The following is a 72,089-nucleotide window of genomic DNA, read 5'->3' as shown; positions in this document are numbered from 1 at the left end:
CATACACCCCCTTCATGGAACACATGTACTGCAGCCTACAAACAAACAACAGCTTCATCCTGAAAAGAACCCTAGCATATAGATCATCTGGACTAGGAAGCATCACAGATTTCATTGCTCACCTCCCCATCAATGCCAAGGACTTTATACTACTTGATGATGTCAATTTCCACCTGGAGGACCAACCGATCCCTGCTCCACGGACCTCCTAGTGAGCCTGAACAACATCAGATTCTCCCAGCTCATCAGATACCCAACACACATCGCCGGGCACATTCTGGAGCCAATCTTTGCCACTAGCAACAATATTAAATACATCTATGACTCACTGCTCTTATGGACCGACCACTCCATCACACACTTCCAAATCTCCACACTGTAAGCCAAACCACCCAGCAGCATCAACTTGTCCAGCCAGAACTGGAACAAAATAGCAAAAGCTAACTGGTGCAATGCCCTTTAAACAAACTAATCCACCACCACTGACAACATAGACAATGGTATCACCAACTTCAACCAATAGATCAAGACCTGTGCAGAGGCACTCGCACCCATCAAACTTCATAGACAATTCAGAAACAAGAAAAAGGCTAACTGGTACACAGACGACCTCCAGGAATCCAAAGGACAATGCAAACAGCTGGAACGAAAATGGAGACTCAACCATGAAGCCGATGCCTAATCCACCTACAAGCCTACCACTATCTCTTGAGAGACACCATGAGAAGTGCCATAACCAAACATTTTCAGACAAGCTCTAACAGCTGGAAAGAGATCTTCACTACCATTAAGCAGTTCACCACCCCAGAGGCCACAGTTAACTCCATCACTCCACCACAGGAACTCTGCGACAACCTATCCAACTTCTTTCATAGCAGAATCAAAAGGATCTGCAGCAATTTCAAGCAAAAACCTAACACTAGGGATCTCATCGCCAATCTGTCCACCGCCACACTCACCTAGGCAACTGGAAGACACTCACCAATGAAGACACCACAGCTATCATTAAAACAGTCTACTAAGGGGCCGCAACAAACCCTTGCCTTCATCACATCTACAACATGGGAGGTCCACAGATCAGAAAGTTCCTCACCATCATCATCAACTCCTCCATATTAGTTATGGCACTGTTACTCTCCCCTCTAGATTATGCCAAGTATATATATATATATATATACATATATATATATATATATATGTATATATATATATATATATAGCGCTGATTGAGTCATCCATGGCTTCGGACATCTGTTTTTTAGCACAAACCGGAAGTCTTCCTTCTAGGCTTGCTCCATTCTTAACCATCTTTTCCTTTAAAAAAATCTAGCACTTGTTGAAACGCCTCAATTTAAACAACTTAGATATACACCCCGGACAGCTAGAAAAATAATGATTTACAATGATCTCAAATTCTGTTGAGTATTAAGAACCAAGCCTTTCCCACATTCAAATCTATCATATTGTTTTAAAAAATAGTACCCACAAGAGCAACTGAGCCTTTCCCTACACAGTTCCTCAATGCGCTATGATGGGCAATGTAAAGACCATGTGCCCAAACTCCATACACTTCTTCCAACACCTCCCAAATAGGACTAACTTAACTACAGCTAACAGCCTGATCAAGCATGAATTCCAAATGAACACTCAGTTACTGGCTGCAAATCTTAGCACTTAATTTCCCTTTCAGGGGAATAAAGCCTTTTAAAATATTACAATAGAAAATCACTCTTGTAATCTTAATATCCCACTTCTCCCGTTTTGCACAAATAAAATAATTGAGTTGTGAGGTCTTTGTTGTTGCCCACGACTGTTAATGGATATCAGAATATCATCCCCAAGCCAATCTGAATTCACAAATACTGGTGAAGGCTGGGCAAGTTTAGAGTATAACAAGTAAGGTATAAGACATCAGTTCCTTTTAATATTTGCTCATCTGGAGTATAATTTATTTAGGAGACAGTTAATTGTGTTAGTTGATCTTTCAGCTAGTCCTTCACTCTGGGGATGGTACACCAAGGTGTACTTGCCCTTGATTCACAGCAAGGACTGCCTCCCCTTTCTGGTCTGAGATATGAAAGGAGTACCTTGATCAATTAAAAACTCTTTTGAAAAGTCCACTCAGACTATGAATTGGAACATAGCATATAGACTGCTCTTGGAGAATGCCCTCTCTGAAGGGGCACCCCAAACTTTTTCCCTTTCTCCTCCTCTTTTTCTGACCTAATTTGTGTTGGCTTTAGGACTCTGGACATTTTACCACTGCTAACCAGTGCCAAAGTGCATGTGCTCTCTCCCTTAAAACATGGTAACATTGGCTCATACCCAATTGGCATATTTAATTTACTTGTAGGTCCCTAGTAAAGTGCACTACATGCACCCAGGGCCTGTAAATGAAATGCTACTAGTTGCCGTGCAGCACTGATTGTGCCACCCACATAAGTAGCCCCTTAACCATGTCTCAGGCTTGCAATTGCAAGGCCTATGTGTGCAGTTTCCCTGCCACTTCGACGTGGCATATACAACTAGTTGCCAAACTCAATTTTTTCTACATATAATTCACCCCTTTGGTAGGTCCTAGGAACCCATAGGGCGGGGTGCTATGTAAATAAAAGGCAGGACATCTACTTATGTGTTTTAAATGTCCTGTTAGTGAAAAACTCACCAATTTGTTTCCCACTACTGTGAGGCCTGCTCCTCTCATAGACTAGCATTAGAACTGCCCTCATATACTTTTAAGTGGTAGATTCTGATCTGGAAGGAGTAGCTCTGTCATGTTTAGTATTGCCAGAATGGTAATAGAAAATCCTGCTTACTGATGAAGTTGTATTTAATATTACTATTTTAGAAATGCCACTTTTAGAACTAAGCATTTCTCTGCACTTACTGCCATCTGTGCCTTACAGCCCTGTCTCCAGTCCATGTCTGGTCTGTGCTGGTTGACAGCTTCCCTTGTGCATTCCATACACAACAACCATAAGCACACGACACTCAGTCACATCTGCATTTGTCTGCATACTGAATGGGTGACCCTGGGCAGGACGGGTAGAGGGGCTCTCTCTTACACTTCAAAGGCCAGTGGCCTGCCCTCACGCAAAGGACTGATAACCCTCACAGGGATCCTGGCAGTCAGGACTGGGCTGAAAGGGGAACTTGTGCACTTCAAAACCACTCTTTGACGTTTCCCCACTTCCAAGGCATTTTTGAGTATATAAACTGGGTCTTTGACCCCTCCAAATCAGACATTTCTGGATCTACACCTGAACTCTGTAAAAGGAACTGCCTGGCTGCCCAAAGGACTCATCTGGACTGCTTTGCTGAGAAGGACTGCTGCCCTGCTTGTTGCCCTGCTGGCCTCTGACTGTGCTGCAAGTACTCTGCCTTCCCCAGAAGTGCTCTCCAAGGACTTGGAAGGAGCTTACCTCCTGTTCTGAAGTCTCACTGCCAACAAAGACTTCACCAGCTAGTTTCTAGCTAGTTTGCCGTCTTCAGCGGCTCAAGGACTGACTTCAGCGACTCCAGCACAGATGCTGCTGCCCAACGCCACACCACTACGTGCTACGGCTCTGTGGTCCTCGCTGTACACAACCACCGTGGCCTGCAACGCAAGTCTGACGTTACTGCCGCTGATGTCCTGCAGTGTGCTTGCGACACTGCAAAGTCAACACATCGCCTCTTGACCGACTGGATCCGTCAACCCCCCTTGGTCACAAGGAACCGACACCTCGCCACCAAAGCTGCCCCTGCTCCCCCGCAATTGGACAGAACCGACACCTCACCTCCCCCTGCCTCGCAGTGTGGAACCAATGCCTCACCTCCCCGGATGCTGCAAGGGACTGATGCTGCACCAGCGACGCATCACCTCCTCGACTCCATGCAATGTCTTTTTTCTTCATTTCCAAAGGTACTGTGCCTGGGAGCCCGTGCGACTCCATTACAGGTGCCTGGCGTCAGGGTTACTGGGAACGACTCCATTAATGACGCCGTGATAGCCACAGTTGGAGCTATTGTGTTTCCTAGCGCTTTAGTAGGATTTAATCTTTCACAATTCACAACTTTGCTTTTGTGCATTGAATTTTCATTGTTTTGATCCTATTTTACTCAGGTAAATATTATCTATTTTCCTAAACCCGTGTGGTACATTTGTGTGGTGTTTTCACTGTGTTAGTGTATGAGTTATTGCACAAATACTTTACACATTGCCAAAGGTTGTATAGTGTGAGCTAGACACATAGCCAGGGGAGCACTTTATGTATAACTAGTAGTATAGAGAAGTGGGCAAAATAAACAACAGTGTATGAAGGATGTGGAGTTGGGATGAAAGAAAACATGAAGACACTTGTTATATGTCTAGATTTTGAAAATGTATTGTTTTCAAGGCCTCCAGGAAAGACGATAGGTCTGGAGTTTAGTTTTAGTTAATAAGGAAACACATTTCAGAATTTATTTTAGTTCATAAGGAAACATATTTCAGACCTTGCCTTATTCATTGTTCTTGTTCTTTTAGCTTTTTAAGACTTGCATGTGAGAGCAGAGGATTCGTAAAGTACTAACCTGGAAGATAAGATAATGGTATGCTGTACGTGGGGGAGTGTACAGAATGATATTGGGGACACATAGGTGGGAAGCAGTGTTTATATTGTTATATATATATGTAGTGGGGGGGATCATCCTTCTATTCTCACATATGCGTTGTGGAATTACCAATGACTACACCTGAGCATCAGCTATGTTTAAGGGATGTAGGCCTTGGATTTTCTTTTTTTATGAACCTTTTTCTAACCTTTGGTGCTTGCCTCTTTTCAGCCCTCCCTTTCCAAACCGTATTCTAGGGTTTATGGCTTGCGGAGCCATTGACACAAGGAAAGGGTGCAGGGAGAAATCGATCTAAATGACTTTCCCATAAGGCCGACTAGGGACCTGGGCATTGATGCTGTTGCATTCATTGCTAAAGATCCAAACAGCTATCTTTTAGACTACTTTCCAGAGGGGGGAAACTTGTAAATATGTATCACTGGGACATGGTGTTATGGACATTTTGTAATGGTGGGGTGCACATGCCTGGAAGGTATAAAGCATGTTCTTAAAATCTCATTTAGACACTGGATAAGGTTTGGCTTGTCTAAGATTTTCAACCTATTCCACATTTACCTTAATTTGATCCTCTGATATTCGCGTGGGCAGCTTCCAATGAGAAGTCCCATTCCCCCACTCCAAATACTGTGCTCTACGCAGTTTTCCCAGTAGCTTATCCAAAGTTGGGCTATTGGGAAGGATCTTTAGAGAGCACTGTCACTCATCCTTTGCACGTGGTGAAGGGTGGCTGTGTGATGCATCCATTGATAAATTCTTGCCCAACCTCTTTGGTCACTCTTCTGGCAGGAGGTTGTCTTATCCAGATGTGTACCTTTGTGGGTAAGGTTTCCTAAAGGTATCCTTCGTATATGGGCTCGATGATGCGAGAAGCATCTTCCACTGTATATAGCGTGTTTCTTCCTTCGACCCATCCAGCTGTAGTGCTCAAGACCGCTGCAGTCTTCATGGAGGGCTTACTCAGTGTAGCCCTGGGCTCCAGACTTGTTGTAGAGTACTTTATAGGAAGGCAACAAAATACTGGGGCCACTGTGGTTGCATCAGTTTCTATCAATTGAAAGGTCGTTAAGAACAAACTTGGCCACTTCTTAGCGCTTGGCTAGTGATGAGTAGTAGGTAGCCACCAGGATCAGGCCTTAGTGGCAGCATGAGTGCCGTCACCTCCGTAGCTTGCTCAGATTTGTAACCCTTCCACATAAGCCTTTCACCAGCATCTTAGTTAGTTGTTCCATTGTGGGTCATTTCTTTCACTTTTTGGCCAAAACTCCAGTTCTGACACCTCTTGTGCATGCATGAGGGTTGAAAGGACAAAAATATTTTGCATAAGTTCAGATCAGCTTAACCAGGGTTTATTCACCTGCCCTCGACGTTGACCACCAGACAACAAAACCAGTGGTGGTCTTAGGGTTGCATGTGAAAAGGTTTTCAGTGGTCGCAATCGGTTCGATTTGCAGAATCAGGCTGTTTGTGACAGCTAAAATCCATTTAGGGATGTACAAACCCTATTTTGCCATTCTGAACCAATTACCAAATCGCAAAATAGGTTTGCGATTCGGTATTAGGAAGGGGCATGTTAAGGGAGTTCCATTCTAATAGCGACTCACAGGGGGATGTATGAATGTTTTGCGTCTGGCATGTGGTCGCCAAGCATTTGCAGTTTACCACCAACTTGAAGTTGGTGGTAACCCATTACCAAATGGGAAGGGGTCCCCAAGAAGCCCTTCCCATTTGTGAATGTGGGTGCAAACATTTTTTAAGAGTAGGCAGTGGTCCCATGGACCAGTAGTTACTCTTAAAAAATGAAAAGAAAACTTTTTGCTTTTGTTTTGAAATGCATCCTGTTTTAAGGAAAACGGGCTGCATTTAAAAAATTGCTTTATTTACAAAGCAATCACAAATATGGTGGTCTGCTGACCCCAGTAGGCCCCCATCCCTGTGATTTCAGACCACTGCAAAATGGGTCTCAGATTGCAACCTACCTCATGAATATTGATAAGGTAGGTCCATTTGTGACCCATTTGGAATCTCTAAATGGGTCTGAGACACATTAGTACATCGCTGTTTGCGAATCACTGTGAATCACAAAGATTCGCAATGAGGAAGACACAAACAGAATTCTTTGTACAAGTGACCCTGACTCCCTAGTACTGCGTCCCTTCTCTTTTAGGAGTGATATCCTCTCAGCATGAACTACCGCAGTGGCCCCTCCTGATCTCCTGGGCGGATATGGCCGGCTCTGGTCTTCTCGTGGTGGTTTGGGGTCTTTGGGCCTCGGATCAGTGGGAAGAGAGAAAGCGAGTGAGATGAGACAAGCAGTCCTCTGTGGATAGCTCCTCCCTGGTACCCGTGCACTCTGGTTCCCCCAGAAAGAGGAGGATGGGCTCAGGTGGCTACTATCAGACTCCAGCATCACTTGACCTATGTTTCAAGGACGATCACCCGCTTGACAAACGTTAACCTGGCCAGATCCCCGCCCTTCAGTTCCTTTCTCTTAGTGAGACAAGCTAGAGGTGATTGTCTCCACAGCAGGGCTGGCTTTAGGGTGGTGCGGCTGGTGCAGCTGCACCTGGCGCTGACTTTGGTGGGAAATAACTTTTGGTTTAAATATATGTGAAATTCCTTGTTCGTCCAGCAGCTTTCAGGCAACACAAAAATGTCAAGCTAATGCTGACGATGAATGTTGCCATGGGAGAGAGATCGGAATTTTTTCTAGTTGCAGTTTCAGCTGATCATAGACTAGCGTGTAGGGTTAATGTGCCTGCTGCAAAGAACCTGTACTGTGCAGATCACAGAACCGAGTGTGGGTGACCTATGAGTGGCTATCAAAAAATGAAATGTACTTCAGAGAGAGGCCATGGAAATGTAAGGGGCACTGTTGGAGAGCGGTAGTGGGGAGGGGGGTGGCGAGAAAGATAGTCGCACAGGGCGCCACCAGTGCCCGGCTTCACGTGCTCCACAAAGAAAACAATTGTTATCCGAGCACTGCGCACAAAGTCACGTGCAACAAGGAAGCCAGAGGGACCGTGTGAAGGGGTTGGAGCTGTGTGCCTGGCCTTTTGAAAGGAGGGTCTTTACTCCCTGAATTTGTAATGTTCAATGATACTGCGAAGGGTGAAAATCAGTCCTTAATTTGTGCTTGTTGTTTCCGGTGCTGAGCACCGGCACTTATTTGTGAGGGCCAGGGCTTATTCTTCTGCCTCAAGCATTTGCTGCGAGCAAAAGACCCATATGAGAAAGACAGAAGGAAAAACGGAAAAGCGTCATAAAGGGAGAAAGTAGAAAGTTGCAGGATGAGCTGTAGGAGTAGGGGTGGCATCAATTGGTAGTGTTTACACAATGAGGGTAGAGGCCCCCGAGGCATGCTCACTTGCCCACTGACACAGTTTAAGGGCATCAGAGATTTGCCTCATAAATATTGTATTGTATTGTAATAGTATTTATATAGCGCTTACTGCCCCTGACGAGGCGTCGAAGCGCTTTTCGGGGAGTAGCACGCTACTCTGGAACCCAACAAGAATTAGTGATGGATTAGTATCGGGTATTAGGGTGAGCTTAGTAGCAGGGTGAGATAAATGAGGGAGAGTTTAGTAGAGTTGTTTGGGAGGTCATGGTAGAGTGAGGTTTGGTGAGTTAGATGTGGAAGCGGAGGGAAGAGCTTAGACAGAGTTATTTAGGAGATGAAAGTAGTAGAAAGGATTTGGGATGAGTCAGAGTGGGAATGGAGAATAGTTTGATAGAGACATGACATATGATGATGGGTAGATAAATGTGATAAGATGAGAGCAGGAATTCATAGATATCTAGTATAACACCCCACCCAGGAGCCATGCAATGACCCATGAACATGCCAAGCACAGAAACAACATATACACATACATACATACATATATATATACATACATACATACACACATACACACACACACATACAAACACACATAAATACACACACATATGCACATACAATACATAATTAGAACCACGAGTAAATATAGTTAGTCAAACAGGTTTAAAGAGTGTGTGTGTATTTTATTGTTATGACATAGTAGAGATACATATTTTCTAAAGAACTATACATAACTAGAAATATACACATAATCAGAAAAAATATTTATCAACATAGGCATATGCAGTCCATAGTTGTTTGAATATGGTGGTTATGAAGGAAAGAGCCAACTCTTGAGTAGTTTTCTGAAGAGAAGAAAGTTATCTGTGGCTCTTATAGTTGGGGGTAAGGAATTCCATAGATTGGCTGCTTGAACGGAGAAGTACCACCTATAGTCTTTTTCTTGTATGGTGGTGTTCTAAGGCGGGGTGCCAATCTTGAGCGGAGGTTTCTTTGTTGGATGTATTTGGTTATTTTGTTTCTGATAAAAAGCGGTCCTGTTCCATGTATAGCTTTGTGGGTGATACAAAGCAGCTTGAAAGTGCATCTTCTGGCAACGGGTAACCAGTGTTGTGCTCTGAAGGCAGGGGAGATGTGGGCTTGCGGCTTTACATGTAATAATAGCCTGGCTGCGGAATTCTGGATACTTTGTAGTTTTTTCATAATAGACAGAGATGATCCATGGTAGAGGCCATTGGCATAATCCAGTTTGGATAGTACAAGCGAGATGGTAGCTTGCACCTTGTGTGGAAATCCGAGGTGGGTGAAGATGCATTGTAAAGTCTTCAAGGTGATGAAGCTTGTTCATGTTAATTTGTCCACTTGGGCATTCATAGTTAACTTGGAATCCATGGTGATTCCTAGGTTTTTAACTTCCTTGGATAATTGAGGAGGTGGTCCGAGATCGTCAGGCCAGAGGCACAGAGGGTCATAATTTTTCCAGTCACCACATATGAGTATTTCTGTTTTGGAGGTATTTAGTTTGAGATGGCTCCAGGTCATCCACTGATCAACTGCTCTGAGGCAACTGAAGATTTGTGAGTTTTCAATGTTTTTGGGGCATTCTAATTTAAGTAGTATTTGTGTGTCATCTGCATAGTTGTAGCATGTGAGATGGAAATCATTGATCAGTTCTGGTAAAGATATCATGTAGATGTTGAAAAGCAAAGGTGAGTTGATTGATCGTTGGGGGACCCCTGCTTTTGTGAGGTAGGGTTCGGACAAGAAGGGGGGCGAGTGGATGATATTAGATCTTTTTTTAAGATAGGAAGTAATCCAGTCGAGAGCAATCCCTTGTATGCCGGCTTCTTGGGGTCTTTGAATTAGGGTGTCATGGTCAACCGTATCAAAGGCAGCCAAGAAGTCCAAGAGAAGTAGTGCAGCAACTCCATTGCGGTCGACTGTGTTTTTAAGATCATCCCAGATTGCTATGAGTGCCGATTCAGTGCTTCTTCCTGGGCGGAATCCAGTTTGGAAGTCTGAAAGTATAGAATTGTCTTCAATGAATTGTGACATCTGGGCGAATGCTGCTCTTTCTATCAATTTGCCCAGGAAAGGTCCATTTGTGATTGGTCTGTAGTTGTTGGGGTCTTGCGGGTCTAGGTTTGTTTTCTTTAATAACGGTCGTATGTATGCCTTTTTCAGGTCTGCAGGAAAAGTTCCTGAAGTTAAAGAGTTGTTGATGATTCTTCTTACAGGTGTGGCAGCAGAAGTAGATAGAAGAATGTTCTTGAAGATTTGTGGTGGGCAAGGGTCAGAAGGGCAACCGGAAGGCCTGCTTGCTTTGACCAAATCCATAAATTCACCTTGGGATATTTGTTTGAAGGACTGTAGAGGTTCGGTTGGTTTATTCTTAGAGGGTATTTTAGGAAAGGGGTTGGTGCTGATGGTTTTCTTCTGTTTTAAATAGGAGTCCAATGGGTCTGCCTTGGTTCTGTAGTGAGTTGCCAATTTGTTTGTGAAATCTTGAGTAGTGGGATGACTTCCTTCCATGCATGTAGGTTTTCGAAATCCATTGAGAATTTTATAAAATTCCTTGGTTGTAGATTGAGCATTTTGAATTCTGTCTGAGTAGTACCTTTTTTTAGCTTTTTTGATTGATGATTTGTATATTCTGTTAAGTTTGTGTAGCTGCAGTTTGTCTTGACTGTTGTTTGTTTTGAGCCAGGTCCGCTGAAACTTTCTGATTTGTTGCTTTATCTTTTTAAGTTCTGTGTTTCTCCAAGGTGTTGGTTTTCTTTTGTCGTGTTTAGTTTTTCTGAGTGGTATTAGGATATCAAAAGCTTCCTGTAGCCACTCATAAAGTTTTGGCACAGAATTAATTGTTTCTAGATCTGTGTTTGCTGTTAGTTGTGTTTCTAAGTCATCCAAATTGAGTTTGCTCCATGGTCGATAGGTGCATGTATGTAAGTAGTTGTGGGGTGTGTTGATTTGTGGAGTTGTATGTCGGAAAGTTATCAAATGGTGGTCTGACCAAGTGATTGGCGTGATGCTCATAATAGTAACTAGTTCAGGCTTGGCAAAAATGACATCTAGGATGTGTCCAGTGATGTGTGTGGGATTGTGGTCACTTTATTCAGTTGTCACTCTGTAGACGTTCATATAATGGGGGACAATTCACCAAACTGCCAGGGGTAGCGGAAGTGACATCACGCGCCCTTTGACCTCCACTTTGTTCCACAGACACATACTTACACATACACATCAATTCACATTTACACTCAGACACTCACATAAATACACCCTCACCCACAAGCACGCACACAATATACATTTAAGAGCCTTTTTACTTACCTCACTTGCCATGGAAGGCGTATTCACATTTTTAGTACACTGATAGTGAATAAGATTTTATTTTTCACTATTAGTGTAATAAAAAAATGACAGAAAACAAAGAGAGTGGAGCCCCAGCTGACGTCCATTAGGACGAGCTGCCCCTGTGTTCCTGGCACGAAATGTGCCACCTGTGAAGCCAGGGATCAAAGTCAGTGCCAGGGCTAGCAAGGGGGCGCCCCCAAATGACGTCCATATCATATTTCTGATCAATCAATCAATCATGGATTTGTAGAGCGCGGCTAATCACTCATAGGGTCTCAAGGCGCTGTATAGAGAGTCCAGCGTAGACCACCGAGGACCAAATAAAAGCCACATTTTCAGACTGTCATCATCGGAAATAAATGCATATAGTAATTAACCTAAAAAGAGCATTTTCACTTTTTGGAAACTACAGGTTTCTCTTTAGTGGTCAATCGTCTTCATTGTGGGGGTCGGACTTATTTTGGGCTTTTCCAAAGTTCAGCTTCTTTCAACAGTGTTTTCCGATCAGCCCTTCCCTGCTTGGCAGGATGTCGAACTGGAGACTGTATCTGATACTGTGCCCTCCCCTCGCACAGCAGCCAGCGGTGTGGAGGGGAGTTGGCTCTGCAAACTCTGCCCTCCCCCTCAGCAGCCATCAGAGGAGACCTGACCCCCTCCCTCAAAGTACCCATCAGAGGAGGCCTGACCCCCTCCCTCAAAGTACCCATCAGAGGAGGCCTGCCTCCCCCCTCACAGCAGCCATCGGAGGAGACCTGACCCGTCACAGCAGCCATCAGAGACCTGCCCCCCTCCTTCAAAGTACCCATCAGAGGAGGCCTGCCTCCCCCCTCACAGCAGCCATCGGAGGAGACCTGACCCGTCACAGCAGCCATCAGAGACCTGCCCCCCTCCTTCAAAGTAACCATCAGAGGAGACCTCCCCCCTCTCCCTCACAGCAGCCATCAGAAGAGACTTGCCCCCCTCAGCAGCCATCAGAGGATTACTGCCTCCCCCTCCCCTCAGCAGCCATCAGAGACCTGCCCCCCACCCTCACAGCAGCCATCAGTGGAGATCTAACCCCCCTCCACTTTGCAGCCATCAGAAGCGACCTGCCCCCTCCCTCACAGCAGCCATCAGAGGAGACCTGCCCCCTCCCCACCCTCACACCAGCCATCAGAGGAGACCTGCCCCTAACCCCTCAGCAGCCATCAGAGGAGACCAGCCCCCTCCTTCACAACATCGATCAGAGGAGCTCTACAGGGTGACAGAGGACGTCCCCCAACTCCTGCTGAGTGCAAACAAGGGGATAACAGCGCCTCGTCAGCTACAGATCCCCAGAGGTCGAGCACAGAGTACAGGCAGGTGGGAGCAGGGAGGAGGGTTCATGCGCCTGCTGCAGGGCAGGGGGGGCTGGGAAGAACTACAGGCGCCAGCGTCAGGGCAGGAGGAGCTGGGTACAGAGCAGTACAGGCACGTGGTGGGGCGTTCAGGCACCTGCTGCAGGAGGCTGTGCATAGGTAGAGATAGCTGCTCCAGGGCAGGAGGGGCTGAGCAGAGCCACAGGCACCTGCGACAGGGCAGGAGGGGCTGGGCAGAACTACAGGCACCAGCTGAAGTGCAGGAGGGGCTGGGCAGAACTACAGGCACCAGCTGAAGTGCAGGAGGGGCTGGGTACAGATACAGGCTCCAGTTTCAGGGCAGGAGGGCTGGGTACAGACACAGGCCCCTGCTACAGGGCAGGAGGGGCTGGGAAGAACTACAGGCGCCAGCGTCAGGGCAGGAGGGGCTGGCACTGATACAGGCACCAGCTTCAAGGCAGGAGGGGGCTGAGTACAGAGCAGTACAGGCACGTGGTGGGGGTGTTCAGGCACCTGCTGCAGGAGGCTGTGCATAGGTAGAGATAGCTGCTCCAGGGCAGGAGGGGCTGGGCAGAACTACAGGCACCAGCTGAAGTGCAGGAGGGGCTGGGCAGGACTACAGGCACCAGTGTCAGGGCAGGAGGGGCTGGGCAGAATTACAGGCACCAGCTTCAGGGAAGGAGGGATGGGTTCAGATACAGGCACCAGCGTCAGGGCAGGAGGGGCTGGGCAGAACTACAGGCACCAGCTTCAGGGAAGGAGGGATGGGTTCAGATACAGGCACCAGCGTCAGGGCAGGAGGGGCTGGGCAGAATTACAGGCACCAGCTTCAGGGAAGGAGGGATGGGTTCAGATACAGGCACCAGCGTCAGGGCAGGAGGGGCTGGGCAGAACTACAGGCACCAGCTTCAGGGAAGGAGGGGCTGGGTACAGAGCAGTACAGGCACGTGGTGGGGCGTTCAGGCACCTGCTGCAGGAGGCTGTGCATAGGTAGAGATAGCTGCTCCAGGGCAGGAGGGGCTGAGCAGAGCCACAGGCACCTGCGACAGGGCAGGAGGGGCTGGGCAGAACTACAGGCACCAGCTGAAGTGCAGGAGGGGCTGGGCAGAACTACAGGCACCAGCTGAAGTGCAGGAGGGGCTGGGTACAGATACAGGCTCCAGCTTCAGGGCAGGAGGGCTGGGTACAGACACAGGCCCCTGCTACAGGGCAGGAGGGGCTGGGAAGAACTACAGGCGCCAGCGTCAGGGCAGGAGGGGCTGGCACTGATACAGGCACCAGCTTCAAGGCAGGAGGGGGCTGAGTACAGAGCAGTACAGGCACGTGGTGGGGGTGTTCAGGCACCTGCTGCAGGAGGCTGTGCATAGGTAGAGATAGCTGCTCCAGGGCAGGAGGGGCTGGGCAGAACTACAGGCACCAGCTGAAGTGCAGGAGGGGCTGGGCAGGACTACAGGCACCAGTGTCAGGGCAGGAGGGGCTGGGCAGAATTACAGGCACCAGCTTCAGGGAAGGAGGGATGGGTTCAGATACAGGCACCAGCGTCAGGGCAGGAGGGGCTGGGCAGAACTACAGGCACCAGCTTCAGGGAAGGAGGGATGGGTTCAGATACAGGCACCAGCGTCAGGGCAGGAGGGGCTGGGCAGAATTACAGGCACCAGCTTCAGGGAAGGAGGGATGGGTTCAGATACAGGCACCAGCGTCAGGGCAGGAGGGGCTGGGCAGAACTACAGGCACCAGCTTCAGGGAAGGAGGGGCTGGGTACAGACACAGGCACCAGCGTCAGGGCAGGAGGGGCTGGGCAGAACTACAGGCACCAGCTTCAGGGAAGGAGGGGCTGGGTACAGATACAGGCACCAGTGTCAGGGCAGGAGGGGCTGGGCAGAACTACAGGCACCAGCTTCAGGGAAGGAGGGGCTGAGCAGAACCACAGGCACCTGCGACAGGGCAGGAGGGGCTGGGCAGAACTACAGGCACCAGCTGAAGTGCAGGAGGGGCTGGGCAGAATTACAGGCACCAGCTGAAGTGCAGGAGGGGCTGGGCAGGACTACAGGCACTAGTGTCAGGGCAGGAGGGGCTGGGCAGAATTACAGGCACCAGCTTCAGGGAAGGAGGGATGGGTTCAGATACAGGCACCAGCGTCAGGGCAGGAGGGGCTGGGCAGAACTACAGGCACCAGCTTCAGGGAAGGAGGGGCTGGGTACAGACACAGGCACCAGTGTCAGGGCAGGAGGGGCTGGGCAGAACTACAGGCACCAGCTTCAGGGAAGGAGGGGCTGGGTACAGATACAGGCACCAGCTTCAGGGCAGGAGGGGCTGGGCAGAACTACAGGCACCAGCTGAAGTGCAGGAGTGGCTGGGTACAGATACAGGCACCAGCTTCAAGGCAGCAGGGCTGGGTACAGACACAGGCTCCAGCTTCAGGGCAGCAGAGCTGGGTACAGACACAGGCCCCTGCTACAGGGCAGGAGGAGCTGGGCAGAACTACAGGCACCGGCTTCAGGGCAGGTTAGACTGGGTACAGATACAGACTACAGCTTTGGGGCATGAGTGCTGGGTACAGACACAGACCCCTACTGCAGGGCATGAGTGCTGGGTACAGACACAGGCTCCAGCTTTAGGGCAGGAGTGCTGGGTACAGACACAGACCCCTACTACAGGGCAGGAGGGCTGGGTACAGACACAGGCTCCAGCTTCAGGGCACCAGGGCTGGGTACAGGGATATAGGGTGTATTGTGCTTTATGTTTAGTTCAGTGACTCCCAGTTAAGGTGCGGCTCCTGCTGGCTGTCTATACCTGCCTATAACTGCACTGTTCTTCCAAACCCTGGGGCTTTTGTTAGACTGTCCTTGGGTGCTTTACGAATGTTAGCTTTTTGTTCTCTTTTAGTTTCTTTCCTTTTATTCGTGTCGACTGTGATTTGTGTATCGTTTGCTGTCTGATAGTCTCTATGGGGCTGAGGTTAAGTTACTATCATGGTAGTTTGTAGTTCCTCTAGGTGCCTGGTTGCAGGAAGTCACACCCTTACCTTGGATGTGTGATGTGGATTGTTGTTTGGGTGTTTGGTTTGGTCTCTTGGGTGGTCATTCCAACCGCGGCGGGCGGCGGTAGCCGCCCGCCTGGCGGGAACCGCCGAATGACCGCACCGCGGTCAAAAGACCGCGGTGGCCATTCTGGCTTTCCCGCTGGGCCGGCGGGCGACCGCCAAAAGGCCGCCCGCCGGCCCAGCGGGAAAGACCCAGCAACGATGAAGCCGGCTCCGAATGGAGCCGGCGGAGTTGCTGGTGTGCGACGGGTGCAGTGGCACCCGTCGCGATTTTCAGTGTCTGCAAAGCAGACACTGAAAATCATTATGGGGCCCTGTTAGGGGGCCCCTGCACTGCCCATGCCAGTGGCATGGGCAGTGCAGGGGCCCCCAGGGGCCCCACAACACCCGCCAGGAACAGGGTGGCGGGAAGGGGGTCGGAATCCCCATGGCGGTGCTGCCAGCAGCTCCGCCATGGAGGATTCCCTGGGCCAGGGGAAAACCGGCGGGAAACCGCCGGTTCCCCTTTTCTGACCGCGGCTTTACCGCCGCGGTCAGAATGGCCCAGGAAGCACCGCCAGCCTGTTGGCGGTGCTTCCGCGGTCGTTGGCCCTGGTGGTCGGTGACCGCCAGGGTCAGAATGACCCCCTTGGTGTCTGATTCTGTCGGTATTGTCGGTGTCTGACAGCATGTGTCTGAAAGTCTGTGAGTGTTTGATGGGTTTCTTTAGTTTCAGGGTGTCTAGTACTTTCTTTAGATGTCTAGTAGTTTCTTCAGCTTTCTGGGTTTATGAAGGTTCTTTTGATATTGACTGTTGGTGTTTAGCTACCTAGTAGTGCCTGTTGGTCTTTGGGAGCCTTTTAGTGGGTGATAAACTCGGCTGATGTCTTCATATCTAGCACTGTCTTTTAGTTTTTGGGAGTCAGTAATTTTTAAGGGTGTCTGGGTATTGAAACTTTTATATTGTCTATTTTCTGGCTGTTATTCTTTGGGAGTTTGATAGTGCCCTTTGGTCTCATGGTGTCTGAAAGTGTGTCTGTTGGTATTTCGGAGTTTGATAGTGCCTTTTGGTCTGATGGTGTCTGATAGTGTGTCTGTTGTTCTTTGGGAGTTTGATAGTGCCTTTTGGTCTGATGGTGTCTGATAGTGTGTCTGTTGGTATTTGGGTGTTTGATTGGTCCCTTTAAATTCACTGTTTCTTTACATATCTGGATTTATGAAGGATCTTTTAATACTGGCTGTTTGTGGTTAGCTCATCGATAGTGCTGATTGGCTTTTCTTGTCTGATAGCCCCTGTAGATCACGTGTTGGCTTTTAATGTCTTAATCTGTTTGGTGTTTAACAGTGCCTGTTGGTCTATGAGTGTTTACTGGAATCTTTTAGTTTCTCAGAGTCAAGTAGTTTCGTCACATTGAACACCCCCGTGTATGTCAGAGTGGGTGGTTGAAACCAAAACCCTTGCCTATTATGGTAATCCGTGAGATTAGATGTAAATACCTGACCATAGCACATAATGAAAGATGATAACAACCCATTGTGAAAGGCCTACTGGCTTTAACAAATGTTTTCACAATAAATAGGCTAGACCTGCTACCTTTGTTGTAACCTTTCATAACAAGTTGATTACACTTATGGTATCAGACATATCTTTACCTAGTGCACCAACCAGGCTTGTCCCCACAGCCATCTCTGGCCTTCTGTTTTGAGTGTAATCATTCCCACAAGACAAGTATCTGACACACAGTCGTAAAATTACAAAGGTATACAAAATTACAAGTGGCTAAGTGCATTACTGTATCTTCTGAGAAGGCCTAACAAGGATTCTCACAGAGCAACTTTTTAATACCCATATTTTGTCAGAGAGAGTAATGTACGCCGAAACTCTGAGACCAGATGTGATGGGTCGGGACAACCCATGTAGACAGATGTTGATAAATATTTGCATTATTTAATACACAATTACAGTTTGAAGCACAGGCAGATAAAAGATATTTACCCAGAATTCACGAAACTGTGGTCTGAAGCTGGGATGACACTTTTAGTGAAAAAGACAGCTTTAATTACATAGGTTTGCGTGTCTCGCCCATATTTTGCAGCATTATCTCCTAAGCCTTATAGACTACACCTAACCTAGGATGCTATTATAATATTATCGCTCTTTACTCCTCCTATAAATGACACACCACATGGGCCTACTGGCCTCCTTCTCTCTCTGAGATCTCAAACAACCTACTCTGTCTTAGTCCTCCAAGTCCTTCTTAGTCTCTCACCATCTTCATGCGTGAACTGTTCCCCATCCCTTCCCAAAATCAAACCACCATTTCCTATTTCCCAGAACTACCTACCCTACACTCAGTCCCTTTTTACCTCTTGCTGTTTCCTCTTCATAGTTCTTTTGGACGTACTTGTTGTCAGTAGCCTCCCACCATGCTTTTAAGCCTCCTCAGCTGGCCTTTGCAACCAGTGAACAGGCCATTCTCCCCATGTCTTCTCTACCTGCTAACTCCTTTAAATAAAAAGTATTTCTTAATTAACAATTCATTCTGCTTCCTCTCAAAGTGGATACACCCCTGCATGGCTCCGCCCATGATCTCTCCTTAGCCCAGTGACAGGCGGCGACCACCCTACAAACTGCACCACCTGCCTTAAAAATACCTGGGGAAAGATTTGATGACTGCCCCTGCCCCAGTACACCCACAGCCTCACAGACATTTGAAATCTTCTGAAGACTCATAAACAATGACTGGTCCAAAGACCCACCTGGATACCTCATCCCCTTCCTTGAAGACCCATAACTGGCTTTGTTTACAGTGAAAAGAATGGGAATTTGCATAAGACTGGAACCTACAGTTGTTTTGAAGACACAGTTGCGTATTGAATAGTTAATTCTTAAACGCAGGTTCTCAGGCTTTGCTGACTCCCTCCTTCTCTCCTTGTAGACAGACACCATGTCTTCCTGTGTCGTGGAAACCAGTGACATTGAAACCCTCAGCAATGCTTCTGAGCCAGAGGCCATTAACTTCAACATCAACGAGCCCTCAGGGATGGCCTCCCTGCTGAACTCTACCAAGGCCGCATGGAAGGGACAGCCAGCTGCTAAGGTATATCAAACACATTTGTGATGGAATAACTACTCTGCCAAACCTGCAGTCAGGCCAACAGTGTTTTTTAAGTCATAAACATTTCTGCATATTTTCAAAAAAGTTAGTTTTGCTCTTAAATGTGTACAACAGATATTGGGGCTGATTTAAGATTGTGCACATAGATATCATGTCTGTATTGTTACAAGTGCTGCAGAATATAATGCACTTTGTTGGCATGGAAATGTCCCTCGCATTGTAATAGACTGGCACCTCTGCCCTGATTGCCCCAACTGCACAAATGTGTGGAACTCTAATGCTGATTTTTTGTTGTCGTGGGTGAACAATGATCATGCATGTGTGCCATGGCATAGGCCTGTCTCATGGACTGCGGTGCTTAGGGATGAGGAGGGGCTCTGTAATGCTATCTGTACTGAACCACCAACTCTATCTTGACCACTGACTCAATTTTCGTGCTTAGCTTAGCTTCAAATGCCGTTACATCAGTGGTGCAGGTATTTTTCCATGCACAGCCTGTTTTCTACACTGAGGCCCTCATTACGAGGCTGGTGGTCATAAGACCTCCAGGTTCGCTGTGGCGGTCTTACCGCCGCGGATCCGGCGGTAAAGTCCGCTGCAATACAAGTTATGGGGTTTTCAGAAGCCACAACGCCGCCTGGCCCGCTGGTGCAGTCGCACCGACGCAGCCGTCAGTGAGCACCTCCAGCTAGGTGGCAGGCCTCAGACTGATGGCCGGATTACAGGGCGGCAGACTGCCAGGCTTTCCATAGTAGTCACCCCGCCACAAAAACCCTGCCGGTAACACACCCAGCGACAGGAATTCTCATTCCTGTCGCCGGTACACATATACACACATGTCCCCACACCTCCATGCACCCCCCCACCTGTCCACACACTTACAAATACCCCCCACCCGTCCACACACTTTCAAACACCCCCCTCAACCGTACACATCCATCCAAATACCTCCACTCACTCTCACACTGACACACACCCCAACTCACACATACGCACCCCCCTCCGCAAACATTACCATTCCCCCTGCACTGCATACATACATTCACTCCCCCTCCCCACTGCACCGCATACATACACTCACTCCCCCTCCCCCCTGCACCGCATACATACACTCACCTGCTCTCCCTGTTCACATGCACCCCACTCCCCGTCCACTTACACAGATACATGCACACGCACACACGCCCCCACAAACATCCCCACCTCCTCATCCACAAACACTAACTCACCCCCACCCCATCCACAATCACTCACACATGCACCCCATCCACTATCATTCACACCCCTAACCCCTCCTCATTAATGCACACGCCACCCCATCCATGCACGCATACATTCACACACACCCCTCCGCAAACGCACACTTGCACACACACTGTCATCTGCACACTTGCACACATGCACCCCCACTCACTCACAGACTTGTACATAAACACCCCACTTACTCGCTCACAAACATGCACTCATACACCCCCATTTGCACACACACACGCACTCCGACACCCCCATTCGCACACACATACACGCACTCAGACACCCACATTCGCACACATTCACGCACACACCACACACATGCACCCAACACTCCCCTCTCCCCCTTTTCAGACAGTCACCTTACCTTTTCCGGCAAGCTGGTCATCCGGGAGGGGATGGGTCCTGGCGGTTTTGCACCGCCAGCACCACCACACCAGCAAGATTCCACCAGGCCGTATTACGGCTCGTAATACGACAGGCAGAGTCTTGCTTGCGTGCCGGTGCTAGCGACGCACCGCCTCTTCAACTCCAACGGCCAGGCTGACAGAGTCGGACTTCCGCCCATAGCGGTCTGTTGGCTGTAGCGGCTTCGACGGTCTTTGAAAAAGACCACAAAGTCGGAATGAGGGCCTGAATGTGCTTTCACTCTTCTCACCAGAGCAGGGAACATATCATGGAGGATGCGGAGGTGATAAGGGTGTACCAGGATGAGAATGTTTACAGCATAGAAAGGTATGGCTCTGTCTCGGGAATGCGCATTGGGGCCTGGTCACTTCCTTTGCGTTTTTTCGACACAGACCAAGTACAGCCAGCGCTTGAATTTCACAACTTACTCAAAGGGAGTGGGAAGGTTAACAGACCCTTCTATAGGGTTCATTTAAGGTATCTAAGGTGGGGAAGCTTGTCGCTGAGGTGGAAGGAGCTTATTTTGAGGGTGGATGCACTGCTTAAAAACCAAGTCCCACTGGGGAGTGTTTCTCCTTTCTTAGCTGTCCAGGGTTCCACACCTTGACGTTGGCAAGGATGATGTTGGATTCTATCCCACTGGTGATGTATTTTAATTCTTAATTATCCAGCTTTGCTGTGCGCATACATAAATATATATATATATATATATATATATATATATATATGCATATATATACAGTATATATATATATATATCCACTGCATACATATTCATTGCTGATATATTGCACTTTTTCTGCCTGTCGTTGTTTAACTGCTGTGATTATTTTGGTATCTTCACATGTTTTAGTGCAATCAAGTTAAATGCGCCTGTTCATATTTTTGTGTGCCTTTATTTGAGATCTGGGAAGTGCCTTAATAAATTCATTACTCAGACTAAGAGTGCTGCATTCTTTGCATTCTTTAGCTTTGTTCCCTCTTAGTTTGAAGCTAAGCAGAACAGGTGCCTACAGCGCTACCCTCATAGAGATGAAAGGCTACTGCCTTTACCAGGAGTTAAGCAGCATGAGTGCAGTGGTGGCAGCAAACCCTGTAGTGATCAGTAGGCGTGAACAGACCTTTTTTCCTGTGCCACTGAAATGAGGCCAACAGGCTCAATCATTTAAAGTTCTGCTACTGTGTGCTTAACTCACCCTTTGCCTACATCTGTTTGCTGCACAGTGCACGTGTGGAATACATGTGCTGGGTGTATGTTTGCCTGTGAATGGTACAATACAGGGATTGTACACTGCATGTATGATATGCCTGTGTGAGTGTTTTTGTGCTGTGAATGGTATAATACAGGGATTGTGCGGTGCATGTATATGATATGCTTGTGTGAGTGTTTTTGTGCTGTTAATGGTATAATACAGGGATAGTGCAGTGCATGTATATGATATGCATGCGTGAGTGTATGTGTGTCTGTGAATGGTACAATTCATATTGGTTGTAGTGCTGCGCAGCTCATGTATGCTATATGCGTGGGCTGGGTGTGCCTGTGAATAGGATAATACATGGAGGACTCTGGGTTCTATCTTGGCAGACCCAGGTCTAACTAGAGGAACAAGAGGAAAGGAGGTAGAGGGATCCCTCAGGACAGATTTATGTATTGCTGCATTCCTGTAAGCTGGATGAGACCCACTAGAGGAAGGGAGAGACAGGCTCTTCGTAAACTTCAATAGGTGCTCTTTGATTCAAAGAGCGGTCACTGAGAGGGACCTGGGCGCATCTCAGGAAGGAGATGGGGCAGATAAGAGAATCATGAAGAGCAGGACTGAGGCCCAGTGGTAGCGTTATAGGACACATATCCCTGTGGCTGATATGCAGGCCTGAACCTCTAGTCACATCTGTGGCCTGTGTTGCAGTCTATCAGACTTGGAGTGGCTCCTGCTGTGACAGACGGCTTTCTGGAGGAAGAGAGAACAGAAGAGAGGGCACTTGAAAAGCAAGCAGAACCCCAACACAGACTTCAGAGCCTCAGAGCCTGATTTATAAGTTGGCAGTAAGCATACTCTGTCACAAATGAGTATGCTCACTGCCAACATAATGGTCTGCCCAGCAAATTTAGAAACAAGCAGACCATAGTTAGGCCATGGCAGAGACTTGGGGCCTGATTTAGATTTTGGACGGCGGATTACTCCTTCAGAATGGTGATGGATATCCTGACCGCGAAATATAAATCCCACAGGATGTAATAGGATTTATATTTTGGCAGATGGGCTACCCTTCACCACTGTGAAAGAGTAACTTGCTGAAATCTAAATCAGGCCCTAAATCTCTTAATGGCTAAACTTCTCCAATGGCCTGACAGAGTATGGGACATCTGAGAATTGGTTATATATCAGCCCACCCAGTTTGGATGGGTGGATATATAACTGTTTTTTACTGCCCGTCACTGCCAGAAAAACCCTGGTGATAAGGTGCAATAAAAATCAAAACATGCCCCTCTCACCATGGGGGATAACTCCCATGGCAAGAGAGGCATTTTTGTTCCAGTTTCAAAAACAAAAACCCACTTAGGGGTTTTGGTTTTTAAAATAAAAAAACTTTAGAAACTTTACCGTACAGTTCTGTCATGTTTTTTCAGAACCATACTGCAAAGTTCCAATGCATTCACAGGAACCACTTTGACAGCGGCTTCTGTGAATGATAAAATGCCTGTCAAACTGAACGACATTTCATTACTTGGCAGTCAGACCTTTGCCAGGGCAACAGAGTAAGTAACTCTGTCTTCCTGGCAGGGGACAGCCTAATTGTCAAAATATAAATCAGTCCCTTAGGCTCTACATCACGTTTGGTGTCTGGAAATTGACTATAAAAATAACAGCTTGAGACTCTAACATGTATCCACTGTCAAGCAGCCAGCTGGGCTGTGTGAGAAAAAGAAGCTCTGCAAGACTTCTGTCGGTAAACATGACTGGGTTCGAGGGCTTGCTAGTCTCCTATCTGGTTGAGGGGACATCACCCAAGGATTCCAAGACCACCTGCCCTTGAAGCATGGAGCACTAGAGCCTGCCTGCTGGTCAACACCAATGTTCCCTGTGAGGCTTAGGAGAGCATTGGAAGAAGTGAGCTCGAGCTCCAGTGGAGGGTTCCTGGAGTGTGAAACCCCACAGTGCAGTGAAAGGAGATGGCTGCTGCACAGATCGAGTCATTTCCTGTGTTCAGGGGAAAGTCAGCAACCCCATATGCCTGAGGAGGGCTGGAGCAAAGTGAGCTGTGCCCAAAAGGGTCATCACCCGTTGACAGCCCAAGTTGGCCACCACCTATGCCAGGTGGGGGCACCGTGAGTAGTGCTGCCATAGTGATCAAGCCATAGCCCATGTGCGGTATCCAATCAGTGATCCAGTAAACCAGATGAGGGCACCATGAAGTTTTCTGCTGTGCCGATCGATCTATTGCCCATGCACGTAAGAGGAATGGTGACCCCGTATGCCAAGGGGGGGCCACTGGGACAATGTAATGAGCATGGTAAGATCGAAACCATCGACGGAGAAAGGAGGCTGGTGTGGTGACCCAAGCGCTGATGGAGGACCAGCACCAGGATCATTGCACCCTCCCCTTCCTCCATCCATGGAACTTACCAAGCATCGTAGGAGCATTAAAAAGCCCTGGCTGCCACTGTAGGACCGCGTGCGAGGAAATCGAGGACACCCGACCGCAGCCTTCTTGGGCCATGTGTAAAAGACTTACCAGAGGCAGCCACTGTGACTTTAACACCTGGGAAGGGGGTGCACTCAGAGTCTGTGGTCACTCAGATTGTGCTGGTGTGGGTAAGACTGATTGTTGGGCAAGATGGACCCGGGGGAACTTGCTTGTCTGTGGTGCTTCAATGTTGGACCACTTTTGACTTTATTACTCAGTCAGAGTGGGGCTCCCGAAACTCAGTCTACTAGTGGGGCTTAACCTGAATTTCTCCTATAGTTAATGGATGGGGAACAACCACTACAGCTAGCTGGAGGGGAGTGGGAGACAGGGACTCACCAATGAAACACTAAATGACTGACCTGACAGGACTGTGAGTATTGTTTCTGAATGTCCTATTTTACTTTATGTTGGTATGTAAATACTCCTTTTTTCATAAAAGCAAGTATCTGACTGGACAATAATTTATTGCTGCCCGTGTTTTGAGTTGTGAGCCTGTGCTCACCCTTCTGTGTCTACTTCCCTCCCAAGAAGCCCTGGACTGCTCGATCCATGCTACCACTTTTGAAACAGTAGTGCCTTTAGTCTGCTCAGCATGTCAAAATGTGCGGCCACAAGTCTGCTACTTTTATCGCTTGTGTGGGGAAAACAACACATGGCCGCAACAAGATACAATTTGGGAAACTGAAATTACATAGGCAGTTCCAGGTTTCATTCACAGCAGCTTTGATCATTCAGCATAACAAAACTTCCATTGGAAAGTATCTGAAATACTGGGTGAATCAAATGGACGAGAGTACCCTTCAAATACCAGGCCAAATTCGATATGGCCATGCTGCAAGTGCCGTGCAAGGACACCTGCTTACAAATCATAGAATGACTAACAGTAGTCTCACATTCGCTTCCACTAAGAAAGAACTCAGTTTCGCCATTCAGACATTTCTAGTGGAAAGGCAACTCCAACACCTTGTGGATATAACTGTCCCCTAACCACTCAATTCTGCCAACTGCAATATGTTTTAAGCAGTCCGTAAACTGAAATGTTGAAATGGGCAGATTTATCACTCCATGTATAAGCCATACTGAAGAGGGAATTTCTGCTACAGTGAAGGGTGACTTTTCCAATTTCTCAATATTAAGCATGATGTAACTTGCTTCTTTCTTAGCCATTAGCTGTTGTTGCCTGGTCAAGTTAAATGCGGTAAATAACTCAATAGAGTTAATGTGCTGCCAGGGCACACGGCCACTATTAAGAACCTGTAAAATCCAACCTATCTACATGATGGACCTCAGTTGACTTTGTCCGTGATGTAAAAAGGACATGTCATTCAGAATATTGTCTATTGCAGAAGACACAATGTTATTTGGGGTGTAGGTGATATTGGACAAGGTATTCATACCATTATCAAAAACGGCTAAAGCCTTTTCCATGTTTTCTTTGTCGATGTGCCTTAAATGTGCAGCAGCGTCCATCTGCAAAAGCTTCCAGATCTCATTATACATGGCATACAGAAAACATTTGGAGAGTGGCTTTCTAGGACCTAACAAGAAATCTTGTAAGTCAAGTCCCTCTGAAAGAAGACTAAGGTATTCCTTGATGTTAGAAATGGGGTCTCTAGTTGGCAGAGGTATTCACCTTTGTCCAAATAGGGACCACAATCCTAGTCAGGGTAAGTCACACACAATCAAAATTATCCTGTGCCCACCCTCTGGTAGCTTGGCAGAGATCAGTCAGGCTTAACTTAGAAGGCAACGTGGAAAGTATTTGGGCAATAAACCATACAGTAACACAGTGAAAACAACACAAAATTACATCACACAGGTTTAGAAAAATATATGATATTTATCTGGTTAAATTAAGGTCAAAACGATAAAGATTCAATAAGCACAAGTCTTAAATCTTAGAAATCAACAGTTGTCTCTTGTTTACACAAAGTACCTGGTTTGCTTAAAAAATAACATGCGCTGAGAGCACAGAGGAGGAAATGCGTGGAAAAATAGGGTGTGTGACAGATGATGCGTTGTTTCTTTCCACGCTGCAAAGGGCCTTGCGTCGATTTCCAGCGCGTCTTGGTTCCTCACTGTGATGCGGGAATCTTTTTGGCACCCAGGTACGATGCAGGGAAAATCCTGGGCGTGCGGGAAGAAGTCACAGGTGTTGCATCGATCCGGTAGGCGATGCATCGAATTTGCTGTCACAAGGCAGGCGCTGCGTCAAATCTTCACTCGGGAAGTCAGGCTGTTCCAGTTCACGGTGCAGCGATTTTCTCTTCGCAAGGCAGGCTGTGCATCATTTCCGGCGGGCTGTGCATCATTTTTCGGTGCGCAAAGAGTTTCCTGAAGGGATGACGTTTTTTGGACCTGAGACTTCAGAAAACAGGAGGCAAGCTCAATCCAAGCCCTTGGAGAGCACGTCTCAGCAAAGTCAGAGGGCAGCAAGGCAGCAGGGCAGCTGTCCTTCTCAGCAAAGCAGTTCAGATGAGTCCTTTGGGCAGCCAAGCAGTACCTCTTGAACGGTTGCAGGTTCAGTTCCAGAAGTGTCTGATTTGGTGGGGTCAGAGACCCAGCTTATATACCTAAAAATGCCTTTGAAGTGGGGGAGACTTCGAAGAGTGGTTTTAAAGTGCACAAGGTCCCCTTTCAGTACAGGTCTGTCTGCCATTGTGCCATTGACTCAGGATGTCGCTGGGCCGCTGGCGGTGCTTGCGGCGGCGTCAGTCACGGCAGTGTCAGTTGCGGCGGTGCTTGCGGCGGTGTCAGTCGCGGCGGTGCTGGCTGCGGGCTCTGTGGCGGCGGTGCTGGCTGCGGGCTCTGTGGCGGCGGTGCTGGCTGCGGGCTCTGTGGCGACAGTGCTGGCTGCGGGCTCCTTGGCGGCAGTGCTGGCTGCGGGCTCTGTGGTGGCGGTTCTGGCTGCGGGCTCTGTGGCGGCGGTGCTGGCTGCGGGCTCTGTGGCGACAGTGCTGGCTGCGGGCTCCTTGGCGGCAGTGCTGGCTGCGGGCTCTGTGGTGGCGGTTCTGGCTGCGGGCTCTGTGGCGGCGGTGTTGGCGGCGGGCTCTGTGGCAGCAGTGCTGGCGGCAGGCTCTGTGGCGGTGCAGGCGGCGGTCTTCTCCGCCGTACAGGTTGGCGTCGACTTGGACAGAAGGTGTGACTCTGGTCCCTCAGTCGGTGCCACCATGCCCTCTCCTGACCTGCCCTTCAGTTTCTGGCCATTCCCCACCTTTGAAGGTGGTGCAGCTGTCTTACCACTATCCCCTTTCGTTTTTCCTGACCCCTTGGTGGCAGGTGTTTTCGCCTTCTCCCTCCGGGATGTGGGCAACGTTTTGAGCTTGGCAGGTGGCTGGATGTCCTTGCCCTCGCTCCGTGGCACACTGGCAGCCCCGATAGTTGGCGCACTCCATTAGCCCACAGTTGCTGGCACCACTGTGCCTGGGGATGTGGTGGCTGAGGTGCTGGGTTGGGACCTGGAAAGCCTGGCCCTAGGGGAAGGACGGGGGGGAAGGTGTAGGGAAGAGGTCAATATTATCCAGGAAAAGTTTTTTAGACACACTGGGACGGGTAGATGGAGGGGGTATGGGAGTGGAGGAAGAGGTAGTGGTTGTAGGAGGTGTACGTCTGCTGGATTTGGGTGAAGGTGCATGGGCCGGAGGCTGTTGTGAGGTGGATGGCTGTTGGGTGGGTGTGTGCCTGCGTTTGTGTACTTTGGGAGGAGGGTTCACAGACACACTGGGAGAGGACACTGGGGATGTGTGCATGGTAGTGAGGGTGGTGAGTGCACGTTAGCGGTGTGTGGTGATGGGCATGCTGGTGATGGAGGTAGTGGCTGAAGATGTAGTGCACGCAGGTGTGAGTGTATACGAGACAGGGAGGGAAGAGGGAGATGTGGAGGAGGGGGACACAGTGGAGGCAGTGGATGTTGGTATGTCTGCATGGGTAGGATGCTTGTGTGAGTGCCTGTGGGATGTGTGGTGCTTATGTTTGCCTGAGCCACCTGTGTGTTGAGGTGTGTGAATGCTGGTCTGATGGTGTTCTTGGGATAGGCTGAGGTACAGGGTATTGGGTCTGGGTGGAGGAAGTTGGAGGGGGGAGGCTGGACACAGGGACAATGGCTGCCATCAGTGCTGAGGCCAGAGCCTGAAATGCTCTCTGTTGGGCTGCCTGGCCACAATGAATGCCCTCCAGGTATGCATTTGTTTGTTGCAAATGCCTCCGGACACCCTGGATGGCATTCACAATGGTAGACGGCCCAACAGTGAGGGATCTCAGGTGGTCAATAGCCTCCTCACTGAGGGCAGAAGGGCTGACTGGGCAGGGCCTGAGGTACCTGGGGCGAAGGAGATGCCCACCCTCCTGGGTGAGCGGGCACGGGACACACGCTGAGGGGCTGCCGGGAGGGCAGTGCTGGTAGGGGGGGTGGCGACTGTACCTGTTGATGCGGGGGCACAGAGGGGCCCACCACTGCAAGGGAGCTCCCATCAAAGGAGGAGTCACTGTCACTGCTGTCACCTCCTGTCCCCGGCGTGGAGCTCCCCTCGCCCTCCGTCCTACTGGTGGCTTCAGACTCTGTTGTTTCGCCCTCCAGGGCCAAGTGGGATGCATCTCCCTCCTGCTCTGGTGCCACTGCTCCTCTGCCTGATGATGCTATTGCACACAAGAACAGGGAGACCACAAAAAGGGGGGGGGGGAAGACAGAACAAAGACATGTTCAGTGCATGCAACACCACTACCGTTGGCGGACACTACAGACACAGCAGCCCTCTGCACTACACAATGCACTTATAGTTCCTAGATTTATCACATGCCCATGGGGTACAAGGCCTAAGCCTGATTGCTGTACACATGGAAGTCACAGGAGCCTGACTAGGTGTAGATGGCACTAACCACTAGTGGGGTTAGGGTGCCACTGAACCTGCTTCAGAAGGGACCTTGCCTACCACCTCCCCCACCCAGACAACTCATAATGCGTGCAGAGTCAGCTGAATGTGACTGTACTCACCCCCTTGTGGCTGCTGTGATACCCTCAAGCGCCCATCCAACACCAGATATGCCACCACCAGGATCCTGAACATCAGGGGGGTCATAGTGCGATGGGCACCCCTCCCACGTTGGGAGGCCATCCCCAGCTGGGCCTCCGCCGTCTTCCTGCTCCAGCGGCGAAGGTCCTCCCATCTTTTCCGGCAGTGGGTGCTCCGTCTGTGGTGGACCCCCAGGGTCCGGACGTCCTTGGCGATGGCACGCCAAATATCCTTCTTCTGGTGGGCGCTGACCTAGAGGAATAGTACAGGGGAAAAGGAAAATCTTTACCCGTCCGGACCGTCATACTCATTGGCCCATGTACCCACCCTTGCTCTGACGCTCAGACACTCACCGTCTGCTCATGCAGGCTTGACTCCCCTCCCATGTATCTTCCATCCACACCACTCCAAACAGCCATTGCCCATTCAGTATGCTCACAGTGTACTCACCTGTTTGTCTGGAGGACCGTACAGTTGTGTGTACTGGGTGAGGACCCCATCCACTAGTTTCTGCAACTCCTCCGAAGTGAAGGAAGGGGCCCTTTCCCCAGACACATGAGCCATCGTCGCTTCCAGACTGAGGTCACAGCAGCACTTGCAGTGTAGGTCCTCTCCTGTTGAAGGTCAGGTATCAAGTGAGTGAACAGACAGAAAATGGCAGTCACGTCCGCGGCGGTGCATACCGTCACCGCCGGGGTACATCCTCATTGGCTCCTCGGACCCATAGGGTTCAATGTTAACCAATTCAGGATTGCGCCGCGGTCTTCGGCCGCCTACCGCAACAGTGTACAACGCCAGCGTAGTTACCTCATATCCCTCTGTCCCACCTTACAGGTCAGGCAGCCGCCATTTCAGGGGGCCACATGGCATTAATTTTAAATGTGGCACACCGATGTAGGCCTTGCATACACACAGTAACAGGCACATTACAGATTAATAACGTTTCTGCAAAAAACACATTGTGATACCTCAGTGTTGGCTGATTCTCTGCTCGCTGTTCTCCTCCATAGGGCACGTCCGCTGGGGCAGGTGATGAGATGGCGGAATCCTCCGGTCTACAGACCGCTGGTGGGCCTGTCAACAATGGAAGAGAGACACGTAATAGTCACCTACAGACTTGATCGTGCAACAACCCATGAACTGTGTGCCCAGTTGGAGCCAGACCGGATGTCAGCCATCCGCCATCCCATAAGAATCCCCCCCCTCTAGTGCAGGTCCTGCCAGTCCTCTTTTTCCTGGCAAGTGGATCCTTTCAAACAACAGTGGCCATTGCATCAGGGATGTCCCAGCCAATGTGCTCTAACGTGTTGTCCAGAATGTTGTCTGCCCTGCCGAAACACATGCGCAGCTACACCGTTTTCCCTCAGGTGGAGGATTTGCCCACAGTCAAAGGTGACTTCTATGCCCTGGGACATATCCCCATCATAGGTGCCATTGATGGGACACATGTGGCCTTAGTACCCCCCGCAGGAGTCAACAGGTGTACAGAAACCAGAAGAGCTACCATTCGATAAATGTGCAGATGGTGTGTTTGGCCGACCAGTACATCTCCCATGTGAATGCCAAATTTCCTGGCTCAGTGCATGACGCTTACATTCTGAGGAATAGCAGCATGACCGGTTGAAAGACCGCTGCGTGGATTCGTGGGTCGTGATAGTGTGGGCGTATTCCTGTTGGCGTGACGGTGTCAGTTTTGTTATCGCCAGTTTATCACTGACCTTTGGTGTGGTGGACTTGTGTGGGTGTCTGGATTATGGCGGATTCAGAGCTGTGGGTCTTAATAGCTGTAGCGGAATTCCGATGCCGCAGTGGTGTGTTGGCGGTCTTCTGCATGGCGGTAAGCGGGATTTACCGCCAATGTTGTAATGAGGCTCCCATGATGTTGGAGAGGGCCTCGTGGAGAGTGGGTTCCCTGGGCCTGTCCTCCCCCTGTTGCACAGCAGTCCTCCCAGTTCCCCTGTTTTCCTGTTCCTCTGTCCCCTGAACCGTGTGCCCACTGCCAGTGACTCCAGGTCCCTGATTTTATTGGGGTAGTGGGTTTGCCTGGGTTTCCTGTAGTGGTGGACACACTGCTGCTTGACGTGTCCTGCGGACAGAGGGATGGGCCCGCTGGGTGGGTGCTGTGGTGGTGTTTCCTGAGGGGGGAGGCTCTCTGGTGGCTTGTGCCAGTGTCAGGGGAACCGTCTGTCCCGAGGTTCCAGATGGGCCGGGCTGGACATCTTGATCCAGTTGTGCTGGGGGTGAGGGTGAGGGTGTGGGTATGTGATGGCATGCAGGTGGGGTGGGGGGATATGGTAAATAAGATCTAACTTACCAGAGTCCATTCCTCCTGCTACTCCTGAGTGACCCTCAGGATGCAGTATTGCCAAGACTTGCTCCTCCGATGTTGTTAGTTGTGGGGGAGGAGGTGGGGTCCACCGCCAGTTCTCTGTACTGAAACTGGTGTCTGGAGACCATGGAACGCACCTTCCCCCGTAGGTCGTTCCACCTCTTCCTGATGTCATCCCTAGTTCTTGGATGCTGTCCCACTGCGTTGAACCTGTTGACGATTCTGCACCATAGCTCCATCTTCCTTGCAATGGAGGTGTGCTGCACCTGTGATCCGAATAGCTGTGGCTCTACCCGGACGATTTCCTCCACCAGGACCCTGAGCTCCTCCTCAGAGAACCTGGGGTGTCTTTGAGGTGCCATGATGTGGTGTAGGTGATGTGTGAGGTTGTGTCGGTTGTGATGTGTGAGGGGTTGTGTTGTTGGGTGTTGTTTGAGGTGCGTGGATGTTGTGTGAGTGATGATGTTGTGTGTCTGTGGATGCTAGTGTTGTTTCTAGTAGTGTCTCTCTCTGGCCTTCTTTCGAAAGTTTGGTTATAAGGGTTTGTGGGTGATGTGGGTGTGTGCTTTATATTGGATTGGGTGTGTGGGAGTGGTGTGTGTATGTGTATCAGGTGTGTGTATTTGGAATTGTCCAATGTGGTTGTGTTTTGTAAATGTGTGTGTGTTTTGAGCGCGGCGGTGTGTACGGCCAATGGGATACCGCGGTTGAAAGACCACCGCGTGGATTCGTGGGTCGTGATAGTGTGGGCGTATTCCTGTTGGCGTGACGGTGTCAGTTTTGTTATCGCCAGTTTATCACTGACCTTTGGTGTTGTGGACTTGTGTGGGTGTCTGGATTATGGCGGATTCAGAGCTGTGGGTCGTAATAGCTGTAGCGGAATTCCGATGCCGCAGTGGTGTGTTGGCGGTCTTCTGCATGGCGGTAAGCGGGATTTACCGCCAATGTTGTAATGAGGCCCTATATGTTGTTATGATACCCGAGTGCTGAGCCGTGATGTAGCGAGGGTCCGGTCTGCTTGCTTTGAAACCTCCTGAGGAATTAACAAAATGTGCATGACAACCATTTATGTTCACTGGCCACAATAACCACCCGCCGGGATGTGAAGGTGAGGAATTAAAGGAACCATCCTGAACCTAAGTAGTGAGCTGTTCTTCAGTAACATTTAAAAAATGTTACCAATTGTTAAATGTATCTGGTGTGGAGATACTGGGCAAATTTAGTCAGGAATAAGGCATGTCCAAAATAAAGCTTCCCTACCCTGTAGTTGCCATTCTTCTGTTCCCCAGACACTTTCTAAATCAATCTTGTTTCTACAAAACTTGTGGCCTTCATCAGCAAGCCGGGAAACAAAGGAAACTTTCGAAGGAGGCAATTTAAAATAGTAGGACCTTTTTTTTAGCATTGTGCCCAGAAAAATATGTAAACTTTTCTACGTAATTTTTTTAACTCTTCACTGGTGGAGTCAAACAATGCTCCCAATTTGTATGAATAAAAAATGATCTCGAGGTGCTAGCTTGGTTCAGAAAGTAATGTCTGTAATGGTGATAACAGAACATTTCCCCATAATTTGCTGCATTCATGTAAACATCTTCACTTTCAAATACAGTGTAATATTCAAGCTCAGAAAGCATAGAATCAACTGTTTTAACATCCCAATCATCAGAAAGAACCCCAGCTGTAAGTACATCACTCATAGAAATTTAAAACACATATGGAATTTGAATGACCTCAGTCGGGCCAAATATATTGAATGTAACTTTATCCAAAACAATCCCATCTGGAATCGGAACAGCTGAAATGTTCACAAGGGACAAATCTCTTCGGACCTCATGTGAAGAAAGGTAAAGTGTCAGAACCTCATCCACCAGTTCAATAGCAGCGTGTTCAGGAAGATAATGACCATGTATCAATAGAAAGAAAATAATGACATAGCCTATCCATAGCAGGAAGGCAAGCAATGTCAATTGTATCCATAGATAGTACCATGGACGAACCAGGTAGCTATTTTTAAGCCAGTCATACAGCTTACATGTCTTTGATACTGGTGCAGTTGCAGAATCAGAAGAATTTGATGAAAAGTCATCTATGTCGATGAAGTAACCAGTAGCAGTCTGTGCGCAAATAGGATTCAGTGCAGAACTGGTAGATGGACCCAAAGCTGGTGGTTCAGAATAAAGAATGTCATCCGTTTTTGTTGAACTAGAGTAGAATAGATCAACAGTTTGGACATGTCTTGTCAATAAACAGGTGACAGGAATTAACAGAAGCTCTCTCTCCGCCCTCCCAAAACTCGGGGAGACAATTGTAGCATTGGTACTTACGGAAGCTTTGTTGAGTGTTAAAGAGGTATTTTGCGTGTGGTAGTGAGAGGGGAAGGGTAACTACCCAGGGATCCTCTTGGTCTACTGTGCAGGATGGGCCACATGGTACATTATGATGTTGTCAAATGATCAAAGCAGTTTTCTTTGGAACCAGGCAGCAGTGGTAAAATTACAGGTCTGGTACTGTGTACTTCCAGGACTGGAATCAGTGCTCTATATGCTGGCCAAACTCCTTTTTGACAGGAATCTTTTCTTGAAGCAGATCCCCCACTTTAGGAATCCAGACCATTGATGTCAGCAAAACATAATTCCCAAGATGGCAGCATAGGCAGATGAGTTTTCATAGCAGAACTGCTGTATTCCCTGTAAAACAACAACACGTTTATTTATGTCAAACAGTGTTTCTGACGCGCCACGGCCATCAACATCTGGCACATATATAGGTATCCCAAATAGGACCTTATAATCTCCTTTCTGCAAAATGCTGATCTCAGAGGTCTGCGTGGCATGTGCCACTTAAAGCGAGAGCTAAGATGCCTGGGCCCTCTGTGGTGTAAAGCCAAGAACCATGCAAAGTGCTTTAAAGATTATCTGCTTTCTATCTGGTAACCAGTGAAGAGCGCGTATACTATCCCTCACCGAGAGATGCTTCGGAATGTTCAGAATGAGGTACACAGCCCACATTCTGAATCACCTGGAGTATATTAAAAGAGGAGTTATTGATGGCCAAGCAAAATGCATTGCAATAGTCTAGTTGTGATGTAATCAGAGCAATGACTACTCATTTATGCAGTTTAGGAGGAATAAAAGGAAAAATGTTTCTAAGAGCCCTGATGATATAGAAATAAGTGCTAGTAGGAAGACTAAACTGTGCGTCAAAATGAAGAGATTTGTCAAAAAGGATCCCAAAATTTGTTTGCGGACTCCCCTGGGATCGGTAGTGGGCCACAAACCTCTGGCCACCATACTTCAGACAAGATGGAGTCCTGGGACCCAAATACAAGTACCTACATTTTGTCCACATTTAACTTTAAGAAGTTCTCTTTCATCCAGATGCTAATGCTGGAAATGCAATGTTTAAATTTATCATCCACAAAAGGCAGATTGTCAATGATAGACACAATGATTTGCTTATCATCCACATAAGATGGATGCTGAAGGATCGCACTAGCTCTGCAAGAGAGAAGATCAGATTCTGAGGCTTGAGACTTTGGCCAGCCCCTTGTGGTGGCACCTGGTAGATCACAGGTCACTACATCTGCTCCTATGGCTGCCACCAACTCTCCCACCAGCACCACCCTCACTACAGTACACCAGGTACCAAGACAGTGCCCAGTCTGTAAACAGGCACCACTCCCCTACTCCAATCCGGCAAGCATAGGTGTCAGTGGATGCACTGCAGGTTTTAAAGAACCTCTCTGTGGTCTAAACAGCATTGTTGCATGCCACCCAGGGTAACAGATGGCAACTAGCTCAAGTAATTTACATCCTGGATGACATGCACTCTGCCCTGTTTGCCACACAGAGAGGTCTTGTCTCTGGTAGTGACTCCTCTTACACCAGTTCTTCCAGCACACCTGCATCTGTCCCCATTCCACCCCGTGATCACATTCCAACACCTAACCCCATTGCAAAGACCACCCCAATTTTTCATGTTGAGCCAATTCCTTCACCTCCCTCTGCAATGCCAGATGTCTATAAATCACCCCATATCATGGAACTGCCCTTTCCCCATAAACCTCACCATTCCCATAAACATTCCTCCTCTGAGACCACAGACCCTGTCCCCTGTGAAAAATTCTTACAGCCTCACCCATCCCAAAAAGTAGGTACCCAGACTACCATCTGCTCCATTAGAATGGATAGTCACCGGAGGAGGATACTTCTGCAAAGGACTGTGGGCAAGCACCACCCCTGAATCCAATTAGACACATACTGTGGAAGGACACTATTCTTTTCTGCCCTACCCCCAGACTTTTATTTGTATTCATGTTTTATTAAAATATGTGTAATGGCCCGGGTAGGAGGATTGTGTTATCTGTTTTTTGTCAATTATATACAAAGTTAATCTTGAACATTTTGTGTGAGATCAGGGACAAAGGACAGACTTTTGTCTATCAAACCACAACCTCTAAATAAGACAGAAGAACCTCTGTGGTGGCGGATGGGTGAACAGACTGTTTTTGACAGTCCATGTGCATCCGCCAAACTCTAAATTAGACCCTATTGCTTTAATTGAGTAGGATTCCAAGGAGTTGTATGTAAAGGTTGAAAATGATTGGGAACAGAATGAAGCCCGGCACATTTCACAGGGGGTGAGGAGTCAGTGGGATCATGATGCTCCCTTTTCAAAGAATCAGTGCCAGGTGGCAATTTTGTCAAGTAGTTTGTGTAGGTGTATGGATATTGAAGGTTCTGATATTGTCTGTTTTGTTTAGGTGTCTGATAGTGTGTTTGTTGGTCTCTGATGGGCTGCTTTAGGTTCAAGCTTTCTTTAGATAGCATTAGATATCTGGGCTTATGAAGGTTCTTTTGATACTGGCTGTTGGTGTTCATCTGCCTGTTAGTGCCCATTAGACTGGGTTGTCTGGTATCACCTGTTGGTCTCCTGGTAGTTTGTAATGTCTTATTCTCTCTTGGCATCTAGCAGTCTCTGGTGGTCTATGAGTGCTTACTGGAGTCAAGAAGTTACTGCCTGTGTGTGGGCATTGACGTGTCTAGTGTTGTCTGTTATGGTCTAGGTGTCTGATAGCATCTGTTGTTCTTTTGGGAGTTTGATAGTGCCTCATGGTGACTGATAGTGTGTCTGTTGGTCTTTGGCTGTTTGATTGGTTCCTTAAGTTTTACTGTTTCTTTAGATATCTGGGTTTATGAAGGATCTTTTAATACTGGCTGTTGGTGGTTATTCCATTGATAGTGCTGATTGGCGTTTGTTGTCTTTGAAGCCCCAGTTGGTCTCTTGGTGGCTCATAATATCTTATGCTGTCTTGTTGTCTAGCACTGTCTGTTGGTCTATGGGTGTTTACTGGAGTCCTTTAGTTTCTTGGAGTCAAGTAGTTGCTGCCCTTGTCTGGATATTGAAGTATATGGTATTGTTGGTTATTATTTTAGTGTCTGATAGTGCTTCTTCTCTTTTTTGGGAGTTTGTGTTTTGGCCTCATGGTGGCTGATAGTGTGTCTGTTGGTCTTTGGGTGTTTGATTAGTTCCTTTAGTTTCACCGTTTCTATGGATATTTGGTTTTAAAAGGATAGTTTAATACTGGCTGTTAGTGGTTAGTTGATTGATAGTGCTGATTGTATTTTGTCTGAGAACCTTATTGGTCTCCTGGTAGTTTGTAATCTATAAGACAGTATGGTTTTCTAGCAGTGTCTGTGGGTGTTTACTGGAGTCCTTTAGTTTCTTGGTGTCAAGTAGTTGCTGCCTGTGTGTGGGCATTGAAGTGTCTGGTATTGTCTTTTAATGTTTAGGGATCTGATGTTGTTTCTGTTCTACTTTGGGAGTTTGATAGTGTCTTTTGGTCTGTTGGTGTTTCATGGTGCCTACAACCTGAAGTCCCAGAATGTGAAGCAAATTCTAGGAGTGACTGAACTAACTGTGATGACACCGCTTGAGATCTCTTCTCTCAGGGCCTGGGCCTTTGTTGTGGCAACTATTTGATGGGGGAATATTTTGTGCATGTCTATGCATGTGGGCTTTCTGTTTCTGCTCTTGGCGGGGATCCTTCTGCACAGACATTTTGTATATTGTTTGTATAAACAATTACCAGTTTGAGGCCTGCCATCAGTGAGCCTGCAAAGCTCCACATTGTGCAATCTAAAAGAACAGGAAGCTATGAAAACCCACCAGATTTAGAAATCAGTATTTTCCGTCCTCGTTAGACGAAGAAGAGAGACCTGATCTACAGCGACTGAACTTGATATATACAGTTCCATGAGCTGATTTCAAGAATGTCATCACCTTACTAAGGAAGAATTTTTTTTATACTTTATTGATCTAATACAGGTATGGCCTGCCTCGAAGCTGCATCAGAGCAGTGCACACAGATCCTGTTCACTGTGACAGAAGCAACTTAAAAACAAGCAATGTCAAAGCCAATAGGTTTGGCTTTCACTGGTGCTATGGTTAATTTTCTTTTTAATGGAAGTATATGATGCAAAATATAATGGAAAACTAAGGAGCTACCTAAACATGGCTGTCAAAAGCCAACGTCCAGTCAAGTGGCCTTTTTACTAGTGATGTTTCTTAAATAACAGGTTTTTCAGTTGAGACCTACATTTTATTATTTTAACTTGTTAAAGAGAGAGTTAATTACCACAAACCTGCAGGCAGCTACTGTTTATTGCAGCAACCTTAAAAAGGAGATAGATTGCCATCAAACTGGGCACCTGATCTGTAGGCAAAATAAATAGCATGTATTTAAATGTAATATATACAAAACATAAAATAAAGCACACTTTGAACCAGCTTTGTCACTGAACAGAAAATAATTGTTTTGAGGTGGATTTTAACAATGATCACTGGCTCTGTGCAGTCACTGAAAGTGAAGGGGAGAGCCGGCTGTCTCATTGCACCATTCAATATGCTGTAGGTGGGTGGAAGCAGAAATATGAATGACAGTTTAACAGACCTATTATTGAAGCCCATTTACCCAATTGGGTATACTATGTATGTTTTTTAAACAAATAATAGTCTGATGAGCCAGCTAAAGCTGTCTTAAAGGCCAGACCTAATGAGGTGGCATTCAAAGATGTTATGTGTTGGTTCCCAGTGAGACCAGATTGGATGGATGGGAACAACCCAAAGTGCTGCTGTGCATGACTGATCTTATGTGAAACACTGCATGTGCTTCAAATCAGTGCACTGAAGGCCTGATTTAAAGGAGCCGGCAAAACTATGGTTAATACCTATTTGCAGTGACTATGTTAACACAACTGGGAGGTATGATATTTGTTTTAATTTTGAGTTTGCTTTTTACATTATAGAAGAGTCATTTGTGGAAATAACATTTCTGATAACTTTCTCACATTTGTGCGGGTGGTAATACCACTGTTTTTTCGAAGTGGTAACCAGGCACAAATTTACAATGCATAGTTTAATGTGGCATCTCCTGTTTAGAAACACTGCATCACACAGAATCTGCAGACTGCGTGTGTGAGAAATCTGCCTTTTCTGCGTGGTACCCCCACCTTTTGCTGTGTATTTTTGTTGGCTTTAGAATACTTTAACCGTGATAACCAGTGGTAAAGTGGCTGTTCTCCCCCTTTCAATATGCAGACCTGCCAACTTCAAGAAAAATCGTACAGTGTGAGGAGGAGGCGGGCTTTGGAGGGAGCATGGCCTCATCCCGAGAAGCATCACCTTCACCTGCTTCCGCACCCTCCGCCTCCTACGCTAATCCTTCAAATGGATCCCCCTCAAACATAGAAAGACCGTCACACACCCTCATCACCAGCAGATTGGACTATGGCACTGCACTCTACGCCGGAATCAACAAGAAACTCATCCTAAAAACTACAAAACATCCAGAACGCCGCCGCCAGGCTGGTCCTCGACATACCTCAACACTGCCACATCTCGCAACCCATACGTACACTGCACTGGCTTCCCATAGAGAAAACAATCCCCTTCAAGATCCTCACCCATACACACAAAGCCCTCCACATCACCGGACCAGCCTACCTGAACCAGTGACTCAACCTCCACGTACCCCACAGGACCCTACGCTCAGCCCAGCTCTCTCTCTCAGAACTACCCCGCATCAGGAAAACCAGAACAGGAGGATGCTCCTTTTCCTACCCCCCAGCCACCGCCTGGAACGCCCTTCCTCTCCACATCAGACAAACCACCTCCCTCCTCAGCTTCAAAAAGGAACTGAAGACATGGCTTTTTTAAGAACAACCTCACTGGTGAACGCTACACTCCCCCTCCCCTCCACCAGCGCCTTGAGACTCTAATGGGTGAGTAGTTGCGCTTTACAAGTACTGATTGATTGATTGATCTAAGAGGCACTTTTGCCCCAACCTCAGCCCCAAACCCCCTCCTCTAAAAAACAAACAAAACAAAAGCTTGCTGAGGCTGCTGCCGATATCCTGGGGTGTTTTCACACCCATTAATGGATATCGATAGTTAAACGTCTCTGAAAACAAGCTGAAACCCACTGTTTACAGTGGCTTTCTGCTAATTTTCTCTGCCATAGTGTGATATTGGCTCCTCACCAGGTGACCATGTGATGGGAGCCAATATTGTGTGCCACACAGTGGGACTGTGTAAGTTGGCAGGTCTGAACGTGGTCGAATTGTCATATTCCTAATTAGTATATTTAACTCACCTACAAGTGCCTAGTGCATGGTACAAGATGTACCCAGGGCCTGGAAGCTAAATGTTACTAATGAACTGCAGCACCTATAGTGCCCTCCCGTACAAAGCCATTGCAAAGGTGGCTTTAAGTCTAGCAGTGTAGCCTCACTACAGCAGAGTAAAAACCGCAACTTGACCTGTCAAAATAAACCCTTTTGAGAGGTCTGAACATCCCTTTTAAATATTAATAATTCACCCCTATGTAGTTTTTGTTGCCCACAAGGCAGGGTGCATGGTATTCAAAATTAGGACATGTAGGAATTTAATATTAGTTTGTCCTTACAGCACATGGCATCCAAAAGCAATTTTTCACTGTGGCAGGCCTAACTGTCCTATATAGAAAACCAGAGTACAGATGAAAACCCCTAACAGTGTATCTCAGGACTGGGACTAGCTGGAAAAATAATTAATCAACAATTTTAAATAGTTATTAAAAGAAGATTCAGTGGTGAATGTTAATTTTAATAAATAATAAAGAAAGTGACTTTTATGATGTTACTTTTTCCCTGCCTTATGTTCCTAGAGGCTAATTTGCATTTGCTCTCATAGTTCTCCCTGCCACTGATTAGCATTTGAATGAGATGACACCTCCAAATCTCACTGAATATGCTGGGTCGGGGCTGTGAGCATCCTTTTTGATATTACACTGTCAGATCCTGCTTGAGTGTCAAATCCTGCTTGACAGGTGTGCTGGGTTTCATAAAACACATTGGGGAGCACTTGAAAGGCATGGAACAGGATAGCAAGACAGTTGTTATGGAATATCCACTTTCTGGTTGCTACTGCTTTGTCCTAACAGACTTGTCTTGGCTTATTGGGGATACAGTGGCTGCCTCAATCTAGATGTTGGTGTTAGATGTGAGAGGACAGTAGAATTTCCATAGTGTACTCCCCACTCACCCAGAGCTGCAGTATAATGTGGCTGAAGACCATCACCATCTTGAAAATGCCCAAAGTGGGCAACTTTTACACCATTCGTTAGGGTGTGCCCAGGAGTCATTCCTGCCCACTGGCTAATGACAGTCATAAATGTGACATCTCCAAGAACTCACTTCAAAACACTCTTGAACCTGAGGAAGATTAGAACAGGACTAAGCCTACTATCTACAATCATCTGAGAAGAGCCATGAAGGACTGAACATGCTCTCTTTTGTACCCAGAGCAAAGACGTGGACTCCAGGGGTCACAAGGCCAACCTCTGGCTCAAACTACAGGAAAGAGGCCTTTCCTGCAACTGTCCAGCAGATCAATGGCAAGTAGACTCGGACTGGACTCTGCTGTTGGCCTCTGTCTGACACCTTGTGCCTCACCTACGGTCCTTGGGAGTGTACTCCTGTGGTGGAGTAGGATTGAAAGAACTAAAGTTAGAAAGTAAAATCTTTGGGCAGGATGAACCTGGTTGATGTATCCGACTAACTCTGCATCAAGTTGCATCTACGTCCCGATTTACTGCAACCATTGACTGTCATTGCCACTTTGTACTTCTTGGTGCTATTTCCACTTAAAACTTAAAAAAATAATATCTGCAGTTCCTCTTTTTGGATTTTTGTCATTTTGTTTATTCAATTTTACTCTAATTTGGTTTGTGATTTTTATTGTGGTGCATGTCCACTTTATCATTGTTTTGGTACTGCAACATTACAACTTTATTACTGTTTTGGTACTGCATAAATACTTTATTCATTGTCCTAAGTTAAGCCTGTGTGCTCTGTTGCATAGCTATCAGGGGGTGGAGCTCAGGTTAATTTGGTGACTTTCATGGTTCAAACTGACAAGGGCTCAGCTTATTCCTTTAAGTGGGCAGTCAACCACCCCAAATAATAATCCATTTCGTTACAGGCTTTTCATGTGCATTAACACTATTAAATTGTGAATTTTGTGGAGCAATAGCACATTGGGTGAGATGACTTATTCAATGACAAATGCCAATTATTGTGAGGAAAGACTGCTTTAATGACAAACCTTTTAGAGTACACCTAACCTACAAAATCACACCTCTGCACCTCCTCCTCTAAACAAGCCACCACGTGGGCCTACCAGCCTCATCCCCCCTCTGAGATCAAACGTCCCCTACTCTGTGTTAGTCCTCCAAGCCCTTCTTAGCCTATCACCATCTTCATATGTATACTGTTCCTCACCCCTTCCCAATACGTACCAACCACCATTTCCCAATTTCTGGAAATTCTGGAACTCCATATGCTACACCTTTTGATCTTTCGTCCGTGTAGTCCTTCTGAACATACCTGTTGCCCAGAGCCTTCCAGCTCCCCCTGCTCTTAAGCCTCCTCAGGGGGCCTTTGCACCCAGTGCACAAGTCAATCTCCCCTTGCCTTCTCCACCTGCTAACTCTATCCTAAAATCTTTAAATAGTAATTGCCTAACTCTGCTTCCTCTGAAAATGGCTGCAGGAGTCCTCCCATGATCCATCCTTAGCCCAGTGACAGCCAGTAGCCACCCTATGGACTGTACTACCCACTGTAAATGCTGGAAAAAAAAGCCCAGTGACAGCCTGACCCAGAACGCCAGCAGCCTCACAGATATTTGAGAGGGCTCAAAAGGCTGGTAATTATTGATCGGTCCAAAGATCCACCTGGATATCTCATTCTCTCCCTAGGGGACCTGGGCCTGGCTTTGTTTGACATGAAGAGAAACAGAAGTGTCCCAAGTTTGAAGTCTATATTTTACATTGATTAGTTTGTTCACAGGCACTGTTTCTGGGGCTTTGCTGACTTACTGCTCCTCTTCTAGGCAGACACCATGTCTTCCAGTGTCATGAAAACCAATGACATTGAAGTCTCCAGTGATGCCTCGAAGCCAACGGTCATTAATGTCAACATCAACCAGCCCTCGGGACTGGCCTCCCTGCTAGAGTCTGTCAAGGTAGCAATGAGGAGGCAGCCAGATGCCAAGGATGGTGACAAGGTTTCAAGCTCCATCTTCAGAGGGGAGCAGAAGGTGCTGGGGGTACGTGAGTAATTATATGTCTTTGTTTTTTTGTGAAGACCGATCTAGAGTGCAACAGAGGTAGGGGACGAAAGAAAAATTCAGGATTGTTTACAATGGTGGACAGTTATCTGGGTGATGAATCCTACTGTTTTGCCATGGGGTGGCTTATGGCAGAGTACCTTAACTTGATTCCCTCAGGAGCAGAAGATAAATCCTCAGTCCCAACCCAGACAACTCGCAATGAAATAGATTCTCCGTATTGAGGACCATGGAAGGGCTAAAGGGAATGGGATTTAGATAGACTGCTTCAGAGAAGGTGTTTCGTCAAATACTCGGTTTGCCGCCTCACTTCTTCTTTGACTGGGTAACAGCACCTGAAAAATCACAATTACAATTATTAGGGGCACACTATTGAATTATTTTATTCTTTTTCATTGACTAACAATTAATTTCACTGACAAAAATATCACACTCACTTACCCTGAGTTCCCTGAGGAATTGCCTCTCTCTTTCTGTGTAAATGTTTGATATTGAATAATAGGTAATGAGTTTCTTAGAAATTGTTCTCAGTTTAACAAGAAGATTAGTCTGCTTCTCAACCTTTGTGATGATATTTAAATTTTGAGATCGTTTTTCTACTCGTTCCAATTATTTTGAATGGTTGCTATATATTAAGAGTCAATCATGGTTGATTGAAGCGTAGGAAGAATTTCCTCTTGACTGTATTATAATTACTTTTTTTGTCAAGAATAAATTATATGCCTCTTTGAAGAAACGTTGTATTAAACTTCCTTCTGTAATTTTCTTGAACTCCTGTTGTTTGAATATTGATGACTAGATTATCAAATTTGTTGTTAGTATATCTTAATATTCTCTGAATGTTCTTAATGGCCCATACTAGCCGGAAACTCTTTAATGTACTCAAACAAACCTTCTGTCGCTGTAAGTGCTTTTACACCATGAAATATTATTATCTGCGGTTAACTCGTTTGTCTCTGAAATACATGTGAAGTCAAGTTTTCCTCAAAAAATATGTTTACCTCACAATACGCTTTCTCTCTGTGCATCTGGATTCCTGTCAGGTCACAGTTGAAGTGCGAAGCTCTCAAGTGGCGCACGCGTATCATAGCAACAAAACTGAGTCCAACACTAGAACTACAACTTAACCTTTGGACTTCTCGTCGGCCATCTTGGATTCCTTACTTCTGCATTTTCTTTGCAATTTGTGCAGCACGACTCGGCAAACCTTCTTCCAACAAGGACTTCGCTGTTCCCACTGTGGATACTTCTTTGCCCTCACTCTTATTGCTTTTCTTTTACTTTTTCACTGTTATAACATGGCAGGTTTGAGAGTTCTTGACACTTCTGAAGACATCAGTCCCCAAGATCTTTCTTAGTTGCAGGAGGGTTCGGGCAGTTCCTATGGATGTAGGAACATAGCTGGAACAGGTCTCTCCTCTGGTTTTCCCATTTTTGCAGTTCTTTATTTCCGGTTTGGCAATGTTCTATCCTAAGATGGTACTGTTTGCCTGAGGTGGTTATTGTCTCGGCCAGGTCAGCAGTGGTGTCATTCCTGGAGGCCACATACGCGGTGCAGGTAGTTCTGATGATTAAATGTACTTGGCCATAAAGTTAGAGTAGTTTTTTCATGGAAGGGGTGATGAGGTTGCACATCTTCAGGCCTCCGATAAGCAATGCCACAAAGAAGATAGTCTGGTATCTGGAAGACTGAGCAACAGGATGTCTCCCAGTGTGAGATGGCTGAGATTTTATCTCTTGTAAAGAAATCAGTCTCACTGAGATACGGCTGTCATTCTTCAGAAGGGATAGATTGTACTTGTCTGTCTTTGTTTTTGTCGCCAATGTATTCTTTGAAGGAGAGGTTGGTGTCAAAGTTGTACCCAAGTAATTTTGTGTTGGATTTTAATTAAGAGCACCATTGGCCAAAATCATATAGAAAAGAGAGGTTTGATTTTGGAGTTGGTTGGTGCCTCTGGCAAATAGGAAGATTTTTAATTTTGTCAGATTTACTTTTAGGTTGGCACTAGACATCCAGTTCTGAATGAGATCAGGGGAGATCTTGGTTTGCTGAATGTCTGATGAAGTCAGGCAGGTCTGGTGGTCCACTGCAGGACCAGGTGTTTGACCTCATGATCATAGGTTCAAACCCCAGAGGGTCCCCTTAGCCTTTCACCCTTCTAATTGTGATAAAATGAGTATCATTTAATTGAGTAACAATAAACATCTGTTTTCAGCACCAAGATACACTTCTGGGTGAACGTGTGCCTTGGAATAGAGCTTTTCAGTTAGAGTGGCCTCCATTGAGAATTGTCATAAAATAGCTGGTACGAAAGATTAATTTGTCTTTTGCAAACTAGGGGCAATATTATGCAGTTGAGAAGAGAAAAGGATGGTGGTGGGATGCCACAAATGTAGACATGCATTCTGAGAAAATTAATTATGCAGGATCATTCAAAAAGTGCTGGAGCAGCTGTCTCAAGAGTTCATTGGATCCAGAGGTTGTAGAAGGGTCAGGGATGCTATGAGTCGTCTCACTAATGTTTGTCTCCGCAGGCCCTACAGATCATAATTGGGTTGGTCTGCCTCTCCTTCGGTGTTATTGCTGGCTTCTATGAAGAAGGCTTCATGCTCCGGACTGGATCTGGATTCTGGACAGGGATTCTGGTGAGTTAATCATGGTAGGAAAGAAGAGGAAGGCAAAAGGATTTTTGGGTGTGTAAGCTGCAAGGTGACATTGGTAGCGGTACACAGGCTTTACAACGCAGGCTTTTCCACTCTGTACTTTTGCAATGCAGGTAAGTACCACACATGGCATTTTATGGCAATCTACAGAGCAGGACTTTACCACACAGGTAAGTGTGTTTTAAGTGAATTAAAGGGAAGGCAGAGGGTGAAAAGGCTGGTGCTAAATCCTTTGATGGGCACTGTCAGTGATTTGCTGTGTTTAGTACTCTAGTGGTAGGACTTCCAAATTTATGGGGCCACTGAATACCCTGAGTCGATCATTACAATCCACTGTGGTTTACGTAATATCATCAGGCAAAATAGATTTGGGGTGGGCGGTGCAAAGGTGTACAGATTTTGGCAAAATATGGTTTCTATCCCTGATGTGAAACTCTCTTTATAGCTATTGTACCACCACATTGATCTCTAGAGTTCTAATCAGAATTTCAGTGTAAGACACAGTGAGGGCTGCCCAAGGGCTGTAGCTGAAGAGACTACATAAATGATCCCTTTTTGGATTCTTTGAACATAAATTTATCTTGTGTTAATATCTTCAGTGGTTCCCTGGTCTCTGGCCCTTAGGGACGGGTGTCCAATACCTTCTTCTCCATTAAACTTTGGGCACATTTGCCATCTAACAAAATGTTTCAAATTGAATTACATTTTGGTGTATGGCACCTGATATCAAAGTTGGAAGATAGCTTGTTAAGATTTATAGTCCTCCATAACATCGTCAATTACCAATCCGATAGAACATTCAACCAATTTGTGGAATAGGTTGTTACCTTATCTCATTTCAAGTTAATTCCATGGAGGTGTGGAAACTTGTGCCACAATTGCAAATGCGGTTTACATTCTCACTGTGTGGAAACAGGCGTTTGAGTAGTCATTAGAAATCCCACTTGTGAGGTAATTATCACAGACCAGTTGTTTTCCTTCAGAGATTTTGGTAGGTCAGACCTGTGGAAATGTATCAGAGGAGCAGGTCTCAGGCCCAGCTCCCCGTGCCACTGCATCACTCTTGTTTCTGTCTTCTCCTGACTTTTTCCCTGATTTTGGAGTGCCTTCTTACTTTTTCCTTGTTCTCACTGATTTCACCTTGGCTTTCTCCCCTTTTTGTTGAGTGCCTTCTCCTTGCTCTTCCCTTGTTCTCACTGCTTTTTCCTCATTTTCATTGCTCTCTCCTTGCTTTTTCCCACGTTCTTTGTCTGTCTGCGCCTTGCTTTTCCCTGGTTTTCACTGCTTTCGCCTTGCTTTTCGCCATTTTTTGTGTGTGCCTTGTCCTTGCTTTTACCTCATTTTCACTGCCTTCTCCTTGCTTTTCCCTCGTTTTCACTGCCTTCTCCTTGCTTTTCCCCCATTTTTTGAGTGCCTTCTCCTCCCTTCTCCCTCTTTTTCACTGCTTTCTCCTTGCTTTTTCGACTGTTTTTTGTTTGTCTTTTCCTTACTTTTTCCTTGTTTGCAATGCATTCTCCTTTCTTTTTTCCCTGTCTTTTGTATGCCTTCTTTTTGCTTTTCCCTCCTTCTTGCTGCTTTCTCCTTGCTTTTCCTCCATTGGTTTGTGTGCCTTCTCCTTGCCTTTCCATAGTCTTCACTGCTTTCTCTATGCTTTTTCCTCCATTGTTTTGTGTGCCTTCTCCTTGCTTTTCCCTTATTTTCACTGCTTTCTCCTTGCTGCTGCAATGCTCCCCAACCAGGATTTGAGGTACTTTGTTCAGCGGGACCGACTTGGTACCTGTATTCATCCTGCGCTCCATCACGGTCGGTCTGAGGTTGTGACTTTGTCTAGGTCCAGCGCAACCAGATACCCACAGTTGATGCTACAAAGTACTTTTTTTCCTAAGTCTTTAAAATTGCATATTTCTAGTTCTACTAATTGGAGTTTTGTCATTTTGGTCTCAAATAATTTCTTAAAATATACTCTATTTTTCTAAATTGGTGTGGGATGTTTCTTACGTTCTATTTCCACCTTATTACTGTTTGAAGTGCTGAATAAATAATTTACATATTGCCTCTAAGTTAGGTCTGACTGCTTTGTGCCAAACTACACAGGTTGATTTGGGTTTTGCTTGTGTTCTGCCCTGACAAGAGCTGTGGTTGCTGCTTGAGTAGGGTTTCACCCCCTCAACCAGTAACCCAATGTGCTGCAGAGGGCCTATGTGAAGGAGTGGCTAATATGAGTGTGGGTGAACAAAGTAGAGCATCCAATCACTTGGGGGAAATGTACTATTGCATACATTTGGATTTATGTAGCTTCCAACTCAGCAGGGGTAATTGGAAATACAATGTGTGAGTTTATTCCCATCACCATTGCATCAAGAAAATTTCAAACACCCTGCATAAGGCAGTCTGGGATATCTCTCCGGCAACTGCAACCGTGGGTTGCTAGCTACAGAAGTGAAATGGTGTAAGTTACTCAATAACTGAATGTGCTACATTGTAGCACCCCTGTGTTGTGTAGACCTGCTTAGTACAGGTCCCACACCTAGAACTAGCATAAACCTCCTCATCTGTTTTTGGTCAGAGTCACACTCTGGCTGAAAATCCATCCTCCCCTCCTCCTCCTCCATTGAGGTCATATAATCCACATCCTCATCACTAAATCACAGAGAACATTGTAAAATATTTGGCTGCTTTTTACACCTGTTACCAATGCTTTCCTGTAACAAATTTCCTATTTACGAAGTGCTTTGTACATCGAAAGAGCGACTCACTATTTGGTAATCACATTTACTGATTCAATATTTTCTAACGAAGAACTAAATTGCTAAGTATTCGGTGCGATGTGCTAGTTTAAGAAATACACCGACAGTGAGCCTTTGTATACTTTATTTAGCGGCTGCTAAATAGTTCAAGACTAGTTATTTTTTTGTAAATCATGCCTTTAGTTTAGGTGAAAGAAACTCATCCATTTTGGTTGGTTCTTCATGGCTGTAGATAGGGCTATGATATCTTTAGGAGACTTGAACGTGAGATAAATATGTGTATCCTCAGCATGCAGATGATACAGGATCCCAGAATTTCTTCTCATGGTCCCAGTTCATTCTATAGAAAGATTTGCTAAGGTAAGAGACAACCTGGAACCTTGTGGAACACCTGCCTGCAAGCTTTCAGGACTGGGCTCAGTATTGCCTATTGTTTCCAGTTGTGATGGTTTTGACAAGTTTGAAAGCTATGAACATTTCTATGATGTTTTCCAAGATGGTCATCGAACAGCCTGCGGAAGACTATTATTCATGATATGTTGTAAGATTTGGGAAGAGACCCATCATTTAGTCACCTTACCTAGAAAGGAAAGTCCACATACTAGTCCACATGCCAGGAGAAAGTTATTCAAACAAATCCCTAGTATCTGCAAATGGTTTCTTCAGAAAGGGTGAAACCTAGGGCCTGATTTAGAACTCGGCAGATGGTTACTCCAACACAAGGCTGACAGGTATCCCGACCGCCAACATCTAAATGCCATAGGAGATAATGGGATTTAGATGTTGGCGGACGTGATATCTGGCACCGTTTTGATGGAGTAAGCCATCTGCTGAGTTCTGTATCAGTCCCTTTGCCTTTTCTAAGACATTCAAGGTACATACCTTCCATATATGAAAACAAAACGAGGGATAAGAAAGCCTACGTTTGCACACGCTTGGGGCATGATAGTCACTGATTTTGTAGGCACCAAGAGAGTTGCTGATTTTAGAAGCACAAAGACTAAAGACAATCTGTTCATTGAACAGTGAAAGATACATGCTAAACTACTAGGGAAATGGTGAGGGAGGTGTGATCAGGAAGCCCAAACAGGAATCAACACACGCATACCATACATTTGTACCCACATTCTCCACCAAAAGCTGGTAACACTCAGCATTACAAATTCATGAACAAAGATTGAAATAAGAGAATACGTAATGAGAAATGTTTAAAAAAGCACTATCTTTAACTTGCTTGTAAGACAATACATTTTTCTTTAAACTGAAGCAATCCAATATGGAAAAATCTTCATTGTCAAATACCTGAAACTATTACCAGAAACTGCACAAGTGAAGTGGTTTAAAACCCTTATCTCGAAAATAATATTGAGTAAGTCATGTTCAGATATCACCAAATATATGACCAAATCTTCAGTACATGTTGGAATTAACTGAAGGTTCAGATATTAGAGGCAATGAGTGCTCAGTCAATCAATCAGTCAAGGATTTATAAAGTTCTGCAAATCACTTGTGAGGGTCTCAAGGCGCTGGGGTTGCTAGCTGCTTTGTGGTGCTCTGTTCATTTGATCAGCCAGGTCTTGAGTCCTTTTTTGAATTCCTGGAGCGATGCTACGTTCCTGAGGTGCAGAGAAAGGTTGTTCCAAGTTTTGGCCTCCAGGTGTGTGAATGTGCGTCCTCCGCTGTTGCCTCTGCGGATGAAGGGGGTGTCCGCGAGGAAGAGGGAGGTAAATCATAGGTGTCTGGACAGTTGGTGGAAGGTCATGCGTTTGTTGATGTATGCTGGTCCTTCTTTGGGCAGGGCTTTGTATACGTGAGTCAGCATTTCAGTGGATTTCAGTTCTCCTCAAACACCTTTACAAAATCTTCACATTTAGATTTGGGGTTACGGGCGATAAAGGCAGATGAGGTCATCAAATAGTCCTTCAACATCAGAGCCACATTTTGAACTGTTATTGAATGTGTCTTATATAGGTTTAATGTGGAAGGGCTTTGCTCACTACTGTGAAATTAGTCAAATAAGAGAATGAGGGCGGTTGTCTTAATTTATTCTACAAACCTCTTAGTAATTTTGTTTTGTCTTCAAATATGTTTTTGGAGTACAGAGGAACAGAGGGTTTTTGTCTGTTCTTTTTACATTCAAGCAGAGCAAAGTCACCCAGAAGACCCTTTGTGCAAACACAGTAATTCATTGTGAAGGTATAAACATCTTCACCAGGGCAGAGAGGCTGAAGAGTGTTTGGTTCCTTAATCGCCAGGGAGTTGATGGCAATATTTGCTGTGTCATGAAACCATGACAGCACTTTTGTCATTTTTTGTTTTGTAATGAGTGATGAATAAAGAGGATGGATTTTGTAATTGGTTGGACGAATGTATGTGTGTCTGTAGGACGTAAATCCATAGTGCGAACCTAGCCAAAAGTTAGCAGAGCCTTGTACAGGGAAAGAGACAAGCCTGAAGTCGGCGAGTGATAGGAGAGGCAGCTGTGGTTGTGGATGGTTAATGCATTGTGATGTACTGTTGTTTAAACTGCTGAGTATTCAAATCTTTATTAAATTCAGGCAGCATTGAGGCGATCCTGAGGGATGCAGGGATATTGGCATTCATTGAGAGTTGGGGTTTGAAGCCATCAAGGTTCATGTTTGGCACTGTCGACCTTGCATTTGTACTGCAGCCCTGTCCCTAGCGTTGGTTGAGACTGACATTTATCTTTTAAGCTGATGTTGACAGTAACTCCTTCTCTCAAAGGAAAGAATTATTTGTTCCAAGTTTTCATATGTCTAATTTTTGTCTTTTCTTCACAGTTTATCCTATCTGGATGTGCCTCGATCATTGGCGAGAAGCGTGCTAGCAAGCCCTGGGTAAGCACTGGGTCCTGCGTTTGAGTTGTGTCTGGCTCCCTCGTCTGTCGTTGGGTTTATATTGAGTCCGTGTAAATGTGCCTGTCTTTGATTTCTTAATGAGTCTCTTTGAGTGAGCCTGCTTCTCCTACCTGCCCTTCGGTTCATACTCAGTATCTTTGAGTTCATCTGCCTCCCTCGCTTGTCCTTAGATTATTGAGTCTCTTTGAGTGAGCCTTCCTCCCTCGCTTGCCCTTAAGTTCATATTGAGTCTCTTTGAGTGAGCCTTCCTCCCTCGCTTGCCCTTAGGTTCATATTGAGTCTCTTTGAGTGAGCCTGCCTCCCTCGCCTATCCCTGGGTTCATACTGAGTATCTATGAGTGAGCCTGCCTCTCTCGCTTATCCTTAGGTTCATATTGAGTCTCTTTGAGTGAGCCTTCCTCCCTCGCTTGCCCTTAGGTTCATATTGAGTCTCTTTGAGTGAGCCTGCCTCCCTCGCATGTCCTTGATTTCTTATTCAGTCTCTTTGAGGAGCCCGCCTCCCTCGTCTGCCATTGGGTTTATATTGAGCCTGTGTGAATGTGCCTGTCCTTGATTTCTTAATGAGTCTCTTTGAGTGAGCCTGCTTCTCCTGCCTGCCCTTCGGTTCATACTCAGTATCTTTGAGTGCACCTGCTTCCCTCTCTTGTCCTTAGGTTCTTATTGAGTTTCTTCGAGTGAGCCTTCCTCCCTCACCTGTCCTTGGGTTCATATTGAGTATCTTTGAGTGAGCCTGCCTCCCTCGCTTGTCCTCAGGATCTTATTGAGTTTCTTCGACTGAGCCTGCCTCCTTCGCCTGTCCTTGGGTTTGCATTGAGTCTCTTTGAGTGAGCCTGCCTCCCTCGCTTATCCTTAGGTTCATATTGAGTTTCTTTGAGTGAGCCTGCCTCCCTCGCCTATCCCTGGGTTCATACTGAGCATCTATGAGTGAGCCTGCCTCCCTCGCTTGCCCTTAGGTTCATATTGAGTCTCTTTGAGTGAGCCTGCCTCCCTCGCATGTGTTTAGGTTCATATTGAGTATCTATGAGTGAGCCTGCCTCCCTCGCCTATCCCTGGGTTCATGCTGAGCATCTATGAGTGAGCCTGCCTCCCTCGCCTGTCCCTGGGTTCATACTGAGTATCTATGAGTGAGCCTGCCTCCCTCGCTTGTCCATAGGATCTTATTGAGTTTCTTCGAGTGAGCCTGCCTCCCTCGCCTATCCCTGGGTTCATACTGAGCATCTATGAGTGAGCCTGCCTCCCTCGCTTGTTCCTGGGTTCATACTGAGTATCTATGAGTGAGCCTGCCTCCCTCGCTTGTCCATAGGATCTTATTGAGTTTCTTCGAGTGAGCCTGCCTCCCTCGCCCGTCCTTGGGTTTGCATTGAGTCTCTTTGTGTGAGCCTGCCTCCCTCGCATGTGTTTAGGTTCATATTGAGTATCTATGAGTGAGCCTGCCTCCCTCGCCTATCCCTGGGTTCATACTGAGTATCCATGAGTGAGCCTGCCTCCCTCGCTTATCCTTAGGTTCATATTGAGTCTCTTTGAGTAAGCCTGCCTCCCTCGCTTGCCCTTAGGTTTATATTGAGTTTCTTTGAGTGAGCCTGCCCCTCTCGCTTGCCCTTAGGTTCATATTGAGTTTCTTTGAGTGAGCCTGCCTCCCTCGCCTATCCCTGGGTTCATACTGAGTAGCTATGAGTGAGCCTGCCTCCCTCGCTTGCCCTTAGGTTCATATTGAGTCTCTTTGAGTAAGCCTGCCTCCCTCCCTTGCCCTTAGGTTCATATTGAGTCTCTTTGAGTAAGCCTGCCTCCCTCGCTTGCCTTTAGGTTCATATTGAGTCTCTTTGAGTAAGCCTGCTTCCCTCGCTTGCCTTTGGGTTCATATTGAGTCTCTTTGAGTAAGCCTGCCTCCCTCGCTTGCCTTTGGGTTCATATTGAGTCTCTTTGAGTAAGCCTGCCTCCCTCGCTTGCCTTTAGGTTCATATTGAGTCTCTTTGAGTAAGCCTGTCTCCCTCGCTTGCCTTTAGGTTCATATTGAGTCTCTTTGAGTAAGCCTGCCTCCCTCGCTTGCCTTTAGTTCATATTGAGTCTCTTTGAGTGAGCCTGCCTCCCTCGCTTGCCTTTAGGTTCATATTGAGTCTCTTTGAGTGAGCCTGCCTCCCTCGCTTGCACTTAGGTTCATATTGAGTCTCTTTGAGTGAGCCTTCCTCCCTCGCTTGCCTTTAGGTTCATATTGAGTCTCTTTGAGTGAGCCTGCCTCCCTCGCTTGTCCATAGGATCTTATTGAGTCTCTTTGAGTGAGCCTTCCTCCCTGGCTTGTCCTTAGGTTCCTATTGGGTCTCTTTGAGTGAGCCTGCCTCCCACACCTCTCCTTGATTTCTTATTGAGTCTCTTTGAGTGAGCTCCCATCCTTGCCTCTCCTTGATTTCTTAGTGAGTCTCTTTGAGGAGCCTGCCTTCCTTGTCTGTCCTTAGATACATATTGACTCTCTTTGAGTGAGCCTGCCTCCCTCGCCTGTCTTTGGGTTCATATTGAGTTTCTAGGAGTGAGCTTTCATACTTCTCTGTCCTTTATTTCTTATTGAGTATCTCTGAGTGAGGCTGCCTAATTTGCTTGTCCTTAGGCTCATAGTAAATCCCTTTGAGTGAGCCTGCTTCCCTCGCCTGTCCTTGGGTTCATATTGAGTCTCTTTGAGTGAGCCTGCTTCCCTCGCCTGTCCTTGGGTTCATATTGAGTCTCTTTGAGTGAGCCTGCTTCCCTCGCCTGTCCTTGGGTTCACATTGAGTCTCTTTGAGTGAGCCTGCCTCCCTCGGGTTCATATTGAGTCTCTTTGAGTGAGCCTGCCTCCCTCGCCTGTCTTTGGGTTCATATTGAGTCTCTTTGAGTGAGCCTGCCTCCCTCGCCTCTCTTTGGGTTCATATTGAGTCTCTTTGAGTGAGCCTGCTTCCCTCGCCTGTCCTTGGGTTCATATGGAGTCTCTGTGAATGAGTCCCCATCTCTCCTGTCCTTGATTTCTCATTGAGTCTCTTTGAGTGAGCCTGCTTCCCTTGCCTCTCCATGGCTTCATGATTCATGACCTAGTTCATGTCTTTTTGCCCATCGTAGGCTGATTGCCTCTCTTGGCACGGCCTGTGTTTGTACTGTCTTGGTCACTTCACTCGAGACCCTTTCCCTCTCATTGAGTCTCTTTGCCTGGTAGCCTCCTCCTCCTACCTGTCTCTGACTCTACCTTTTAACCTGAGTCCAGGCCATATGTTCATGATCTGTATGGACTACTGGAGCCTCTTTTCCCAGTGCACTCCATTACCTGCCTGCCTCTGGTTCGGTTTTTTAGCCTGAAAAGAAGCCGCATGTGCATGATCTGTGTGGACTCATTGAGGAGCATATTTACTAACTGCAGTGTGTTGTATGTAAGGGGAAAGCAGGAGTCTGCCATATCTACTCCCTCCTTGCATTGGTGCACTTGGGGCTGCCTAACGCCAACCCAGGCACCCTGGTGCCTTGCTTCAAGGGTGCCTGCATTACGAGCTGGATTGTGCTTTTTGCTGGAAGAGGTGTAACTTCTTGCACAAAAACAATCCTTAAAGGTAATCACGTTCATTCGATATGTGATGAGGAATGCATCACACAGAAAAAAGAATAAATAAAGGTATTTCTCCTCGTTACACCTGGGTTTGGGAGGTGCACTGTTTTGGTGCAATCCCAGGTTTACTGACCTTAGTAAATCTGGGATCGCGTCATAATCCATGAGTGGATGCATGAGAACTCCCATGCTACACCCATTGAACGCCTCCCAGATGCAAAGTAAAAACAAGGTAGCACAATGCGCTGTGTTGCATTACTTTGTGTTTACTAAACCACATAAAGTGGATTTGCATGGCTTAGTAAATTCCAGATAAGGACTTGCAGTACCATGCGACAACTTGTGTCACACAAGGACAACACAAGCCCTTAGTAAATCTGGGCCTGAGACTCTATACAGGGTTCTTTCCTTCTCCTTCTTAGCTCTGATGTCTTGCCTTCTGCTCTGATGTCTTGCCTTCTGCTCTGATGTCTTTCCTTCTGACCAGAACCCTTCGTCCTGGCCTCTGGGTGTTTTTTCGGCTCATTGCTTTCCTTGCAGGGTTTTGACGGACTCTAGTTAGCCTACTGATCTGCTCGCTTTTCTGTCTATGCTGTGCTTGCAGAGATGTCTCCCTCTTTCACCTGTTCCTGTTTTCTTCGCTGTTTATTGTATCCTCACCTTCATTCCCATGCTCTGTTTCAGCTCACTATGGCCCTCCTTATGACTTCGGCAGTCTATTTCGTAGACCGCCGAAGTCACGCCTGCAACATGACCGCCAGTGTTGGAGGCCTGAAAACCGCCATATTATGGCTGCTGGCTGCTCTCCGTCACTATTTGGCACGGAAGTTGCCAGCAGCCATACTGGCGGTCGGCAGTTTAGTGGAGCTTGCTCCGTCGCCACTCCACATCACCACACCGGCCGCCGTATTACAACATTGGAAATGGCGTGGCGGTGTTGTGCTGGCAGCAGAGCAAGCTGCATGGACCCTGTTTCCTCCCGGACGACCACCGCGACTGCAGTGCAGCCAGTTCACTGAGGTGGTCATTATTTGGCGGTCCTGCACTGCCACACTGTGGGCGGTATGACTGCACAGCAGGTGTGGCGGTGCAGGCCCGCCAAGGTCATAATGACCACCTATGGCTCTTTTTAGGGTCCTGTCCCCCACAGGTCTAGCTCTGGCTTCTTGGCTCTTGAATTGCCTCTGCCTTCCCCTGCCCAGGCTGAGTTTGGATTAAGGGGCTCTCTTTGCCATGATCCTCCCGCCAGGTGACCTGATCGTTGCAGCTCTGCCTCCCTGCCTACTCTCTGTTTAGCCCAAGGCACCATCTTTCAGAGTTCTTCTTCCAATCTCCCTCCCTCCCTCTCCCCCACTTACTGTACCTTCTTTCTTAGTCATCTTACTCAGCCTTCCTGGAAATGCTCTCTTTGGGTAAAGAAGTCTCTTTGCAGGGATCTCTCCTTCTCTCACCTCTGTTTACCAGCATGCCTGCCTTCCCTTCCTGGTAATGCTTGGCCTGAGCTCAAGTCACTTCTTGACAGGGTTCTGGCTTTCCCCTGTTAAACCCTGCTTCTTTCCTGGTGATCTCCCCTGGCTTTCCTGCTTATTCAGTGTCTTCACACTGTCCTTTCCTCCCCTGTATAGGATTCCTGGGTCTCTTAGCGTTGCACTCCCTCTAGACTCACTCTGATTTATCTTTCTTTGTGGACGCCCAGCACTGTCTGGAAGGTTGTAATGTGGTGCAGTTGGTTAAGAAACGTGTACAAACTGTCTTTTGTCCTCTGCGTCCTAGGAGAATGGGATTTGAACATGTTTTGCCTTTTTTGTTATGCTTCTTAAGGGCTCTCTGCCTGTGGGGCTCATGGGTCTCTATTTGTCTTTTTCCCTTAGATATACATTGCAACACTGATGAATTTGTTGAGCCTCTGTGCAGCCATAGCAGGATTCGGTGTGAGTTTTTTCGATCTCATGTGGAATCCTGGATGGCTGACTGGTTTTGAGTACTTTTGCGATCCAAAAGTGTTCTACCGATATGGCTATGACAGAATCACAGACTCCTTGGGTAGCGACTGGAGAGTGACAATGTGCAATGATGCTTTAAGCAAACTCATGGTAAGTTGCTCTTGCTGCCTTTGCTCTGGCAGTAATGGTCGATAGAGTGGCACAGTACTTTGTGTAAATTGTAATGTTTCTCTACGCAGGACGGACACACTGGTAAGAAAGAGCTGCTGACCTTGGAACAGCAGCTCTTTCTTCCAAGGATTAAGCTACTATCCTTACTTTCACATATTCCAAGTCTGGAATACTGAAACCTATCCTTCATGATCCATCTCTGCTGGATATTATTTTATGTCTTTTTGTTTAGTGCACAACTGACCTGGAAGGGCATCCTGGCACTGAAGCAGGAGCTGTATGGGCTGAGTCTGGTCCGGCTCTAGGTAACGAGCCAGGTCTTAAGCTCTGGAATTAAAGAACTAAGGCAGCGGCTAGGTCATTCCAGGCTTGAAGAATGAGGTAGGAGAAGGCATGACTGCCAGATCTGGTTCTGTGGTGGGGGGGAGGTGTTCGTGTAGGAATCCAGCTGAACGGAGGTGTCTGGAAGCCGAAGTTTATGTGGCACCTGAAGTACGTGGGGCCAGTGTTTTGTAAGTATTTGTATGTATGTGTGAGAAGTTTGCAGAGTGCTTGTATGTGATTTTCTGTAGTCCAGTTTGCTGGCAATGAGGGCGTGGGTGACGGTTCTGCTAGTGTTGGTGGGGAGTCATTTGAAGATCTCCTTGAGTACCTTGAGTATGTGGCAGCAGGAGATGGACACTCTTCACTTGGTCAATCATGGTGAGTTGGCTGTCGGCTACTATTCTGAAGGTTTTTGTCTGAGTTGCCAGGAAAGATGTGGGTGCAAGTTCAGCTGGCAAGCAGGTGGGTCAGAGAGTGAGATGTCTTTGCCGAAAACTACTACTTCCATCTTGTCTGGGTTGAGCTTGAGGCAGCTGGTTTTCTTCCATCTGGTGTCTTCAGTCATGCAGAGAAATTGGTCTGGTTGCTTGGCATCTTGTCAGAGGGGGAGAGTATGAGATGGGTGTTGTCAGCATGGGATTTGAGGTTGAATCCATGGGCGAGGATGATGCTGGTGAGTGGGGTCATGTAGGCATTGAACAGAGTGGGTGTGAGTGAGGACGCTTGTGGAACTCTGCAGATGTGGTTGCAGCAACCAAGAGGAAGGGAGCCAGACTGACCGATTGGGTGAGGCCTGTCAGGAAGAAGCAAGTCCAGATAAGTACAGGACCTTGGATGCCAGCATCATACAGTCATTGGTTAAGAATGGGGTGGTAGCTGGTGTTGAAAGCTACAGAAAAAACCAGTAGGATGAGAGCTGTGGTGTCACCTCTGTCCATGATCATCTGGATGACGTCTCTGTACCATGGTTGGGCTTGAACCCAGATTGACTGGTGTCAAGGAAGTGTCTGTCAGTTAGGTGGGTGGCTAGGTGTTTCCTTATCATATTTTCTATTACTTTCTCTGGGTAGGGTAGCTTCAAGATAGGCCGGTAGTTGGCTAGTGTCTTCGGTATGCTGAGGATTTCTTAAGGAGGGGGAGTACCGTGGCATGTTTTCAGGCATTTGGATAGGTGGCTGTGATCATTGAGTTGTTTGGGATCAGGGTGAGGACTGCAATGATGCCACCCAGTTCATTTATGAAGATGTGGTGAGAGCAGGAGTACAAGGGTGCTCCGGAGCGTATATACTGCATGGGTATTTCTACTTCTTGAGTGTTGATGGTAGCCAAGGTTAGTGGAGTGGTCCTCTTGGTGTTGGTAGAGGTGGGCAGGAGGGATTCGAGAGTGGAACTTTATGTAGATGCAGGTGATCTTGCTGATGAAAAATAGGGACAACTGGAATAAAGAGGGGGATCTGCTTGTGGAGCTTGCTACCACAGAGGTGAAATCTTTAACTATGGCAAAGATTTCCTTGGCGTTGTTGGCACTACTTTTAATATGGTCACTAAGCATGGAGCATTTGGAGGCTATGATTTTCTGATGAGGTGATGATAGTTTGAGGATAGATTTGCATTTGCGCTTGTCTGTGTCATTCTGTCTAAGTATCCATCTGTGTTAAAGTTGCTTGTAGTGGCATTGGTGAGCCTGAGTTTTTATGTGTTTCAGCTAGCTTGCGGTATGGCTCTTGGAGGTGTGTTGATTTTGAGAGGAGCCCGGGTGTCCAGGCAGGTGGTGATCTAAGGTTGAATTTGGTGCTGCTGATGTTGGTGCATAGTCCTGGAGGGCGGTGGGACAAGGGTGCCACTCAGGGTATAGATAGCGGTGATGAGGAGTTTGAAGGTCACATGTTCCATGTTGCTGGTGTTTATTTCTGAGGTGGTTGAGCACTGGATGGATTCTTTGAAGAGGACAGTGATTCTGCCTCCGGGATCTGGTTGTTCTGGGACATCTAAAGATCTTGTATCCAAGGCGAGATTGCTTTGGCAATGACAGGAGTAGACGAAGAAGTCAGCCAGGTTTCCGTCAAGAAGAGTAGGTCCAGTGAGTAGTCACGGAGAAGATCCCAAATTGTTTAGGGAGGGAGCGAGTATTGATGAGTATGCAGGACAGAAAGGGGTATGGTGTAGTGGGGGTCCGGTGTGTGTGGTCATGTGTCTTGTATGTCTTGAGTATGTGAGGTATGTGGGGTGAGCGAGGTGGGTGCATGTGAAATGACAAATGGAGCAGAAGAATGCTCCTTCAGGGTGGTGAGGCATGACAAGAGTGCTGGGAGATGAGACCCGGGTTTAGGACGCAAAGGGTTGCACTGGAGTAGGAGTTGTGACGAGAGGGTGGATGGAAAGACAACCAGAGGCCCTGGCGCTGGGCGGGGCGCAGACAGGCATTGATGGACTTGCCTTTGTCACAGTTTTGGTACCTGGGAGCACATCCACTCTGTAGCCTCCATTAAGTGAAGACAGTTTTGGCAGATAACCAGTGCTGTCACTTCCTATGTAGATGGATGATGGGAAATCCAGTGATATCACTTCTTGTGCCAATGGATGATGGGAAACAAGTCCTCTTGCTTGGCTTCTCCTTTTAAAGATGGTACTTGGACCCCTGTACCAAGCCACGTCATACGGAGCCTTCCTTTCGCCAGTCCAGTAATGCTCAGCTATGTCAAATTGCATGACTCTTGAGATTGTCTGATATATGTCTATTTTTTAAAATTATAACTATGATTATTTGTATAGCAACTACCGCTGGCTAAATTGTCTCCAGGCATTTCATATGTGGTGTTAATATTACCTGTCAGTGGTAGTAATTTTGTTCAACTTGGAAAGATGAAGAAATGGGCCTTACAGCTGATATTTTAACCTGCAACCTGTAATCCTGTATAGCTATTTTAGCCATGTTTTAGACATGTTATTTTACCAAACCAGGCCTGCTGTTGTGCACTTTAGCCCAGTTACATTTTATTCAGCATTGCTTTATTTTTCTAGCATTAGCCACATTTGTGGTGTTGTTTTATTGTCTATATCTGGTTGTTCTTTCACTTAGGAAATCATTGCGTTCCTAGAACAGCATTCATTTCACTTTGCGCTTTCCTCAAGGCTGCAGTCAGTTAGGGTTGCTGGCAAAAGTGGTACGCTGTGTCTCTGACATTCACAGAAACATACATATCCTTACGCGGGGACCTTTTCTTAGAACATCAACAGTTTTATTGTAAAAACACTTCTCTGTCCCATATACGTTAGAGGGAGATTCCAGCCAGATGACCACGACTGCATGCACACTGCTGAACGTCTTCGCTATGACTGCTTGCTTAGACTGCCGAACCCCCGGCTTACATGGGGACGGTATCTCTCTCAGGCTTCCTTGCTCAGGTAAGGGGGATGATGCCTTCCCAGAGGGGAAACGTGAAGGGTGAATTAGGGCATATCACGCTGTACTCTAACATAGCTTAGGTATGCAACAAATACATTATTCCTAATGACAGTTTAATGGGACTTTTTTGTGTTTCACTCTCCTTGTCACCTTTTTGCTTTTAGTGTGTTTTATCATCCTAGTTATTGCAATACATGCCATTTTATCTAAGATGCAGTTACTTCAATAAACCTTATTTGACTAATCTCTGCTCCTGTTTGTCTTTCCCTGTGTGAGACTAATGTAACTGAGAGAAGGGGACGAGATCTGATCGACCACGATTCCCCTGAGGAGTCTCTCTTGTCATGCTCCTGGTTGCCACAATCATCCCTGCTCTCAGGTGGAGATGAGGCACTGCTAGTTGGCTGAAAAAACCCAGATTAAGCCAACAGGTGTCATATGGTGTGGGATTGTACCCAGTACCCACAATTTAGCTGATCTTGCCGCCCAAATCCAGCAGTCTCATTAGAATAATGAGGACCTACGCAACAATATGACTGGGTGCTGAAGAATGGATAGAATAAATTCCAATCCTGCGGAACTGTGAGATCCCACTACTGTGGGTTCATGTGGTCTTAAGCCCACACCAGTGCTGTCTCGTGGCCAACCCTTGCATGTCAGTGGATGACAGTGGTCAACTGGATTGTAAGAGGCACAGTCCTCAGATTAGATGGTGTCCATTTTTATACGTTAAATCCTCTGGCCAGCATCAAACCTTGAGTCAGACCACAACTGCTGGATGTCCCTCAAATCTTCGGTCATTTTTTAAATCAACTGAGGGCTCATATTCTCTGTAGATAAATTTAGTTAGGTGCCTTGCTCTGGCCCTCTCACTGTCTGCTTGAGCCATGTGACCAGAAGCAGACCAAGAGCGTGACTCGCAGCCTCTTGGTTCACCCTTTCGTGCCCAGTTGACACTCTGTGAGGGCATGGTGCATAGTGACAAGGAGCATGATTGTACAGTGCACTTTGTTTTGTATTTGTCACCCTAAGTGGGAAGGGTATGCCCAGACTTGGGTCGTGGGCTCACTAGGCCACCTGATTCAAGCAAGCCTGGCTGATGAGGGGTGATAGTCTGAAACTGGTCCCAGGATGCTTGTTTCTGGTCCAGGGAGGACCTGGCCTGGCAGTTCGGGCCGGACTTTTCCCATGGGGAGAAGGGGCAAGACTGATTTGATATGGCAGGATCGAAACTGGAATAGTGTGGCGAGCAAAAGAACAATGGATTTAGGGCGAGATTGGGACTTGGGTGAATGTTTGAAATTTTTCACCATTCCATACATCATCATGCACTGACCCTAGTGTCACATAACCTGTGCTTTGACATTCCCCTCAGAAGAAGCAGTCGGTGGCTTCTGAACAGACTGTTTAAGGACTGAAGGTGCTGAAGACCTCCCATTTTCTCTGTGTCATCTTTTGTACCCCACTCTCTCCCTGGAACACACATCCATGCCATTTTAGGTCTGCCATTAGCGAAGACACTTTTATTTTACTGAAATTACATATATCGTATACTTGCTTTCAGGGCTTTCAGCCAGCCCTCTTCATCCATTGGTCTTGTGTTGTGTCATTCACATTTTGGTTCCACCCCCTAGTGCATGTACCCTGGGGCAGTGAGCCAGCCCACATCAGCTTTTGGCCAACTTTCCTATTTCACAAGAAGCAGGCCTGCACACAAATTAGTTCTAGTGCCAGAGACTACAATATCAATGTATTCTTTTAGAGATCAAATATATTTTTATTTTTAGTCAATTTTCTTTTTAATTTGTGAGGGCCCAGAGTTTCCCCCAACAATGAAGTTTGACAAAAACCATGACAAAACAAAACAAGCACTGACAAAGCCAAAGGCTGACAGCTAACGCCACACTTATAGCTTTGCCAATGATTACTGTAGCACTGCAGCAACAACACAATTATTAACATACTTGGTACATGAGCTATGTGTATTGTAAGTATAGCATGTGACACCTTTTCTTTACCATTTTTGTTTCAAAAGCTTTATTTTTCTTTATTCTGAAAGTTGCATTCTTATTTAACCATCATCATGTATTCAGAGCTTGGCACATTTTGTAAAACTAGTGCCTAATGTACAAGACCTTTGCAATTGCAGACCCAGTGATTCACTAAATCACAGGCTTTGCCACCACAATAGGGTTTATCGTGATGCATTGAAGGTACCATGCATGCCTCAAAAGTCTTTCTGGCTCAATCTAAATTTCCCATGGGGGAGGTCTTGGGTGAAAGGTGCATACTGTATTTACTACGATTTGCGATGATATGGTTTGCGACCGCAATTGCAGTGCCATTGAACGAAAGTGGGATGGTATCCGATTTGTAAGTGCATCGCCTGGATACCTTCGTGGGCGATTAGCGCGCTCTCTAAATCCTGTTTGACTGATTGAGTGATATCTGTGTCTGTGGGTCAGCTTCCACCTTGCATATAGGCGCAGCGGGCCTGTGGACCAGATGCCATTCACTTCATGTTTATTAAAAACAGGATCTGGGCCTGATTTAGGTCTTGGCGGAGGGGAATAGTCTGTCGCAAACGGATATCTCGGCCACTGTATTACCATCCTATTCTATCCTATAGGTACCGTAATACGGTGTTTGGGATGTCCGTCACATTTGTGATCTAATATTCCCTCCGCCAAGGCCTAAATCAGGCCCTCTGTCACTTTAAAGCTCATAGAATGCACTTATAAAAAGTGTTGCACAGGATGGATGGCAGCTTTCCAAGTAGGTCTCCATCTCTGCATGGCCAACCATTCTCTGAGGGATTGCAAAACGCCTCCTGCCTCATACGTATTTAATTTGCAAAATGAGGCCCAAGTCACAAACCAATCTGTGTGCGTAACCCACCAGTTGCCTTCGGGCCTTCCTGAATCAGGCTCCAGTTCAGTTAACTTGAGGAAATTCCCATTAGTCTTTTTTACTGGGACAGCCTTCAGAGCAGTTGTTTTGACTTCTCTTGCCACAATTCCGCTAGGGATTTCTATGATGATATAGGCCTTGGAAGGTGGATCCTGTGTGATGGTGTGGAGTGCGTGACAATAGTGGTGGTTGTGGTTTCTGCTGGTGGCAGTGGCTTGGGTGGGAGGTGCACATACTGCTCCCTGTGTACTTCAGGGGTTTCACCAAGAACCCATGACCGTGATGCTCTGTTGTGTGACCATTGGCCATGGAAGCTGGATCCTGTGTGATGGTGTGGACTGTGTGACAACAGTGGTGGTTGAGGTTTCTGCTGGTGGCGGTGGCTTGGGTGGGAGGTGCACATATTGCTCCATGTGTACTTCAGAGGTTTCACCTAGAACACCATGACACCCCGTTGTGTGACCATTGGACGATACGCTTGATCTCATCTTCTCATCCTCTTCTCTGCAGGGTCTGTTCAATGGCATGAGGATCATAAATCTGGTGGCCATTGTCTTGGCACTGTGCATCACTCTCTACTCCGTCGGCTATGGGATTAGGACTTTATTCTGTGCACCCACCTCACAGCAGGTAACTATTCAGTGACATGCTTGGCTTTTCCCACACACTTTGCACTGCTTGCTCAGTGGGATATGAGTATTAGACTTCGGCTACAATAGTGTATCTGCCAAATTCTGATAATTTAAGTGGACATCTTTGGGCTAACAAGTTGTTTATATCTAGACAAAACATTATCACATACTCTGCATCCACATGACACCTCTCAGCTGTGCTTCCTGTGTGCCACATTTCCTCTCTGCTCCATGTTTATTAGGATTCATGCTGGCATGATCTATGCTTCCTGTTTGCCAGACATGTCTCAGTGTTCGTTTAGGGCCTGATGTACGAAGTCTTTTTGTGGTCACAAAGGGTCTATTTCTCAGAATCCAGACATTTAGCGTAAAAAGGCCTTTTCATATGTATTGTGATTCGGTCGCAATTTAGGTTTGCAACCAAATTTGGAAAGGGCATGTTTAGGGCATCCGTTCCAAATACCACATCGGACTGGAACGTAATGATGTTTTGCGATTGAAGTCCAGTTTCAAAACATTTATCTTTTACCACCTTCTGAAAGGGAGGTGGTGAGCCACTCGCAAACAGGAAGGGGTCCCCAATTCACCCCTTCCATTTTGTGAATGTTAACAGGAACATTTTCAAGAGTAGCCAGTGGTCCTGGGGACTGCCTACTACACGTTTCCTTTTTAAAACACATCCTGTTGCTTTAAAAAAAAACTGGGTGCATTAAAAAATTACTTTGTTTAAAAACAATCTCAGGCTTCGTGGTCTGCTGACCTCATCAGGCAAGCATCCCTGTGATGGTTGCGATTCCTAGTGGGTCACAAGTTGAGACCTAACTCATTAATATTCAGAAGGTCGGTTGAACTGCCACCCACTAGGAATTGGTGATTTGCAAATCAACCCAGTAACAGGTAACATTGCAAATTACTTCACTGGTTGCACAAATACTGCTTGCAAACCGCAACCAGTATTTTGTGACCAGCGCACTGTACATCTGCTCGTAAATGCTTTTTACATTTGCAGGGATGAAACAGAGTCCATGCAGACTTCCATCCATCACATGGCATCTTATTCCATTCTTTCTGCTTTTCCTGTATCCATGCTTGGCTCCCGGATCTGCCCCTGCTTCAATCTGGGATATGATTTTTGATCTCACACATCATTTACATGGGTCTCTACATGATATTTCCTTCTAATGTGTTCATCCGCGAAGAAAGGCTCAGGTTCCTCTTCCTGCACAGAAACAATCATCCCTGCTACGCAGACGCTCTTGTACCATAGACACGGCGCATTCCTGCCCTTTCCTTTTGACGCAGGGCAGCGCAGCAAGAAGGCTTGCAGCGCTGCCCTTTGCCAAAAACTTGTAAATGTGCCCCAAGTGACTAATGCAGGTTATGGCCACTCCAGCTTGCATTTCAACTGCTGTGACATTATTTGGGGTCCATAATTTTCTTCTATAGAGTTTGACTATGCGGTTACCAGGGCCACTCCCAATGAGGCCCTTCTCCTTGGTGGGTTAGGGTCTGTGTGTCCTGAGAAGGAGGCTCATGGTTTGTAATAGGATAAACATAAGAAAGTAAATGTTCTCTGAGTATATTATTAGGAAAGTGACAGATTTTGGTTAAATCTAGTGTGTCAGGAGGATGTGTGTACCCTCCACCTCCTGTCTGTTGTCTATATGGTTTAATAAATGTACACATCGATAAATATACAGGTGCACCTTTGTGAAAAGACTCCCCGTTTTGTTTTTTGTCACGCGCCGTCTTACTGTCTAGCCGTCACCTCTCATCTTGTATTTAGCACTCTAAAAAACTCATGCAGGACTTTTACTGTAACCTCAGACTTCTGTTCCTCATTTTTTGTTTCCCCTATTTCAGGATAAAGAGGTGATGGCGGAGAAAGAGAAGGATCATGGGCTCCCTCCTAAGCAGTCACAAGAATTGCAGCATCTCTAAAATATAGGACCCTACTAGGTGTTTGTCTCACGTTCACACCAAGTAGACATAGAAGAGAGACTGAGGTTACCCATCTGTGATTCATATCCCTTATCCGATTAGCACATAAAGGATCATATCTCTCTCTCTCTCTCTCCCCCTCTCCCCCTCTCTCTCTCTCTCTCTCTCTCTCTCTCTCTCTCTCTCTCTCTCTCTATATATATATATATATGTCACAGAATTATTTTACAATATTGAAAAAATATTTGAGATGGCATAATATGTATGCATAAAGTTAGAAAACTATTACATTTGATCCAAGATATCTTACAATTTACAGTATATAGAAAATATACATCATATTCTATATTTGTCTTTAAATCCCACAATTTACAAACACATTGTCTATATATTCTTTTTTAAAGCAGTATGTAAATCATTCCTAAGTATTAATATTTAACTGTGCAAACCATCTACACATGTATTGGAATTTCCCTCAGCTCATAAGCATTCTAGCCAACGCAATTCCTGTGTTTTATTCAGTCACATACTAACTTCAGATGCTGTACTTGATTTCCAGAGTCCTGTGATGATAGACCTGGCTACCATCATCATTATAAACTGCCACGTCAAGCCTTCCAGACTGAATTAGGCCAATTTTGTTACACTTCAAATCAAGGTGGGAAGTGGTTTGAATAAAAAACAAAAACAATTTAAATATTTTTTTGTGGCATAGTCATGTCCAAATCTCCAGTGCTGTTGTCTTGTCACCTAGCGCATTGTTCTTTCAGAATCATGGGCCAGATGTATGAAGCATTTTAATGGTACGTTTGCGACCAGTAAAATGCTTTTTGGAATGTACCAACCCTACTTTGAGAGTCGGTAACATATTAAAAAGTCACAAAAATAGAGTTTATGAGTCACGATTAGTAAAGGGCATGTAAAGGGCATTTCTTAGTAACAGCGAGTCGCACTGGTATGTAGGAAATGCGGTCGCGAAACATTCACAGTTACCGCCAACTTCAAGTTGGTGGTAAACCATCTGCAAATGGGAATGTCTGTAAAACATCTTTTAGGAGCAGGTAGTGGTCTCACGGATCCCTGTCTTCTTTTAGAAAATTGAAAGAAAACATTTAATTTTTCTTTTTGTAATGCAGCCCGTTTTCCTTTAAAGAAAACGGGTTGCATTACGAAAAAAGAAATGCTTTATTGATAAAGCAGTCACAGACGTGGTGGTCTGCTGTTCCCAGCAGGCCACCATCCCTGTGATTGTAGCCATCAAAGATTCTCAATTAGGAAATCACAAGCGGATGTCTACATACATCTGGCTCCATATTCCTTAACAGTCTAATCCGTTGTTGAATACCTTAATAAGCTGCTTCCTCCAAAAATAATTTCTGTGCTGCCTCTGAGGTGTCCTCTAGATCAATCTGTTGTAAACATGAACAGTACCTACAACCTAATGATTAGTAAACAAGACACCCCTCTTGATCTACAATATCCATTCCCAGTGCTTAATCAATCCATGTATAAATTTACTGCCATCCTTACCAATACTGATCTTTATTAATATTGCTTGGTGTCTAATTATTACAATAATGGAACATTGTCCTGTTACATCTGTTTGTATAACTCTGGGATTTACATGTATTTATTGAATCTATTTGATGGTTTATTATGTATGCTAGGGTTCTAAGCCAAACTAAATTTAGGTTGCCTATGCTACATAAAAAGTATGTAATTGGTCCTCCTGTTTCATGTATAAGTATTTTAAAAAGTAAATGACAGCAAATTTCAGCTTCATAGCCACAAAACTGATCAAGGATTGGAATTGGTGACAGAAGTATTTATAAATCAGTGCTGGAAGCTACTGCCTGTTATTCAACATTATATTTTCCTGTATTCTTTTGTATTTTAGAATTTATATAGTCGTTTATAACCTTGAATCTGAATAACTCATGTAATAAAATAATATTTGTAAACTTGGATGCTACATTTTTTCATGGTCCATTAGACTGATGGTGCAATATGTCTTATACATCTTAAAAGAAAAAAGAAGCTTGCTGGAGCATTGTTGTCCTGGGCTGTACCCCTCCTCACCTTTTGCCTTAACAAGTGCATCAACATCTTCAGATTTTACTTAATTCTATCTAGTTGAAATGATCAAACTCAACTCTTGAATGGCTCACATTGGGTCTTCTATTTCTCCTGTGTGTCTGAGACATCCCTTTGGATTTTGCAACTAGAGTTCACTGCAGCCTCTGTGGGCGTTCATCGCTTTTGTTCCTCTGATCCAGAAAACATCTCACTACACCGGTTTCAAAGTATGTTGATCCTAAAGTCCACAGTTACCTGAAGCTTATGCAACTTGTTCACAGCACCAGTGTTTAAGGCTCAACCATGCCATGATTACATGCTACATGCTTAGAACTCAACCATCGCATGATTACATGATTTGCACGAGCATGGTTAGCTTTTACTGTATTTCAATAGTTGGTGGACAGATAAAATGTGAAAATACCCTTGGATTCCTACTCCTACTGCCGGTGCAATGTTTTGCTCTTGCAAGTTGACTGACTTCAGGATGACGTGTTATCTTTGATGATCAGATGGCACCAACAGCCCACAAAAAGCCACTCTGAGGTGTTAGTGCATCCTTAATATGATCCAAGATGCCTCAATCACAGGTAGAGACTGAGGCCTTCAGTTCCAATGTCCGTCTTCGTCTAGTAGTGGGAGTGGACCTGAGGAGACCTCACTGCCCAACTCAGAGGGTACTCTGAGGTGCCAGGACTGCCTGAAACAAGATGCCAGTTCACGGTGCTCACAAACGGAAAAGACATTGGTTGGCCCAGCTATCGATAGTACACAACATGCAGAACACAAACTGCGACTTATAGCTAAAGTTGTCTTCCGCATTGGTGTCAATAGCAATTACACAAAGGTCTTCGGTACCAAGTACACATACTACTCAGTATTCTGATATACAACTTGGTCAGGCAAAGATAACTCCAACACAACCTCTCTTCTTTCCTGTACTGTTTGTCCATTTCAAATGCTCAGATAAGTCTTATGGCTGTTTTCCCCCAATCACCACATGCATTTGGAATTTGCTTTGGCTCACTGATAACCTAGCTTTTGTTTGTCAGCCTCCACTAACGCAGTTTATCTCTAGTCTCAAAGTACAATAGGTTTGTCCTTCAGTTCATTTATCCAACGCTGATCCCACTGTTAGTATCTGCAGTGTTTGGGACCCTACTATCCCATAAACACACAGGTTTCAGGGCACACTACAGATGCTTGCATGGCTGGATGTACTTCTCTCTGGGATCCTCAGTGTCTGTTTTGGGGAATCCAAGTCCCAGGATTCTGCAGTTGCTGAGGAGAAAGGGAGAAGGAGGTGGCGGGTTCTCAGTTCACCAAGCAATACTAAGCACCATCATCACTCCCACTGCGTGGGCAAAACCCGGGCCAATGGTGGGCCCTTCCATGCCTGTTATATCCAGGAGAGGGCAGGGCCAACCCACTTGGCTCTGTTTCTTTCTCCTCCAATAAAACTGGTTTGGGTCTTGCTTGACAAGAACTGCATTTAGTCAAGATCAACAGTTACCCATGTGTGATGCGGGCTAATTTGAATAAAGTAGTTCAGAATCCATTTTGGGCACCGCCCTATCTCACCTTTTTTTCCTGCAGGTCTGTGGGTGTAATTTCTCCCTCACATTATGGGAAACAGAAAAGCAGTTTCTAGCCACATGGTCCGCTAAACCAAAAAAGAGTACCCATGAGATGGAAAACTGCATGATTGAGGATACTGCCAACTTAACTGAAGAGGTACAAACCATTTTGAGTGATAAAGGTCTGAAGAAAGGGGCTGCCACAAAATGGAAAACATTGGCAAAAAAGTTTTGAGAAACAAAATTAAGTGTCTCAGAGCTTGTCTAGTCCATTGAAGCTGGATATTGCTGTGGTGCCTGATTTTAGTTTCCCCATTTGAGATGGACAATTTGACCCTTTTCAGGGGTAACATAAATTTCCTTCAATTTTCAGTGTCTAAATAGAATTGAACAGGTCCAGTACATGGACGGCACAGACTTCTACATATTGGTGGGTAAATCGTTCAGAGACCCACCTTCAGGTCCTAGCTTCAGGAGGCTCATCCTTGACCCTAGCTGAGGTTGGTAACATGATGATGCATATAACAACTGATAGTCTTGATCTAAGGAAGGTGGAAAGGTGGTAAACAGGCGGCCCCACTACAGCAACTGTAAATTCCAATATTGAATGAATGAATTACATTTTTGTAAAACATGCTAATGTCCAAAGGCGTTTTCGCACTAACACTATCTTGGATGCGCATTAACCCATAAGCAATTAATTAGAAAACAACCATGTTTTCAGTGATCTCCTAAACTACAGATAATTTGTCAAGCTTTTAATAGAAACCGGAAGACTATTCCAGTTTTCCAGTAACAAATGGAAAGCATCTACCTCTCCAGATTGCCTGTCTCACCTTAGGTATGATAACATCATTAGGTAACATCAGATTTCTTGCATGTGACAAGCATAGATTTCTACTTGGAACCTACCACTTGAATCTACGTTTGATGTATTCAGGACCACAGCAATGCAAGGCCTTGTAGGCTATGCAGGGGGCCTTAAAATCTATACTTGTTTATGGGAAGCCGGTGCAGGTTTTGTAAAGTCTAGGATGCTGGCTGAAACGTAGGAATACTAAGGAGAGGCCCAGCATTTTGAAGAGTTTGACATTTAATCAGGATTTCTATAGTAAATTGGCATAGGGAGCATTACAATAGTCAATTTGTGTGCCAGAGCAACTATCACAGTTTTGTGCAGATCAGATGAAATACAAGGAAATGTTTTTTTAGTATTCTTAGGATGCGAAAGCATAAAGAGGTAACCCGATTGATCTGATCTGAGAAAGTCAGTTCATCATCAAAAAGTACCTACAAATTCTTTACCCTTCGAGAAGGGGAGGGTAGCGAGCCTAGATCAGGCGGCCACCAAGAAGGGGTCCAGAGGGAAATATCATTGCCAAACAGAAGCACCTACGTTTTAGTAGCATTAAGTTGTAGGCAACTGTTTTCATCCAATTTCCATCATACAATTATGAAATCTATTTACTACCTCCTGGACATTACTTGAGATTGAAACAACAATTTACTATCATCAGCATGAAAATACGAAGAAAAGAATCAGTTTGGCAAGTGATGTAACATACACATTAAACAATGTAGAACTAAGGATGATACCTGCGGGAACCCACATGGGAAAGAAAAAGGCTTCGAGGCAAAGGTGTTCAGGCTATCATCTATCTGAAAGAAAAGAGGTGAAAAGAGCTAATGCGGAGTCTTTGATCCCAATACTTTCTAGGTGGCTTAGTAAAACCTTATAATTGACAGTGTTAAACGCTGTCAACAAGTCTAGTAAAATGAGAGCTGCTTTGCCTCCTCCATCGACTACAGATCTTATCTCTTCTGTTGCAACAATCAGAGCAGACTTTGTAGTATGACCAGTATTAAAACAAAACCGAGAAGAGTCTAAGAATTTGTTATCAGCTGAAAAAGCATTAAGTCCTATATTCATAGGTTTCTCAAGTATTTTAGCTGGCAAGGTAGGCTGCAGCCACTACATACGAATGAGAACGCGGAGAGTGATCTCGAGCTCTAGGGAGAGAGGGTAGAACATGTGAGTGATGTGACTGAAGCGATTGCAGGTTCTCCTGGGCCTTCCTGGGTGGTCTCCCCAGCTTCGACTTAGAGTAGGTTTAGAGCGCATGTAGAGTGGA

The 72,089-nt window shown here is 46.2% G+C and overlaps 1 protein-coding gene across 3 annotated transcripts; it reads left to right on the top strand.

The window, feature by feature from the left end:
- The first annotated feature begins 11,825 nt into the window (after positions 1-11,825).
- LOC138293694 (transmembrane protein 176B-like) lies at positions 11,826-68,265 on the top strand. 3 transcript variants are annotated; one of them, XM_069233006.1, is made up of 8 exons: positions 11,826-12,637; positions 18,595-18,756; positions 42,892-43,107; positions 45,664-45,774; positions 51,341-51,397; positions 56,849-57,070; positions 64,242-64,361; positions 66,227-68,265. In XM_069233006.1, exons 2-8 carry the CDS (start codon positions 18,604-18,606, stop codon positions 66,302-66,304), a joined length of 957 nt encoding a protein of 318 aa, XP_069089107.1. In that variant the 5' UTR covers positions 11,826-12,637; positions 18,595-18,603; the 3' UTR covers positions 66,305-68,265. The 3 variants fall into 3 exon arrangements, with proteins under 3 accessions (XP_069089107.1, XP_069089109.1, XP_069089108.1); XM_069233008.1 differs by having other exon boundaries at positions 12,478-12,615; XM_069233007.1 differs by having other exon boundaries at positions 12,497-12,637; positions 18,599-18,756.
- Positions 68,266-72,089: the final 3,824 nt, after the last annotated feature.

Source organism: Pleurodeles waltl, chromosome 4_2, assembly GCF_031143425.1.
Source record: "Pleurodeles waltl isolate 20211129_DDA chromosome 4_2, aPleWal1.hap1.20221129, whole genome shotgun sequence".
Taxonomy (NCBI): Eukaryota; Metazoa; Chordata; class Amphibia; order Caudata; family Salamandridae; genus Pleurodeles; species Pleurodeles waltl.
This window is presented reverse-complemented; position numbering and strand designations above follow the sequence as displayed.

Coding starts and splice junctions, on each gene's coding strand:
- LOC138293694 (XM_069233006.1), top strand. CDS start 18,604: ATGTCTTCCTGTGTCGTGGAAACCAGTGACATTGAAACCCTCAGCAAT. Junction 57,071..64,241: donor ATGCTTTAAGCAAACTCATG/GTAAGTTGCTCT, acceptor TCTTCTCTGCAG/GGTCTGTTCAATGGCATGAG. Junction 64,362..66,226: donor GTGCACCCACCTCACAGCAG/GTAACTATTCAG, acceptor CCCCTATTTCAG/GATAAAGAGGTGATGGCGGA.